The sequence below is a fragment of the Nicotiana tabacum genome, chromosome 1 (assembly GCF_000715075.1).
Source record: "Nicotiana tabacum cultivar K326 chromosome 1, ASM71507v2, whole genome shotgun sequence".
Classification (NCBI taxonomy): Eukaryota; Viridiplantae; Streptophyta; class Magnoliopsida; order Solanales; family Solanaceae; genus Nicotiana; species Nicotiana tabacum.
The window spans coordinates 202,016,842-202,088,930 of record NC_134080.1 but is presented as its reverse complement, the minus strand read 5'-3'; the positions used below and the strand labels follow the sequence as shown (position 1 = coordinate 202,088,930).

Below are 72,089 nucleotides of genomic sequence, written 5' to 3'. Positions count from 1 at the left end.
AACAAAAGTCTCAGAATATTGTAACCAAACACTATCTGAAAATTACATAAGAGTTTATGTTGGTTTAGCTGTCTTGGCCAATTACTGTTAGTTGCCTGTTTGAGCTGTTTGTGGTTGTTGAATTGCTGGGGTGTTTACATTGAATACTCTGCTGTCTCTGCTGGTTCATACTCTGTTTCGGGGATTGTTGTTTGTTGCTCGACTACTCGGGAGCTTCATCTTTGTTGGTTGATTTTGTTGCTGTGTTGTTGCTGTGTATCTGCTGTTGCTGTGTTTACTGCATACTGCCCAGCTGATCATTCCTTTCTTCTTTGTCTTCTATACCAGGTACACAACCAATGCACTGTCAAATGTAATTGGGAAATTTGAGCATGAGTATAAATGAAAGTCCTGAAGAATGTCTTTATACATAGATGGTTACATTAAACATTCATGTAATATGTAATAGTTTGCATCCTTGTTTAGATACCGAAGGTAGCCTGTGTGCCCAATAGATGTCAATATGTGGTGATTGAATGTTAGTTTGTATATGTAGGTTGATAGATAAAAGGGTCTCAAATGCAGTAGGTTGTATCTTAGGTTTTTTTTATGGTTAGCATGTCCTTAAAACATAGAACTAACCATGTTAGTTAATTTCATGTCCTTTTGATAAATTGTCTCCTTATAATTGACAAACCATTGCTTTAAAATAAACGTCGCAAGGCTGCACTTCTCAACCTCCCGAAGGTCGAGCCCGAATCAAACGAACCCAGCAGCCTTTCATCAGAAAGGCACTGGCCCAGGTCCAGCCAATACCGTGTGGGCTGGGTTTGGGCCCACGGTGCTCGATTAGCTGCCCATGGGCACGATCATATTTTCTTATTCTGCAAAGGCACTCGGGATTCCGTTATAATAACCTGCAAGCATGTAATTGAATAGGGTCATTTTTAACCTCAACTAGTAGAGACAAATGTGACAAGAAACGTAGTTGCTATAGGATATCCTGTTAAAATAAAGACGAGATGAGCTTCGACAAACAGAAACGCACAAGATGCGGGGCCCTCGTTAAACGTATATTATCAAAGCATTTAGTTTCCAGGACGGGTTGTTTAGTAAATTTCACAACCCTCCTAAAATAACAATACGTTAGACTCTTTAGGACGCGCCTTAATAAATCTTACCTTCTTAAACCCGGGTGCACATTTATGTGACTCAAATCCAATTCTCAACGGAGTCGAAATGTGTTTCTAATCACGGGTACATTGATTGTAACGTGGTTCGAGATGCGTGTCCATGACGTTGCAAATTCATTTTGAAAAAAAAAATAAGAATGAGATGAGCCTCGCCAAATAAAATACAAATTGCGGGGCCCTCATTAAATATTTGCTTTAAAAATTATTTAGACTTCGGGATGGACCGTTTAGTAAAATTCCACGGTCCTACCCAAAATAAATACGCTAGTCGCTTTAGGCGCGCCTTTAATAATTTAATTTCCTTAAACTCGGGTGCACATTGATGTGACCCAAATCCAAATCTCAACGGAGTCAAAGTGTGTCGACGACCACGGGTACATTGATTGTAACGCGGTTCGAGATACATTTTCACAACGTTGCAATTCTTGATAAAAACAGTAAATGATAAAAGTGGTTAAAAGTTAAATTTCGCACATAAGTTCAGACTTGTATAAAATCAGATAATCAAGCCGAATATAACAGTTGAGCGACCGTGCTAGAACCACGGAACTCGGGAATGCCTAACACCTTCTCCCGGGTTAACAGAATTCCTTATCCGGATTTCTGGTACGCAGACTGTAATATGGAGTCATTATTTTCCTCGCTTCGGGATTAAAATTGGTGACTTGGGACACCCTAAATCTCCCAAGTGGCGACTCTGAAATAAATAAATAAATCCCGTTTCGATTGTCCTTTAATTGGAAAAACTCTCTTGCACCCTCTCTGGTGCGGAAAAAGGAGGTGTGACAGCTCTGGCGACTCTGCTGGGGACTTGACCCAGAACCACTGGTTCAGGGTTAAGAATTCGAGCTTAAAATAATTGTTATTATTTGGCTTTATCTATTATCTGATTTTTACATGTTTGAGCCTAATGTGTTAAATGCTGCTTTTACCGCTTTGATATTATTTGAACTGTATATAAACTGTGCCGAAACCCATATCCTTTCTGAGTCTTCTAAATCATGAAGAAGGGTGTACTTCGTATGACTTCTTTTCTGTATAGTGTTGAATCTCGATTTAGAACGAGGTTCGGATAAGTTGCTAAGCCGGTGAAGCTTCTGTATTCCCGGTACGCTGCCCCCTCGGCTCGAGCTGTCCGCTCGGGTAAGCCAGGTCTAGAACAAACACCCAGGTTCTGAACCTAGTATAACAAAGCCACATGCCGGATCCCTAGTAGGAACGTTTATTTGCATCATGTGTATTTGACTTAGGGGACTCAACACAGGGGTTGGTCCGTCTAGGAATAGCAACCTGAAATGGAAAAGACCATCCTGATGCATCCTACTCACTGCTTGTGCATTTATTTGCTTCAAACATGCATGATGACCGGTTTTGAATGTTGGGAAATTTTTACAAAAAAAAAAATATAATAAATAAATAAAAAAAAATAGAAATAAATAAACTAGTTAGTTTATCACCCGAACTACATCGGTTTGATTCTCACCGGATGTGAGATACGTAGGCAACCCTCATCGGGTCCAACTCTTTTTCCATTTTTACCAAAAATGATATACCATAAAGCATATATGTATATATGTATACACATGTATATAAATAAATTTTTTTTTTCTTGTCTAAAGATTTTTGGTTAGAGTCAAAATAAAGGTTTTTGTTTTCACCTTAAAGGTCACCCTAATAAATGTGCAGGATGAACACAGAGCAAAATGAACCATTCTCAGCCCTCAGCGAGGTCCCTCTACAACTCCACATGTGGTGGAATGACTTGTAAGCCGATAGCAAAGGGGTAATAGGAAGAATATTGGGAGGTTTTGTAAATTTGTTGGGTGTTGAGCCGAGGACAGATATTCTTGAAGCTCTAATACCATTTTGGGACCCCACCTGCAATGTATTCCGTTTTGCTGATTTCGAACTTTCACCGACACTTGAGGAAGTTGCCGGGTATGCGGGACTGAATGAGAAGTTAAGAGGGAAATATTTGCTTTCGCCAAGGCCAGTGTCCCCGCATGCGTTTCTGGATCTACTAAGCATCAGTCGGAAGGTACAACATGACGATTTGTCGAGAGGGTGTTGTGATCTCCATTTCTTGTATCAGCGGTACGGGACCCCGCAGGGTTTCGAGGAACCGAACCTTGGGCTAACTCACGGTGGGAACAGAAACAAATGGGAAGCAAGACGTACTTTGGCTTTTATCACAGCATTCTTGGGAGTCATGGTCTGCCCAAGGAAGGACAAAAAGATAGAGATAGGTCTGGTAGGGATGGCCGACGTGGCAATCAAAAGAACCAATAGTACTGTGGTTCCTTTAATTTTGTCCGAAATCTACCGGGCTCTGACTATATGCCGAGAAGGAGGCAAGTTCTTCCAAGGTTGCAACCTGTTACTTCAGCTATGGATGCAGGAACACCTCCATCACCGAGTAGGATACATGAACCACGGGTTGACCGAGAGGAACTGTATCAGCGGATTCAAGGAGCGCATGACAGGCGCCAGATTTCCTGAAGGTGTCGAAGAATGGTTTACACGGTTAAGGTCAACAACATCTGACCAAATTGAATGGGCATTTGGTTGGTTGACTGATACTGAGGTTATCTACATGTCGGCTGAAGAATGTCATGTTCTCTTAATGGGGCTTCGCAGCATCCAGCCATATGCCCCTCATCGGGTATTACGACAACTGGGCAGGTTTCAAGTAGTCCCTAATGACGAAAATCTGAGCAAGCATGCCTTGGAATTAAGCCCGGGAGTCATAATCCCCGAGGGGAAGATTAGAAAACTGTGGCATGAATGTAGATTCTTGGAGCCCAAAACCATGGTACGAGAGCTAGCTAAAGGTGAGGTAGACCCAAAGTACGATGCTTGGTTCGAAAGAAGGTTTCAGACTCGGCAAAGACCTGCTAAAAGGGCCCACGTCCAACACTTCACCAATGATTCACAAGAGCAATGGGGATGGTTAAAAAGGGAGAAAGGTTACCGAGTCGAAATCGGGAAGCTAAAGCAACAAGTTGAAAGGCTTGTATTTGAGAACAATGTGCAAGTCGCCTCGGAGCAGGCTGAAAGAAACAAGTTAGCCCAAGAAAACCAAACCTTGAAGGCCCGCCTTCGCCAAGCCAGTAAGAGTAACGTTGACCGACAGAAGCGTCGCTCTGATGAAAGATTGATAGCAAGTTTGAGAAATCAGGTCATCCAAGGCCAAGAAGTATTAGAACAATCAAGAGCTTGCATAACAAGGATGAAGGTCAGAGGGGCAAAGTACGCAATGGCCCGGAAGCAGCATTTGCAACAGGTCATAAGGGATTATGAAATGAGCGTCAGAATATTAAGGGAGACGAGCTCCACTCTACATGATCGGATCGTCAAACAAGCACGAGACGCCCAGGCCGACAGAAGACAGTGCTACGATACAATGGCCTGCATGGAAAGACAAATGGGGTTGTTTCAGGATCGAATTGTTGACGATGTTCAGGCACGGAGGTTAAAAAACCAACAAATCAGGCAGTTGCTCAGTGAAAGAGATGACATCCGAGCAAGGATTGATGAAATAGGGCATTACATCTACATGAAATGCTTGGCATGTGAGCGAACACCTCGGAAGACCCTCCTTGTTTCCATCATGGGCTGCGTCCGCCGGATTATGAGCGAGTTGAAGAACCTGCAAAGAGACCTTACACCTAGAGCCGCGGAAAGGCCGAATGATGCCTCGCGGGCCCTTAAATTGGAGAATTAGTTTTGGTCGAGTCCTGTTTATTTGGCTTTGGTTGTTTTTTCCATATGTTGTTTTCTTTTCATCAAACCAAGTTTAAAACCGTGGAGTCTGTACTTCTGCTATTTTTATTTTAAGTACTGTGTAATAGCAAATTTTGATAATGAAATTAAGTGACTCCAGAAGAATTACTGTGTGTCTTTGCTTTGAGGCAGAACTACGCCTGGTCTGATTCACGCGGGGACGTGATACGTAGGCAATCCCCATAAGATTCGACCGCTTTCAATAAATAAAAAAGAGAAAATGTAAATAGAATAAAACGCAGGGTTTCGCAAAATACTTTAAAGAGACGAATGAACAAACCGGGATGATGCATGTGGATTGAAGCAAAGCATGTAGAAACGGTTAACTGCTTAGGTGCATTGCATCCTCTATGTGTTATAATCAAATCTGTTAAGCTCTAACACTAACAAAATTTGTTGTTGTCTGACATCAGACAGTTAGTTGTTAAAGAATTCTGGCAACACATTCATACCAAACCAGATCCAAAGGACCGGTAGCAACAAGCATGACTACTTCTGAGAATAGTAATGAGGAAGAAAGGCCGATGAGCCAGTTGCTAAAAGAGGCAATGGAAAAGATTGAAAGGATGGGACTAGAGATGCATGCAATGCAGCTAGCCCTGGCCAAAACGCAAAAGAGCCCTGAGACACTGGGACACGTGCCGGAGTACCCTCACTCTGGCCCTTCCACAAGCCGCCCAAATCCCCTCTATCATCAAGAAAGAAGCCCTCATGATTCCCAAGCTCCACCACCCCATCAACCTCTCCCAACACCCAATATTCCCATTTTTGTGGGACCTGCATCAGCCCCTTTGCAGCGAACGACCAGTGAGCCATTGTTTCAGGCTCATGATACACAATACTATCCCCCTGAGCCTACATTCCATGCACCCGAACCACAGGCTTACAATCCCCATTTGGAAGTACCGGCAGAGGTTGAGAAGCCGGTTAAGGCCCCTGAACAGGATGAAGTGTTGAGAAAGTTCAAAAGCCTGGAGCAATCCTTCAGGAACTTACACGGGCTGGGCAATCAAGTCAGCGTGGCATACAAAGATCTGTGCCCTTTCCCAGATGTCCAACTCCCGGCAGGGTTCAAGATGCCCAAGTTTGATTTATATGAAGGGCACGGCGATCCCATGGCACATTTGCGGGGATTCTGTAGCAAAATGAGAGGGGCAGGAGGCAAGGATGAGCTTTTGATAGCTTATTTCGGCCAAAGTCTGAGCGGATCTGCACTGGAATGGTATACCAGGCAGGATTTCAGCAGGTGGTACACGTGGGATGATCTGGCACAGGCTTTTGCAGGTCATTTCCAGTACAATCTAGAGATAGTCCCTGACCGTCTCACGTTATTGAGAACTGGGAAGAAACCCGGGGAAAGTTTTCGCGAGTTCGGATTCCGCTGGAGAGAACAAGCAGCTAGAGTCGATCCTCCCATGAGAGAGGGAGAAATGGTAGACTACTTTTTGCAGACATTGGATCCAACCTACTTTGGTCACTTGGTGACAACGGTTGGAAAATCTTTCAACGAGGTGGTCAAAATAGGGGTCATGATAGAAGAAGGTTTGAGGTCGGACAAGATCTTAAACTATTCGGCACTTAAGGCCACAACCCAGGCTATTCAAAGCGGCACGGGAGGTGCGTTAAGAAGAAAGAAAGAAGAGGTTGCCGCGATCGAGGCAGGCAGTTGGTCCAGGGCTGGCAGGCCGCACTACAACCAACCCAGGCCTCACAGGTCAAACTACCCATACAACCCACCACAAAATTTCTATCCACCTCGAGAACCACATTGTTCCGTACACCAAGCCCAGGTATACACTCAGCCTCCGGTTCGCCCACAATGGCGCGCACCGGCTCCCTAGAACATATATGCACCACCACAAAACACTTACCCTCCACCAAGGGCATATAGAAATCCTTCAGGGGCAGGTTTCCGGGGAAATCCAGATACCAGAAATGACAGGTTGCGGAAGCAAAGAACCTTCACCGAACTGGGAGAAACCTACACCGCTGTGTTCCACAAGCTGCGGCAATTAGGTTTGGTTAGTCCTGTCCATACTCGGGAACCAAATCCCCCGCCTCAGAATTTGGATCGTTCAATCAGTTGTGAATACTGTTCAGGGATGCTCGGGCACGACACCGAGAAGTGCTGGAAGTTAAGGCATGTCATACAGGATCTTATTGACACCAATAAGATCAAGGTCCGGACACCGGAGGCTCCTAACATCAACCAAAACCCACTGCCAGCGCACCACGAAACTCACATGATTGAGTTGGTGTGTGAGGGAGGAGAATTAAGAAAACCCTCACAAACAGTGATGATGATCCAGGCTGCCCCAAAAGAAGTCTTAACCAGTGGAGGAACAAATGTACAGTCGCAGGAAGAAGGCGTCAAGCCGGAAGTAATATGGGGGAAGAGCCCGTCCGTCATAGCAAGCAAACCCGAGCCAAGCAAGTTGGTAATACCAGGGATCCTGCCCACACCGGCAGTCATGTTGAAAGGGGTATGTGGAGAACGGGTGACCATAAAGCCGGTGGTCCAACTGCCAATGCTTGACAGCAGGGCTGTGCCCTGGAAATATGAAAAAGCAGTGGTGACGTACCAAGGAAAACAGGTGGAAGAAGTCAGTTGTGAAGCGCAAGGGCTGACTCGATCAGGTCGATGTTTTGCTCCGGTGGAGTTAAGAAAAACCAGCCCAGTGGCGACCAAGAAGCCAGTGTCAGAAGAAGAGGCTGAAGACTTCCTGAGGAAGATGAAAGTACAAGACTATTCTGTGGTTGAGCAGCTGAGAAAAACACCTGCCCAGATCTCACTATTGTCATTACTCCTCCATTCCGAGGAAAATCGTCGGGCCCTGTTGAAGATATTGAACGAGGCCCATGTACCCAGTGAGATTTCTGTAAACCACCTGGAAACCATTGCCAGCAAGATTTTCGAGGTGAACAGGGTAACATTCTCAGATGATGACCTGCCGGTGGAAGGTACGGAGCATAACAAAGCTCTATACCTAGCTGTCAAATGTGAAGACTCGGTAGTAACTCGAGTATTGGTGGATAACGGCTCAAGCGCCAATATTTGTCCATTATCCACCCTGGACCAGTTAAAGATTGACCGTGGAAGAATCCGGGAGAATATCATCTGTGTCCGAGGGTTTGACGGAAACGGAACAGCCACTGTGGGGGATGTCGTACTTGAACTAACCATTGGCCCGGTCCTGTTTACCATGGAATTCCAGGTATTGGACGCCACGGTATCTTACAACTTGCTGTTAGGACGACCCTGGATTCACGCAGCTAAAGCGGTGCCTTCCACCCTACATCAGACAGTGAAGTTCGAGTGGGAAAGACAAGAGGTCGTGTTGCATGGCGAGGATACAACATGCACCATGGGCGGAACCATTGTGCCTTTCATAGAGACCACTGATGACAAGGGTCCCTGGGTCTACCAGATTCTCGATACAGGGTCGGCCAACAAAATTTCTGAAGGAGAAATCATCCCGCACCCTAGGGTAACTGCCGCAACAGTTATGATGATATCAGAAATGCTGGGTAATGGGTTTGTGCCGGGAAAAGGCCTGGGAGTTGAACTGCAAGGGATAGTCCAACCTGTCTCCCTTCCTAAGAATCTGGAAACTTTCGGGTTGGGGTTCAAACCAACCGCAGCAGACAAGAAGCAAGCGCAAAAAATGAAAAAGAGGGTCTGGTCTCTGCCTAAACCAGTGCCACGCCTCTCAAGGTCTTTTGTTAAAGCTAGTGCCAAGGGGTCAGCGATCCCAAAGATTCGAGGACCTTTGATCGGCATAAGTGAAGACCTGAATCAGAGTTTTGAGAGACTATTCGCGGATGTCAGTATGGTGGAAGCTGGAGAGGGTTCCAGCAGAGCAGAGATACAATTTGTGGGGCCTGAGGCCAAGACCAACAATTGGACGGTTACTCCTCTTCCTGTCCGAGGGGAGTCTTGGTAGTAGGCTTTGATTAATGTTTTGTTTGTTTGTTTGTTTGATCGGATTATTCAAGGGTGTAATCCCAATTTTACTTTCATTTTGTAAAAGTGTGAACCCTTTTTATCCTGCAAATTTAATAAAGTTCTTTTCTTTTGTCCCGTTTTGATTTCTTGTTTTGTTCTTTTTCTTTCTGAACAGTTCTCTTTTTACTGGTCCTAATGACATGGCATGCACAGCGGATCTTCGACCTAGTCTAATAAATCAATCTGAATCTGACTCAATGATGCAAGAGGTCGTTTGTGATAATGAATCCGAATGTGACGAAGGGGAAGCCTTCGAAGAAATAAATCGAGAACTGTGCCAATTTGAAGAGAAACCCAAGCCTAACTTAAATGACACCGAGGCTGTGAATCTAGGAGACGCTGATAACGTCCAAGAGACCAAAATTAGCATCCACATTGAGCCAAATGTCAGAGCAGAATTGATCAAAACTCTCAGGGAATTCAAAGATGTTTTTGCATGGTCATATGATGATATGCCTGGATTAAGCACCAATTTAGTGGTTCACAAACTACCCACCGACCCGGCATACCCTCCGGTCAAGCAAAAACTAAGGAAATTTAAAACAGAAATGAGTGTAAAGATCAAAGAAGAAGTGATTAAGCAGTTGCAATCGAAGGTCATTCGGGTCACTCGATATCCCGAGTGGTTGGCCAATGTGGTACCAGTCCCTAAGAAGGATGGAAAAATCAGGGTATGTGTCGACTACCGCAACCTCAACAAAGCAAGTCCCAAGGACAATTTTCCGCTACCTAACATTCATATCCTGATCGATAATTGCGCTGGGCGCGAGATCGGATCCTTTGTGGATTGCTATGCGGGCTATCATCAGATCCTAATGGACGAAGAGGATGCTGAGAAGACAGCATTTATTACGCCATGGGGAACCTACTGCTATCGGGTAATGCCGTTCGGTTTAAAGAACGCTGGGGCAACGTACATGCGAGCAATGACTGCTGTGTTTCATGACATGATACACAAAGGAAATAGAGGTGTACGTCGATGATGTGATCATCAAATCTTGGCGTCAGGAGGACCATGTGGCAGACCTAAGGAGATTTTTCCAAAGACTCCGGAGGTATGATATCAAGCTTAACCCGGCCAAATGCGCATTCGGGGTTCCATCAGGAAAGTTGCTAGGATTCATCGTCAGTCGACGGGGGATTGAGTTAGACCCATCCAAAATTGAATCCATCCGAGACTTGCCACCGCCAAGGAACAAAACAGAGGTAATGAGTTTGCTGGGTAGACTCAATTACATCAGCAGGTTCATCGCTCAACTCACAGCAACTTGTGAGCCCATATTTCGGCTACTGAGAAAGGACGCTGCAGTAGGTTGGACAGCAGAGTGTCAGGAGGCCTTCGACCAAATCAAAGGGTATCTGTCTAATCCACCCGTATTGGTCCCGCCTAAGCCCGGGAAACCCCTAATCCTTTACCTGACGGCCTTGGAAAATTCATTTGGTTGTGTACTGGGGCAACATGACGACACAGGAAGGAAGGAGCAGGCCATCTACTATCTTAGCAAGAAATTCACAGTACATGAGGTCAAGTACACTCAACTCGAGAAAACGTGCTGCGCCCTAACTTGGGTAGCTCAGAAGTTGAAACACTACCTGTCTTCATATACTACTTATCTCATATCCCGCTTGGACCCATTGAAGTACATCTTTCAGAAACCTATGCCCACGGGGAGGTTGGCAAAATGGCAAATTCTGCTCACAGAATTTGATATCATCTACGTGACAAGGACGACCATGAAAGCCCAGGCACTGGCAGACCATTTGGCAGAGAATCCCGTTGATGAAAAATACGAGCCCTTAAGAATGTATTTTCCTGACGAAGAGGTGATGCATACGAATGAGTTGGAATTACCTGAGGAACCGGGTTGGAAGCTTTTCTTCGATGGAGCTGCAAACGCAAAAGGGGTTGGAATAGGGGCAGTACTCATTTCTGAAACAGGACGGCATTATCCTGTTACGGCTCAACTGCGCTTCTATTGCACCAACAATATGGCCGAATATGAGGCTTGCATTCTGGGTCTGCGCTTGGCTGCTGACATGGATGTCCAAGACGTCTTGGTCTTGGGAGACTCGGACCTCTTGGTACATCAAATTCAGGGTGAATGGGAAACACGAGATCTAAAGCTCATACCATACCGACAATGCTTGCATGATATGAGCAAGCAATTTCGATCGGTAAAGTTCAAACACATCCCGAGAGTTCACAATGAGGTTGCGGATGCCTTAGCCACCTTAGCATCAATGCTGCACCACCCTGACAAAATGTATGTTGATCCTCTACACATCCAGGTCCGTGATCAGCACGCCTACTGCAATGCCGTAGAAGAAGAAGCAGATGGCGAACCCTGGTTTCATGATATCAAGGAATACCTCAGGATGGGGATATATCCGGAACATGCCTCTGGGGACCAAAAAGAGCCCTTCGGCGTTTGTCGAATGGTTTCTTCCTCAGTGGAGGAGTATTGTACAAAAGAACCCCGGATTTGGGATTGTTGAGATGCATAGATGCCGGGCAGGCAACGACGGTTATGGCGGAAGTACATGCCGGAGTTTGTGGGCCGCACATGAGTGGATATGTATTGGCAAGAAAGATCCTTCGAACAGGGTGTTATGGGCTAACCATGGAACACGACTGTATCACTTTCGTAAGGAAATGCCATCAGTGCCAGATACATGGAGATTTGATTCATTCTCCGCCAACAGAGTTACATACGATGTCAGCACCCTGGCCGTTTGTGGCATGGGGCATGGATGTCATTGGACCCATCGAGCCAGCAGCGTCCAACGGTCATAGGTTCATTCTAGTGACCATTGATTACTTCACCAAATGGGTTGAGGCTAAAACCTTCAAATCAGTAACCAAGAAGGCAGTAGTGGACTTTGTTCACTCCCATATCATCTGCAGATTTGGGATCCCAAAAGTGATCATCACGGATAACGGTGCGAATCTTAATAGCAGCCTGATGAGAGAGGTATGCCAACAATTCAAGATTACACACCGCAATTCCACCCCATATCGTCCTAAGGCAAATGGAGCAGTCGAAGCAGCCAATAAGAATATCAAGAAGATACTACGAAAAATGGTGGAAGGGTCCAGACAATGGCACGAGAAATTACCCTTTGCTTTGTTGGGTTACCGCACTACCGTCCGGACTTCCATAGGCACAACTCCTTATTTGTTGGTATATGGAACTGAGGCCGTGATACCAGCGGAGGTCGAAATTCCGTCCCTCCGAATTGTCACTGAAGCCGGAATTGATGATGATGAATGGATCAAAGCTCGCTTGGAACAGTTGAGCCTGATAGATGAGAAAAGATTGGCAGCAGTGTGCCATGGTCAGCTGTACCAGAAGAGAATGGCAAGAGCGTATAATAAGAAGGTGCGCTCTAGGAAATTTGAAGTAGGGCAGCAGGTATTAAAGAAGATCCTCCCACATCAGGTCGAGGCAAAAGGCAAATTCGCCCCAAATTGGCAAGGGCCTTATATCGTGACCAGAATATTGTCCAACGGTGCTTTGTGTTTGACAGATGTCGAAGGTAGATGTGTCGACATGGCTATCAATTCAGATGCAGTCAAGAGATATTATGCGTAATTTCTTTAATTATGGCAATTATTCGGTTTGTTTGTTTGTATTTGGCATTTATTGGATAATGAGATGACGGAGGCAATTCTTTCTTCTACCCAAACACTGTTTAACCCTTGCTTCCCCCTTTGAGCCTTAAGCAAATTCTTTCAATACCCCTCTTTTGGAATCACTAATGGGAAAGATACGAAAAAAAAAGGAAAGAAAAGAAAAGAAAAAGAAAAGAAAAGAAAAGAAAAAAACATGAAAAAATGAAAAGAAGGAAAAGAAAAAAAAGAAGAAGATAACATCAAGGAATATAAAATTGTGGGAACTACATTTGACCTGATTCCTCAAAGAGGATACGTAGGCGCCTCACGGCTCGGTCATAGTGTGCATCATAGCAAATATAGGATGCATAATGTACATAGTGTGCACAATGTAGCACAATGTGCGTAACGCACGTAACTCAACATAAGCGTAAAAAAATAAATCCCCCAAGCAAGAAAACTGGGGCAGAGGTTATGTTTTAAGTTCCAACAAAGGTTTGATTCCAAAAGTTGTAGCATATCACCCTTCAAGTTGTTTTCATTTTATAGCCTTTCTTCAATCCCACACCAAAACCAACATCGACATCCAAAAGACCTCCCGATCAATGTTCGAGAGATGCCAAATCCGGCGAATAAGGCCGACAATAATACACTGATCCCCAGCAAAGAAAAGGATCGTAAATGAGTTGATAGTCAAAAGAATCCCCGGAAGAGAGGGTCGTATCTACAACACACCGGATTCTCGAAAGAAATAAAATGAGAGAGTCTTATCGGTGAAAACCTTCACAGGCACCGAAAGGCGATGTAAGATGAGGGATATGAAATGAGAGAGTCTTATTGGTGAAAACCTTCGCAGGCACCATAAGGCGACGGGAGATGAGAGAAAAGAGAGAGTCTCATTAGTGAAAACCCCTCGAAGGGCACTATGAGGCGACAAGACGAATCAACAAAAGCTACCACATTTGCAACAGCATGGACAGTCACTTATCATCCCCAGCAAGTCAGACCATTCGGCAAATCGATTGATACAAATAGACTGGGTCGGGAATCTATGGTGCACGTCATGATCACGGGGACCAGTTGTGTCCTCCAGATAAGTTCTTTTGATTGTCTCCTCCCACAAAATATTGGTTCAGAAAGATTTTCTCTTTTCCATATCTTTATTTCTTTTCCTAAAAAATGTGTCTTTGAAGGATTTGTCAAAGCTTACTACCAGAAACCGAAGGGGAATTCATCCAATGCAGGATAATACAAACAGTCTTAAAGGCTGGCCCCAGGCAATGCAGGGATTGTGCTCGGAAATGTTGGAAGAAGTAAGCTCCAAAAGGGATTGGTTTCGGGAGTTAGAAGCAGACTCCCACATCATGTGTTTTAAAAGAAAGCAGAAAAGGGGATAAATTGAAAACCAATCCCCAGCAGGCTAGAGACCCCCAACAGGCAACTTTGCCCGCCAACCAATTATGGGGACAAAGAGCAAGAAAATGGGAAGAGAGAAAAATTGCTCGCCAGAAAGGCACCCTCTACCACCACGATTAAAACTGATTAAATCCTTTTGTCTGCTGCAGGAAAACAAAGGATTGATGATGGCAGCAAGATGCACCGCCATGGAAGTCACCAAAAACCGGGGCAGAAAATTTTCTGCCGATTGTCGAAAATTTTCTCGGAAGAACGGGGAAACAATTTCAATACATTTAAGTTCTAGGTCGCCCACCAGTATAATGCGGGAATACATTTAAGTTCTAGGTCGCCCACCAGTATAATGCGGGAATACATTTAAGTTCTAGGTCGCCCACCAGTATAATGCGGGAATACATTTAAGTTCTAGGTCGCCCACCAGTATAATGCGGGAATACATTTAAGTTCTAGGTCGCCCACCAGTATAATGCGGGAATACATTTAAGTTCTAGGTCGCCCACCAGTATAATGCGGGAATACATTTAAGTTCTAGGTCGCCCACCAGTATAATGCGGGAATACATTTAAGTTCTAGGTCGCCCACCAGTATAATGCGGGAATACATTTAAGTTCTAGGTCGCCCACCAGTATAATGCGGGAATACATTTAAGTTCTAGGTCGCCCACCAGTATAATGCGGGAATACATTTAAGTTCTAGGTCGCCCACCAGTATAATGCGGGAATACTTTTTAGTTCTAGGTCGCCCACCAGTATAATGCGGGAATACATTTAAGTTCTAGGTCGCCCACCAGTATAATGCGGGAATACATTTAAGTTCTAGGTCACCCACCAGTATAATGCGGGAATACATTCAGCTCTAGATTTTGGAATCAGTCACCCCACCTGAAGACAGAAGGTTACAACAGAGATCCCCAAACGGGAAACAATAAAATCCCCAGCACCAAGAAGCAGACAACTGCAAAAGCAAGCGCACATTCAAAGGAAAGAAGGAACGCGTCTCAAAAGAAGTAGTTTGGGAACGATGCCCAGTATAACAATTCCGATGAAAAGCCATACCACTGAAGAAACCATTGGAAGATCTAAAGAAGAAAGTCGTGTCCCCAGCAAATCAAGCAAAGTGATGAGAGCTGACATTCAGAAAAGGTGAAGGACCAGCATCATCTCCAAGTTCACAAAATAAAGGCGTCGGAGGAAAGCATTAGCCGACAAGAAAGCAAGGCAACAAGAACAAGTTGAAGATGGATGAAATTTCAGGATCCTCAGTTTAACTTAGCTTCTTGTTTTCCTTTTAGAGCAATGTAACAGGGAGATCGGTTGAGCGGTAGCATCCTGCAGCAGCATGCAACAGCGCACAACAACAGCAAGCACTACAGTCACACGGTAGTCCCAGCTACCAAAATTTCCCGAACTACATTGACCTGATTCCTGTTCAGCCCAGGATATGTAGGAAACCTTTGAGGCAAAGGTTCGGTCAAGTCTTTTTCAAAAAATGCTTCACACGGAGTATTCGGACGGGCAAAAATCACTCGCTTTATCTTTGCGCGAAAACCCTTCGTGTCTTCGGGCAAAGAGGGGCAGCTGTAAGCACGTGATTTTTGCTTCACGGACAATCGCTCCAAAAGAAAATAAAAATAGTGACAAATGACTTCGCTGTACAAATTTTTCGATTTTTCCGTGACATGTGTTGTTAGTCATTTGTGGGCCTGTCCATTTTACATCTAATCATTGTCAAACAAAATACAAAAAATATGTGTCATTAAAAGAAATTTCAAAAAAATATATATATGTGCATCGTTCGTTCTGGGTTGTGATTTAAATTACTTAAACAAGTTAATTTGGTGTGATAATTATGTTAAAATGCTACATTGTTGTTTGTTTTAATTCCATTTGTTTTATTACCTATTTGCTATTTTTCATTTGTTTAAAAAAATAAAAAAAAATAAAAAATTAGAACACAAAAAGAAAAGAGTTGAAAATCGGTTTGGGCCCAAAAGGAATAAAACAAAATAGGCCCAAACAGGCACTCAAGTCCAGTCCAAATCCGGCCTGCCCAAGCACCAATTCAAACGACGCCGTTTCAGGCAGGTCGATCTGAGCCGCCTAAGCCTCTTGATCCAACGGTCCACATACTCACCCATGACCCGACCTGTTTAGCCGGTCCAACCCAATCCATCACTTAAACCCAAACGACACCGTTTTAATACCAAACGACTTCGTCTCACCCCTCACCAACAGATCCAAGCCGTTGAGATCATCTGATCCAACGGCTCAGATCTAAACCCCTAGACCATATATAAGCCTTCCCTTACACCCCACGCCCCCTATACCAACACCCCATCCCATCGTCCCCAAGCTCAAACCCGGACCTCCCATTAGAAACCCTAGCCGCCCCCATCTCCCTCGCCATTAAAGCCGGCGGCATGGACGCCGGTGACCACCTCCTGAACACCCTAAGACCCCCTCACTCTCCTGAACATGGATCTGTTACCCTCTTGCCTCGAATCACCTTCCCTCGTCTCGAATCTTCGTTTGAAGATTTGAGTCAAACCCGGACCTATGCCAAACCACCCCATCTTCATACCAGACATTCCCCTGACCTTCCTCGTGACCAAACCAAGATTGGTTTGGTCTGAATCTACCCACAACTCCTAAAAATCCAGATCTGGAAATCCAGAACTTGAAACACATGCACCTGGGGAACCCGGCCAGTTTTGACAAGGGTTTGAGGTCTAATAGACCATAATCAAGGTGTTCTCATGTGAGAACACCCTGATTAAAGTTTGTTCGGCCTCAAAAGTTCGAAGGTTAAATCTGATTTGGGTCCGTTTTGATTTCAAACTCTTTTGGTAAGTTTTTTAGGTTTAATTAAGTTGTCAACATGTTTCGTGGTGTTTGTTTGTTATGTTTTTATTTTTATTTTATTTTTTCATTCGGATTTCTTCCATCTCTGTTAAAGGCCTTTTTATTTGGTCGATTGTCTTCTGTTTGTGTTCTGAATACACTCTGTGAAAAGCATGTCCGATTAGTATAGTCGTCGCATAAATAATTCATATAGGCCCCAGTAATTGAACAAAAGTTGTCTGATGCCCTTTAGGTCCCTGAACGTATTATTTATATGAGCGACTGATTATTACCTGTTATAATTAGTGTAGTCGACTCGATAAATGTCGTCGATTAGTTTGCTATAACTAATGAATCGAATGAGCTAGTTTTTTCACGTAACTAATTGAACTCGGCCACTGACTGAATGCCCCAGTAATGTTTGAAATGGTTTGTTGGCATTATAAAAATGACTAAAAGGGTTCAGTCGAGGCAGTCTTGAATTTGAACTTTCATCAGTTCAAAAATGCCTTGATGCTGCAATAGGCAGGGGCAGTAATAATCAAGGTTGACAAGGGTAGTCTGGGGTTTGAAAAGAGCAGAAAAGGTTAGTTTAAATGAAGCTGACAAGTAGGGTACTAATTAAGATTAAACTAATACCAATGGGGAACAAGACACAAGAGTATGGGGCTTAAAATGAATAATAAAATGATGCCCATAACTCTTGATTAAACAAAACGAGGCGTGGGGAAGGAAAGGGGGGCTGACACCAAAAGATGCTTAGGCATGGGTTTAAAGGGGTATGGGCAGGCTGCAAGTTGAGCATGGGGGCAGCTTAGCTGCACTTGGTCACTTTGGCTTATAAATAGGCCATTGGAGAACTAAAAAAGGGCTGGACTTTTAGTCTTCAGAAAAGAGAGAGAAAAGACTGGAATTTTTAGTCTCGAGGCTGGACATTTCTTAGTCTTCAGAAAAGAAAAACAAGAAACAAAAGTCTCAGAATATTGTAACCAAACACTATCTGAAAATTACATAAGAGTTTATGTTGGTTTAGCTGTCTTGGCCAATTACTGTTAGTTGCCTGTTTGAGCTGTTTGTGGTTGTTGAATTGCTGGGGTGTTTACATTGAATACTCTGCTGTCTCTGCTGGTTCATACTCTGTTTCGGGGATTGTTGTTTGTTGCTCGACTACTCGGGAGCTTCATCTTTGTTGGTTGATTTTGTTGCTGTGTTGTTGCTGTGTATCTGCTGTTGCTGTGTTTACTGCATACTGCCCAGCTGATCATTCCTTTCTTCTTTGTCTTCTATACCAGGTACACAACCAATGCACTGTCAAATGTAATTGGGAAATTTGAGCATGAGTATAAATGAAAGTCCTGAAGAATGTCTTTATACATAGATGGTTACATTAAACATTCATGTAATATGTAATAGTTTGCATCCTTGTTTAGATACCGAAGGTAGCCTGTGTGCCCAATAGATGTCAATATGTGGTGATTGAATGTTAGTTTGTATATGTAGGTTGATAGATAAAAGGGTCTCAAATGCAGTAGGTTGTATCTTAGGTTTTTTTTATGGTTAGCATGTCCTTAAAACATAGAACTAACCATGTTAGTTAATTTCATGTCCTTTTGATAAATTGTCTCCTTATAATTGACAAACCATTGCTTTAAAATAAACGTCGCAAGGCTGCACTTCTCAACCTCCCGAAGGTCGAGCCCGAATCAAACGAACCCAGCAGCCTTTCATCAGAAAGGCACTGGCCCAGGTCCAGCCAATACCGTGTGGGCTGGGTTTGGGCCCACGGTGCTCGATTAGCTGCCCATGGGCACGATCATATTTTCTTATTCTGCAAAGGCACTCGGGATTCCGTTATAATAACCTGCAAGCATGTAATTGAATAGGGTCATTTTTAACCTCAACTAGTAGAGACAAATGTGACAAGAAACGTAGTTGCTATAGGATATCCTGTTAAAATAAAGACGAGATGAGCTTCGACAAACAGAAACGCACAAGATGCGGGGCCCTCGTTAAACGTATATTATCAAAGCATTTAGTTTCTAGGACGGGTTGTTTAGTAAATTTCACAACCCTCCTAAAATAACAATACGTTAGACTCTTTAAAACGCGCCTTAATAAATCTTACCTTCTTAAACCCGGGTGCACATTTATGTGACCCAAATCCAATTCTCAACGGAGTCGAAATGTGTTTCTAATCACGGGTACATTGATTGTGACGTGGTTCGAGATGCGTGTCCATGACGTTGCAAATTCATTTTGAAAAAAAAATAAGAATGAGATGAGCCTCGCCAAATAAAATACAAATTGCGGGGCCCTCAGTAAATATTTGCTTTAAAAATTATTTAGACTTCGGGATGGACCGTTTAGTAAAATTCCACGGTCCTACCCAAAATAAATACGCTAGTCGCTTTAGGCGCGCCTTTAATAATTTAATTTCCTTAAACTCGGGTGCACATTGATGTGACCCAAATCCAAATCTCAACGGAGTCAAAGTGTGTCGACGACCACGGGTACATTGATTGTAACGCGGTTCGAGATACATTTTCACAATGTTGCAATTCTTGATAAAAACAGTAAATGATAAAAGCGGTTAAAAGTTAAATTTCGCACATAAGTTCAGACTTGTATAAAATCAGATAATCAAGCCGAATATAACAGTTGAGCGACCGTGCTAGAACCACGGAACTCGGGAATGCCTAACACCTTCTCCCGGGTTAACAGAATTCCTTATCCGGATTTCTGGTACGCAGACTGTAATATGGAGTCATTATTTTCCTCGCTTCGGGATTAAAATTGGTGACTTGGGACACCCTAAATCTCCCAAGTGGCGACTCTGAAATAAATAAATAAATCCCGTTTCGATTGTCCTTTAATTGGAAAAACTCCCTTGCACCCTCTCTGGTGCGGAAAAAGGAGGTGTGACAGACCCTCAAAATTCCGGAGCAAGTCCAGCCAACTTCGTCATATGTAGAACGGTCAAAGAATCGTTTATTAAACTGGGAAGAATTTTGAGGAGGACCCTCGAAATTCTAATGCAAGGAAGTCGCAATGTCTCTAAAAGTGTTATAGTCATTGATTCATCTAATGTACTCGATATCGTAAACTACTATGTTTTAAAATAACTATATTTATCAAATGATTGCATATTTTTTGAAAACTTTACTTCTATGGCAGCCAGATGCTACCCAGGGTAACTCAAACAGAATCCCCAGAGCAAAGCAAGCAGGTGAAGTCACAAACCAACCTTCCCGCAAAACTCACAATGTTTCTTTGGCTGTAGGCACAATGAACATAACAGGAGTATTCGCGAATACACACATATCAAAATTACTATCTTCATAATGACAAAATTGCCAAATGCAAACATGTCTCCAGATAAGAAAATACTCTGCTATCACTCATTATCTTTTCTTTGTATGAGGCTAAGCCCTGCCTCTTCAGTTGAATAAGGCTAAGCACTGCCTTCCCCTGCATGAGACTAAGCATTGTCTCCTCTCTGCATAAGGCTAAGCACTGCCTTCCATTACATGAGACTAAGCACTGTCTCCCATTTTGCATGAGGCTAAGCCCTACCTCCTCAATTGCATAAGTCTAAGCACTGCCTTCCATTGTATGAGACTAATCCATGTCTCCTCTAATTGCATGAGACTAAGCATTGTCTCCCTTCCTTGCATGAGGCTAAGCACTACCTCCTCAATTGCATAAGACTAAGCATTGTCTTTCCTTGCATGAGACTAAACATTGTCTCCCTTCCTTGCATGAGGCTAAGCCCTGCCTCCTTAATTGCATAAGGCTAAGCATTTCCTTTCTTTGCATGAGACTAAGCATTGTCTTCCTTCCTTGCATGAGGCTAAGCCATGCCTCCTCAATTGCATAAGGCTAAGCACTGCCTTCCATTGCATGAGACTAAGCATTTCTCCTATTTTGCATGAGACCAAGCCTTGTCTCCTATTTTGCATGAGGCTAAGCCCTGCCTCCTCAATTGCATAAGGCTAAGCACTGCCTTCCATTGTATGAGACTAAGCCCTATCTCCTATTTTGCATGAGGCTAAGAATTTCCTCCCTAATTGCATGAGACTAAGTACTGTCTCCCATTTTGCATGAGGTTAAGCCCTGCCTCCTCAATTGCATAAGGCTAAGCATTGCCATTCCTTGCATGAGACTAAGCATTGTCTCCTCTTCCTGCATGAGCCTAAGCATCACCACCCTAATTGCATAAGTCTAAGCTCTGCCTTCTTTGCCTAATACCGAATGTTATGCTACTTGAAATCTAGCACTATTTTGCTTTCCCGGGGCTAAGCTTTGCACCAATGTTATGAAAGACTAAACTCTATCTTGTTTCACTTCATATATGACCCAGCATCATGTCTTTGCATTTCATGGGCTGAAACATCACCATTTTTGTCCAAAGGCATCATAGTCCGAAGGAATCATCCTCATAGCCGGAAGACACCATGCCATGGCCTGAGGATCTCTCAATATTGCACATTATTATTCAAAGGCGTCGTGGTTCAGAGGCACCATTATCATGACCCAAGAACATCATTTCACGTCCTGCGAATTCCTTATCACATGATTCATGGCCCGGAATGTCATGGTGTAAGGACATCATTCTCACCGTCCAAAGACAATCTCCATGGTCCAAAGAGAATTTGCATCGTGTTTAAATTCTCGCAATAATCCATATATATTTGCATGCATCGTGTTTTAAGTTTTGCAGGTAATCCAGGAAGTAACCGTTCTTAAAACGGGAGCAATTTTTGTTCCGGTTTCCGTTCATAACGTTCACATTCTGCAAATGTTTTAAACGTAACCGACCATCATCAATTCCCACTTCTTACTCTATGGCTATTCATATACTTTCTCTATAACACATCCATTACGTTTCATATTCACATTCATAATTCCGCATAAATCTATCCAATAATATCCTTATCAAAAGAACCATTTCCGAAATGTACAACCATTCCTATAACAACTCCATCGGTTTCGTTCACTGTTGGATCCAGAACTACACATGGCTTGATTCCTGTAAAACCAGGGATATGTAGGCAACTCAGGAACCGGAGTTCGGCCTCTATTTTTAAAATCATCCCATTCGGTCAAAATTGGTCATCATTTCTTTACCCGACAATTCTTCCATCATTCCCGGGTAAAGAGGGGCAGTTGTTGATACCCAATTTTTCCCTCATATTGTGTGTGTGTATATATATATATATATATATATATATATATATATATATATATATATATATATATATATATATATATATATATATATATACACACACACACACACACACACACACACACACACACACACACACACACACACACACATATATATATATTTTCCATAATTTTAAAAGGCTTTAAATCGATTTATTTCTGCATTTTATTATATAAATATTCCAATAATTATCCTTCAAATTATTTTAAAGTGATTTATTCATCCAAACTCATCATTTATACCAATATGTATGTTTTAATATTTATTGCATTTTTATAATTATATTTGCATTTTTAGGCTAATTGTATATTTTTGCAATAATAGCTCATATTCATGTAAAATTACGATATTTATGCAAAAATATCTTTTTACAGTTTTATAATGTTAATTTATTATTTTTAATTATTTTAGTGCATAAGTAATATTTTTGTTATTTATTAATTATTTTATAAATTATTTTTTGCTAAATATGGGGTATTTAAATAATAGCCTAATTCTAAACCTATTTTTCGAACCTAATACACCAACCCAATATCCCATACACCAGCCCAATAAATTCCAGCCCAAATCAATTGACCCAATCTTATAACTCGGTCGGTACCTGCCTATTTTAACCCGCATAGTTCACCTTTAAATCCCAGCCGTTGATCTTTCAAGATCAACAGACCACACCCTTCCCCCATTTTAATTAATCAACCCCCCCCCCCCCCCCGAAACCCTAGCCATTCTCTCAGACCCATCGCTCTCATATGCTCTCATCTCTCTTCTCTCCTGAAGAACCCTAGCCGCCTCCCCCAAGTCCCCTCTCCTAATCCCGTTGATAATGGAATTTTACCATTATTTGCTTACCCTATTGGACTCCTCTCACTACTGGTGGTTCGTCTATGGTGTTACCTAGTTGCTTGCCTAAACATGGCAAGCAAATCTCATCAAAATTGAACCAAAGTCGGTTCAAATCCTTGACCTTTCTGCTATTCCATCTATATTCACTCTTGTTCTATTATGGGTATGAATCTCTGTATATCTTCTGCTGATTCTTACTTACCCTAAAACTATGGTTTTCAGATCTCTTTAGATCGAACCCAAAATGGTTCAATTCTTTGATTTTGGGTAATATTTTGTCTATATTCGTCATATTCTGTGTGATGTTTGATTTTTAATTTTAGTTTCTGCCGATTTTTCACTTTCCCTAAAAAATTAGGGTTTGAAATTTTTCTCTTTTCCTTACTGACTTTCGATTGCATGTGATGTTCTTTCCTTTCTCGTGTTTGATTAATGATTTTCCTTGTTTGAGTGTTTAATATCTACTACTATATAAACCCCTCCCCATTCCCCTTTTAAAAAGAGACTTTTAATCACTATTTTCTCATTAAAAGCTAAAGTTTTTCTACTATGTGCTTGTTACTATTCTATTCTTTTTGGGCTCTTGGCTGGCTGAAAGCCAAGACCACCAGACTTTACTTTTCTGACCTCTCTTGGGTGTGAGCACTTCTTGGGTTCTTGAAACCCTTGGAACTTGACACATTCAAAGTTCTGGGTCCTTACTGCAATCCTTTTCCTTGTTTGTCGAACAATCACTGGTTAGTCTCTAATTCTTAATAGAGTTTACTCTATTATGTTAAGCATGTTCTTTGAAGCATGATTTATTGTGTTTCTTTGACTCTTTTCTGCCTAATTCTGTCTATGATTATTAGTCTAAATATGTCTCTACCCCTAGCTTAGTTAGTTTGAAAAGAATGAAGCATGTTTAGTTTAGTGTTGCTGGTAGTTCAGTGTTCTATTTTGACTATATGATTTAATCCATGTTTCTCTGCCTAATCCTGAATTTCTAATGACCCACTGATGTTATTAGCATGCCCTAACTTGTTTAAGACCTTGCTATGAATATTGTATGCTCCTATGACTATTTTTGTCACTATATGTGTCATTGCCATGACCAATCTGTACCCCTAATGATTTGTAATCCCTTAAAGCCAGTCTGCCTGACTGATACTCTTTATGTTACCTGATCCTGCTTATACTATAATGTTTAACTCTTTTGCTCGGTATAATATGATCCTTTAAGTCCTAAAATGGTTGCACATCTTGGTTTTTAATAGTCTAATACCATGGCCTGTTAACTTGCAATCCCAGACTCCTTGTTCCTTATCATATATCACTATGCCCAGTGTGTTAATTTGCTCATGTGATTATCTTATAAGTTTGCAAATGCTTTCCAAACCTATTACTCTACTACTATTTTCACTGATTATTTCCTTTTATGAGTCCAATTCTGAGGCTGGCTGAAAGCCAAAGCCCTTCCCCTAAGCTTCCTCTATCAACATCCCTAGTGTGAGTAGTGCCCTGGGTTCTTGAAGCCCTTGGGAACTCTGACACACTAGGGTCTAAGGTTCCTTACCACTCTGTCTTAACTTCTCCATCCTACCCTCTTTTCACTTACTGAATGAGCCATTGGGCTTGTGCATGTCTAATTTCTGAATCTTTGATGGTTACTGGGGTTTGGCTATTTTATATTAATAAGGGATGTTTTCTGGATTTGATTGGCTATGACTTCTAGGCTATGATGAAGCCTGTTAGATGTGAAATTGAAGGCATGGCCGGGTATACTTTGGGCATGTCTAAGGCCTATTATAGTTATTTTATAACTTTGTAATTTATTTCATTCATTAGGTCTGTAATAATTCTATAATAACAATTGGGGTGTTAGTGAAATTGGGAAAATGAGTTTACTTTAATATTTGCATGAAATGGGTAGAAATCCTGCCTATATGTGTTTAATTTGCTCGAACATATTCTGCTTCTATGTGTTAGATAACCTTCCTATAGGACTTCAATGTTCAATTCGTTCAACATATTCTGATTCTACATGATTGCTAGATGTAATACCTATAGGAAATAAAATGATCAATCCTTCAATTGCAGCATATTCACTAGATACCATGATCATAGGATTATATTAGTTTATGTTCTCCAAATCTGTATTTTAGAAATCATGCCTATAAGAGCTAAAATCAGCTTCAATTACTAATCATTAGAAATCCTACCATGCCTATAGGAGCCAAATATGCATAAAATCAGCTCAAACTGTCAACTATTAGAAAGCATGCCTATATGATCAAATTAAGTAATTCTGAAAATCTTCCATGGTTTTCACTACTAATCACTGCCAACTACTGCACCTAGATATCATGTCTATAGGTTTAAACACTTATAATATGTAATTTTAGTAATCAATACGCAATACCAGATTCCATAATATATATAGTTATTCGGAAAGCATGCCTCTAAAATAGAACCTTACACTGCATGCATGTCTGAATTCCAAGGTCACATAGAAACCATGTCTATATGGCTTAATGACTCTAACTCGTCTTAATTCTGGAATTGTCAAATGCCTAATTTGTTTACATGCATTTGTTGTCTAAGTGTGGAGGCTAACTTGAGCCATTAATTGCTTTTACATGAAGTCCAACTTATTTTGTATGTCGCCTAGCTCTCTCATTTTGATCAACCTAAGTTAAGTTTAGAACCACCCAAAATAGGGGTCCAAACGCCTCCTGGGCCATAGACATGGGACAGGTAGTGCACACATAAGGTATGGTTTAGAGTCAATTAGTACGCCTTAGGTAATAACATAAAGATAGTAATCGGGTAGCAGGAGATGATAGTGTGTGCCCGCTGAATAATACGAGTAGCATCTCATCTTGAGGGAGTTACGAAGTATTATTTATGGTGCACAGGATGATCCTTTAGGCTAAAAAATTTCGCCCCTCCCCCCCTTGTCTTTAAATCCATTATTTGTGTTTAATAATGAACGTCCCAAACTTCTTGCCTTTACCTCTTGTTTTGGACTAATTCATATAATTCGAGTTCGGCTGGGACCCACAGTTGTGGACCTCGAGGAATGCCTAACACCTTTTCCTCGAGGTAATTTGAGCCCTTACCTGATCTTTGGTAGACCTTACTTGATCTTTGGTAACCCAAACTGGTTAAACCTGAGTTATTTGCAAATATGTGCCCTAACGCACCTCAAACCCATTAGGTGATGACTCTCTCTTTTAACACCTTCGTTAAAAGAGTTGTCACGTGTTGAAACCCGATTTCACCAGAAAAAGGTGCGTGACAGGTGCAAGTTGTGATTATGTTGTAATGTTGATATGCATGCAGTGGTATTAGGTTAAGGGTTGATACGCAGGCAATGAGATAAGGTGGGCTCTATACACGTGTTTCTAGTAATGGAATTACTTGAAGCCACGCAGTGAGATAAGGTGGGCTAAAACATGTGTAGCTATTTTGGAAAAAATAAATTTAAAACTAAATGTAAGGCTCACGCGATAATATAAGAAAATATTGTGATTGAAATTGTGAAATGTGAATACGAGGGAGTACCTCGGTTGTGATTCTTGTTGTACATTCCATATTGAAAAGGCTTGTTGGTTGAACATCTCTTGTTGTTTCTTCATTGTTTCACTCATAATTACCCGTAACCGTCTTCTTGTCGTTTCATCATGTGTTTACTCTTGTTGCCTTTACTGCTTTAAATTCAGTTGTTAGCTACCTTATTACATTGCTTTATTGTCACTGGTTCCTCGCTTTTATTATTATACCATACTATATTTGTTCAATTTTCTTGTCCTAGTAGGTGTTTTAACCTGGCCTCGTCACTACTCTACTGGGATTAGGCTTGATGCTTATTGGGTACCATTATAGTGTACTCATATTATGCTTTAGCACATTTTTGTGTAGATCCAAGTACATCTTCTCGTGTCAGGCGCTAGTGATCATTCAGTTGTTTCGGGAGATTTCAAGGTATATCTGCCCAACGCTCGCAGGTCTCGGAGTTACCTTCTGCTATTCCTTATTACTGTTTATCCTTATTTCAGGCAGTGATGTATAATGGGATTCTAATACTTTCTGTAGAGCTTATGACTCTGTCTCACCGGGTTTTGGGAAATGTTGTATTATGGTTTAAAAACTTTCCAGTCCGTGTCCATTTTTTACCATCTTTTCATTAGAGCTCGGCCTAGAGGCGATTTTGAAGAGAAATTTCATCACTCTTCCATAGGTTAGTATACATTAACTTGTTTTCTTCCATTTCAATCAATACCTATTAATTTCTAACCTTAATCTATGTTCTTTCATGATAGAAAATTATGGATTTGGGAAGAATGGGGAGGGGGAAGGAGTCGTAAAATTGAGATTTAGACCTCAAATTGAGGCCAGATTTCAAAACTAACCACATAACCGGGCTCGGGGGTGAATGAGTAATTGGATTTTGGTCCGAATCTCGGGTTTTGACCAAGCGAGCCCAGGGTTGACTTTGTTTACTTTTTGAGAAAAGTGTAAAGATCTTAACTTTTTGTGTTGTAATTGATTTTTCTAGCATTGTTTATTGATATTAAGTCGATTTTAATTAGATTCGGTTGGTTTGGAGACGAATTTTAGAGAAAATGCCTCGGTTGTGCTTTGATTTTCTTGCGGAGCGAGATAAGTGTTGGTTTTAACCTTGATTTAAGGTAATAAGGAACCCTTGAGCTATGTGCTATGTGAATTACATGTGTAGCGGCATATATGCGAGGTGACGAGTGTATATACGCCATCAAAATACCTCTTTCCATGCTTTCCCACATTTCATTAATTTTTTTATTCCATGTCTTAATTGTTACATGCTTTAATTATTTCCTATGCCTTAACTTACTACTTGTCACTTATTTCTCTCATACTAAAATATTCGTTTCTCCCATGCTTACATGATTAATTACTACTTGCCTTAATATCTTATTTGTACACTTTAATTGTCAATATATTTGATTGTCTTGTTGCTTTGTATTAATTGTAGCTTTCCTTGATTTGTACGAGATTCCTTTGTGGCTTTGCTTTCTTATTCTGTAATCATAGAGATTCTTGTGATTTGAGTTGTTGAATTGATTCATTTATTGATTTTGTTTATGGATCGGATTGCACGACGCAACAGGTGAAATAAGGGAGGATTGATATTGATATGGTGGGATCGGGTTGCACGCCGCAACGGATTTTATATGTGATTTTGATATGGTGAAATAAGGGAGGATTATGATATTGATTCTGATTATATGGTGGGATCGGGTGGCGCGCCGCAACGAATTTTATTTGTTTTCTTGATATTTATATGGTGAAATAAGGGAGAATTGTGTTTGTAAGGTGGGATTGGGTTGCGCGTCGTAACATATTATGTGTTTAGTATTCATTGTACATTGTGTTGGCTTTCAGTTTTTCATACAAGATTCTGAGGACTGTTATCTCCGATTTTACTGATTTTAAGGATTGAGTTTTTTTCATTAGTTTACTGCTTTGCCGTCATTTCTTGTTTTCCTTTCCTATTATTATTATTATTATTATTATTATTATTATTATTATTATTATTATTATTATTATTATTATTATTATTATTATTACTGCATACAGGTTAATGTAAGTGACTCGCCTTAGCCTCGTCACTACTTCATCGAGGTTAGGCTCGACACTTACAGTGTACATGAGGTCGGTTGTACTCATACTACACTCTACACTTCTTATGCAAATTTTGAAGTTGGTCTTAGTGGCTGTCAGTAAATTGCTCGGATCGAACATCTGACAGAGACTTGAGGTGCAACTGCTCAGCGCTCGCAACGCTGAAGTCCCTTTCTACCTTATCCTAGCTGTTTATTTTATTTCAGAGAGTTTAACTTTTATTCAGACCATTATCTATATTATTCTAGTCACTCATGAGCTTGTGACACCAGTTTTGGGATGGTATCTAGATATCGCGGTTATTATGATTTTTCTAATTTTATTTCAATTCTATTTCAATTATTCAGTTTAATTGGTATCGGTTAATTTGATTTGTTAAAAATGGCTAGAATTTGTTCTAACGCTGGCTGTTAAGCGTCATCACAGTTCCGAGTAGGGGTGGACATATTTCGGTCGGAACCGAATAAACCGACCGAACCGATTTTTTTTATTTCGGTTTCGGTTATTCGATTTGTTCGGTCGGTTTCGGTTAAAAAATTTAAAATTTTGATTTTTCGGTTTTCGGTTATTAAGTTTTTTAGTTCAGTTAACCGAAAAACCGAATTATTAACATATATGTTCTTTAAGTTATACATAGGCTAAGCCCATAGGTAATAAATTAATACTATTAGGTCCAATCTATCAAAGACTCAACCCAATTAAGTAAGTCCATCAACTTTCCAATCTTAAAGACTTTCAGTCTATTAAAACTTCCATAGCATATGTGATAGATACCGGGAGAATTTCACACAGAGTTGTAATTTACACTATGTTTGAATTTTATGATCCATAAAGTGTGCAAAGTTTAGTCTATTTTTTTTCTCTATAAACACAATATTTCCAACAATTTTGAAGTTTTGGGAAAAATCAACAAATTCGCCGGTCGTATTATTACATAAAAGGATTCCAATATGATAATGTTCAAACCGAAAACCGAACCGAAATTAGAATAACCAAACTGAACCGAACTTATTTCAGTTCGGTTTCGGTTACTACTTTTACAAAACCGAAAACCGAATAACCGAACCGAATTTCTTCAAACCGAACCGAACCGACCGAATGCCCACCCCTAGTTCTTAGGGTGGGGATTCAAGGTTGTAACAGGGAGTTAGTGCAAAATTCTCGCAAAGTGAAAAAAATTAACTCTCTGAAGATCCTCACTAATGCAGCGCATGGCGCGCTGCGCCAGTGTATTTTCACGGTCCAATTGTCCCACTTCGGCTTGGAAAGGGTAGTTTCGTCCGTGTCCGTTCCTACATGGTATAAATACATCAAAAACACATTTTTTTAGTAGACTTTGAACCTTGGAAATTTTTGGAGAGCATTAGAGGCTATAAGACTTACGATTTCATGATTTTTCCATCAATTCAATACGGAATTATCTTTGCATTGTTTTGTTTGGTTTAATTCAGTGATTTTTTTTAAGTAATTGAAAGAGCTTGTTGAATTGTTGAATAAATCAAGTTAGAAGAATATTCGAGAGACATTTTCCTAAAGACTAATCTATTAAGGCATGCTTGCATATTTTCACAGTACTTATATTAGTTCACCTTGTAGAGTTAAGATTTAATCTAGAGAGGAGTCTTGACTACACGTTTGAACAAATCATCAAGTGAATTCGTGAGAATCATTAGAACACTAGAATGAATAAATATTTTCTTGTATACTTGTCACTTTTTGCGGACTCTCTACATATTTCATTGAATATTTGTTTATTTCCACGACATAAGTATCGGATAACTCTACTTAAAATTATTTTGTTGAGTATTTGAGTAATTGCTACCTACTGCGAGCATATATATTAAATAACTCCTCCTAATAAGGTTTAGGCATATAAAAAAAATCTCCTACTCCTATATTTCATATCAATTAGATTTTGAACTCTTATTTTTTAAAATTTATATCACTTAATTAACTTTTAGGGGCGATACCCATGTTTTTTAATAAGTGAATTTCGAGAAAACATGCAGAATGGTATTATTTTGATGACAATTTCAATATCGTACTACTACATCAAGCTAGTACGGAGTAATAAATAAATTAAAAAACAGCTAAACAAAAGACTTCCATGTTGTAATTTACTAATTTATAATAATCAGCAAAATCCAGGAACAACCTGAACCTCCATTCTTCCTTTTTTCACTATTCCCCCCCCTGTGCCCCCCCCCCCCCCCACCAAATTGTTCTTTTTCTTGTTGTCATATCATTCAATCTAGCACGCGAACACGTTCTTCAGTTTCCTCTCTAAAATCTTTCTCTCTCGTTCTTTCAATCTTTGTAGTAAGTCGCGTCAAAATTCTGTTTATATCTGTTTGTTTGACTTTGTGAGAAGACAAGAGGGAATACCCAGAAACTGAAATGACAAGAATACCACTTGAATTTGGTCTAGGGCCAAAGTGGTGGGAGGAGATCAATGAATCAGTTGAATGGCAAGATGGAATTTTCTACTCTCTCTGTTCTGCCTTTGCTCTTGTCTCCTCCGTTGCCCTTGTAATTATTCTCTCTCTCTCTCTCTCTCTCTCTCTCTCTCTCTCTCTCTAATTCTCACTGTATTATGATTACAAGAAAGAATGTGTTTTGTATTATGAATTTAAATTGTACGTGGGTAATTGTCAAGATTTAGTTTTTTTCTGAATTTATCTATCTCAGTGAAGTTGGGGAGTTGAAAAAATAACATCTTTATGATGAAACTGCTGTTTAGTTGATGATACAAAGTTCAATACTTGTTGCAGATAGGGATGTTTGGTAGGTAAGGTCTTGGGATTCTGTGGAAACTGAATACTGGGGTTTAATTTTTGGTTTTGGTTTTGTTTGTTGGCTTGTTTAGTTTACTGTTGTTATTATCGTTATTATTATTATTATGGGGTTGGGGGGGGGAGGGGGGGCTTGGTTTCATTAGTTGATGGATGTATTTTACCTACTTTTGTGGTGTATCAAATTTACTTTCTCCACGATTCTCAGTTGGATGTAGGACTTCTGTTTGAGTGTATGTGTTGACCATGTGCAGATTCAATTAATAAGAATACAGTTGAGAGTACCTGAATATGGTTGGACGACACAAAAGGTTTTCCATCTCATGAACTTTGTTGTAAATGGAGGTAACACAGAGTTAGCACTTAGCATAAATAATATATTGGAATTTTTGGATCAGTGAATTGATTTTAAATATAAATCTACTTTCCTCAGTTCGTGCCATTGTCTTTGGATTTCACAAACAAGTGTTTTTGTTCCATCCCAAGGTAAGTTCTTTGGATTATCCGTGATGTTTTTTGTTGTGACTTTAACAACTATAGTTCTGCTGTCTTCATGTTCTGTTTCAATAGCACTTGACAATTTATATTTACTTGAATAAATTGCCTGTCGTTATATTCAATTTCCTCCCAAGTTTTTTTACCTGTTTAAATTTTGTTGTTTCTGAAGGTAATATCCCGCTCACTGACTAATCTTATAGTCTACTAGCAATATACATGTCAATAATGGCCGGCCTTCTATGTTTAATCTGTGAGCTTATTTAATTAAAATTTGTTTAGATTTTTTATTTCATATTACTTCTAAAGATTATCGTAACTACTCCATCTTCTACAGGTCTCAACTATTGGGAATAGTTGACAGTGCTAAAATTGGGCAAACACTTTAAGTTTGTGGATTCTTTCCCGAACTGTAGAAATTTAGTTGCTACCTTCAGCATTTAGCTTTAAAACCTATTAGCCCCCTATGAGCTCTATACTAGGAAAAAATTTAGTCCATGAATAGCACCTTGATAACCACATGACTGTGGTTTTCTATCACTTTACTTAAAAGTTATCTTTTTTCTTTGTCTTGATTATATTGATGCATAAATTAGTAGCTGTAGCTACCACCAAATTAGCTGGGATCAAAGTGTTAGATGGGCCTAAAGGCAAGAAAATACGAAAATTTACATAGAATAAGACTGCAGTTTGCAAATGTAACTCCAGGACTCATTGTGGTGACAGCTGTTTTACCCATTATGTTTTTGGGGTTAATGATGTGAGAAGAAGAATTTAATACATACCACTACTGCCTCTTGAGCTGCTTCGCTGTTGTTTCCGGGTCAACATAAATATTTACTCCATGTTAAACCAGGTGCTGACTTTGGTATTATTGGATCTACCGGGCCTGCTTTTCTTCTCAGCGTATACACTTCTTGTTCTATTTTGGGCTGAGATATATCACCAGGCAAGTGAATCTGTAGCATCCTGCAGGCATAATATTGACCCATCAATTCTAACATTTGCGCTTGTATAAATGATCAGGCTAGGAGTTTACCAACAGATAAGCTGAGAACCTTCTATATTTCAGTAAATGGTGCAATATACTTCATACAGGTTTGCTATATGCTTTGCCTCTTCATTTACTAGTAGCCTTTCTTTGTTACTTAGTAAGGATATATACTGGATTAGATATTGGTAATTCATTTTTGTAATACTATATTTATTTTGCTTCCGAGAATGTTAATAATACTGGAGTAAATTTAGCCTTGAAACAGGGATTACATTATCCTAATTCCCGGTATCTTCCATTCTGTTAGGAATAGAGCGCTTATAAAGATAAAGTAGTTCATTATTCTTGATTTCTAGGTGAATAGCCTAACCGACTCCCTTGCACCAAAGTTGACGCGCTACTCGAGTCTCTTAACTTCTGTCTCAGTATATAAAACTAAAAAAATTGTTTTGCATCAGGCTTGTATCTGGGCGTACCTCTGGATAAACGACAATAGCACTGTGGAATTCATTGGGAAGATATTTATAGCAGGTGAATCTTTATATTCAGTTTCTTATCTATACCGAAAGTTAGAACTGTTTTCAGAGTTTACTTGCTCATTAATCTTATCATTTCATTACATTTGGTGCAGTTGTATCATTTATTGCTGCATTAGGATTTTTGCTGTATGGTGGAAGGTGAACTAACTGCTATTTCTTGGTGCATTTATCTTCTTAAGTCGTACAACCTTACGTCATACCTTAGACATAACTGATTTTGTATACTTGTTCTTGTGGACTTCATCTTTTTACTATCATCAGGTTATTTTCTATGCTGAGACGCTTCCCCATTGAATCTAAAGGGAGAAGAAAGAAGCTTCATGAGGTTTGCGCCTTCAACCATTTATCTTCTTACTAGTTGGATAGAACTTGTTTGGTGTTCTTTGGATAGGTGTAGTGCGGTAAACGCATGCATGTAATTTTTCAAATTCTTTCCTAAAAAACAAAATTCTCTCCCCTACCCACCATTTAGGAAAAATTCACTTAAAACTTGGAAGTCTATGAGTCGTGATGGTTTTGCTCATTCTCTTCTGGGATTTTTCAGCTATAGCAGAATGTACGAAGAACTGACAAAATCTGCCACTGCATGTCTATTGAAGTTAGCACTGTAATCATCATGGAAACAGTCAAAAGCTAATTTGATGTATGTATACAATAATATGCAAAGTGTCTTTATAAACTGAGAAAGAACTATGTGCATTCACTGTACGGTTGGTTCAATGGGAATGCAGCTGATTATTTAAAGTATATGTCAAAACGGATGCACTTTTATGTGCTTTCGTTTTTGGGGTTCCTCTACAGATGAACAACCAAGAATTGATAATAACAAAATTTCGCTTGAGTACTTAGGGAGATGAGATTCTTGTCAAGATCTGTTAGCTAATGAATGCCTATACTTTTTGTTAATTGAAATTGGAGGATGAAATGCATGCACAATATTGCTAGTTGCTACACCTACCAACTTCAATAAAACATTTTCTTTGTTGACCTGCTTATTCTAAAAATCCTTTACTTCTAAGAATTGAATTATTCTCTTGTTATTTGATATGCTTTTGTCAGATGTGCAAGTCTCATTTATGTCAGTAGAGTTGAATGCATGCATAAATATTACAGATAATGCATGACATTGTACTTCTCAAGGTCTCTTGCTCTAAGGTGTTTCACATGGATATGAAATGTCTATGATTGCAGGTTGGATCTGTAACTGCCATTTGTTTCACTTGTTTCCTCATTAGATGCTTTGTGGTAAGGCTCTTTTCCCTCTCCTTTTCTCTTCTATATATACTGTTAACCTTTTATTTTGCGGCCACTTAATGGCCTCCACGTGCCAATTAAATTTGCCTAAACATTGATCAAACAACTCTATCAGCTCGCCTATGAGGAAATCAAAGGGCATCAAGGTTTAATTGGTTGCTTTCGCAAGTCAGAGGTGAAAAGTTGTGGTTATTTTAACATAATAAGATTTAAGTTATGCCCACACTTGCCGCCACGCTCGCCTCCTACAGCAAGAAAGGAAAAAAAAGAACTACCCTATCACATAGAGGCGCCTGAGTATAGATATTTGATACGGAAAAAGGTTAGGTTTAAAACCAACTGTTGCTTTGAGCCTGAGAGTCAAGGCGGCCTTAATCCCATAATAGTTCCTTACTTTTAGAGGTATTAGTATCCAGCCAAGGATCAAATCCTCTTTCAAATGACCCAATAGTTATTAATGTCAGTGCCACTGGCTTTCATGCCTGTGAAACTTCTTTATTGCTGCTAATCTTTCTCACTGCAGGTTGTGTTATCGGCTTTTGATGCTGATGCGACACTAGACGTCTTGGATCATCCAGTTCTAAATCTGATATATTACATGGTATGCATTGTTTACTTTTCCATGCTCCTTGGTTACACTATATCCCTCCTTCGCTCTCTTTCTCTCTCTCTCTCTCTCTCTCTGAGATCACGTTCTTCTGTGGTGGCAGCTCGTGGAAATTCTTCCTTCAGCTCTTGTGCTTTACATCCTGCGAAAACTGCCTCCCAAAAGAGTATCTGCTCAATACCACCCTATCCGTTAGCTGCAACAGACTCATATCATTGGTCGTGTAATTTCCCGATGGTTGCAGCAATCAAAGCTAGTGGAGTTCTGCTGGAGAAGAGGATCAAGGAGTGTAAACCGTGGAATATCTCAATTCTTTCGCCAGTTACACAGAGCTGCCGTCCTTACAGTTTTGTTTGTGGTTTTGAGGTTTTTGAATATTTGTACACTAGATGATTATGCACGGGCCCAACAATTTAAACTGTAATCGTGTGTTTACATGTGATTAAGATTCGAAATAGCAATAAATGGTTAAGGATAACAAAAATTTCACAAACACAACAGAATAATGCTGGTTTTGATCAATAGTGATAGAAACATAAAACTATATATTACTTCCCTAGGGGCTGGCCGACGTGTGTAAAATTGAGCTAATATTTCATTTTGTTGTGCTTCTCTATTAATCAAAGCATATGACTAATTCCTCATCTCCTACCCATCATTTTATACCACATGATCAACCAGATGTATTATGTTTTTGAGTACTTACACCATGCATGTACGAACAACATAAATCACATAATCCCATTAAGAACCATAAAGATTATTGTAAAAATTTGTGCATTGCTGGAAGCCCGGAAACATCACCACTTTGTATTCGTCCTGACCTCCATCAAAAGAGCTTCTTGCTCCTATTCTGAAAAGAGAACAAAATATTAAACATTTTTTCTATTGAAAATATTAATTAATACAAGTCCCGCACCACAAATTTGAAAAATACCATGATATAAAGATAAGTTAGAGACAAGAGGGGGAGAGAGACCCCAAGGGAAAACAAACTACTCTAGAAGACTATACCCAAGTGTCGAGGTACACCCCCTTTAGAGAAGATCGAACAATGTCATTAAAGGAGAAGACACTATTACTATAATTTAAGGATGCATCATAAATTAAAGAGTATAAGATCCTCCTATCCTTAAGATTAAATCGGTCAACAATTACGGAAAAATTGGAGAAATGCAATTCCTTGGTTCTTTTTCTTTGATAAGCTAACTCCTAAAATTATATGGATATACCAAAATTTAATGCAAATGATCTCCAAAAAGTTGGTCGATACATTTTACTTACCCTTAAGTAAAAGAAAGAAATAAGCACAATCATATGAGTAGCAAATTATCAAGAACATACACGGTTATGAAAGTAGATACATTGATACAGTTTCTATCACCACTATAAAAATAAAATATGGACTTATACTGGATTTTTTATATCTCAGCATTATCTTAGAAGAGGAACTTTGGAGCAAATGGTAAATTTATCTCCATATGACCTATAGGTCACGGGTTCGTACTGTGGAAGCAGCCACTAATGCTTGCATTAAGGTAGGCTGTCTACATCAACACCTCTTGGGGTGCGACCTTTCTCCAGATCCTGCCTGAATACGGGATGTCTTGTATATTGGACTGCTCTTTTTTATAACATCATTTAGTATTGGTGCTTGTAAATAAACTTTCTTTTTATTACTCATCACAAAAAGGAGGGAAAATGAGAAGGCAAAAGAACCTACTTTTTTCTACTAAATAACGCTACAAGTGCCAAACTGAAGTTCCATAAGTCAGATATTCAAAGAAACCAAATAATTATTTGTGCAGAGTACAACTCTTCAAGACATTATTGCTACATAGCACATTCCTTAAATCTAAATATGTTCAGGGAGTTGTTATTGCTCAAGACAAATATACATACCTCACTCATCAGACTCCTTTGAACTTCGCTCTTTAGTGAATAATCAATCTATACCAAATTCAAAAAATGAAAACAAGTTAGATTTCATGAAATATTGGAGAAGATGTAATTAAACAGAAAATGTCCTTCAAGATATAGTCAACTTAAAATGGTGATTAATCTTGAAACTTCCGATTAGAATTTAATCAATATGAATTTTGAATGCTTGATAAATCAAGTAACATCAATGACTATTCTGTATTATTTTGTCCACAACAGCATCACATGTATGAAATGCACTCAGTCTAAGTATTATGTTTTTCTTTTTCAATTTCTTACTTTGTTCTTATTATCAATTTGCAATATTTTTTTCCTAATAAGCGCATCAATTTTGTAACACGTTATAATCACTTTGCAATGATTTATGAACAAAAAAAAAGAAGAAAGTTAGATCATGTCACAGTTACCAAATACACTCCACAATAATCAATGCTAAACCATCCTTGTTTTTAGTTTGTCCTCAGTCTTAGTACATAAATTCATAGAATATAAAATATCTCATGACAATAGTGTAGTGTGCTATAGATTTATTGTGTTGTAACTCACAAATAAAACTAATATGAGAGAATAGTATAACGTTATGAAGAACTTAAATCCGAAAGTGTAAATAGTATATGCTAGTGCATGAAGACTCACACAACCTATGTAGAAAATAGAAATTACAGTAAGCAAATTATAAGCAACATCAGTGACTTTTCTAGTGTATTTCATGAGAGAATAAAGCTAAAATCCCAACTGCTTGTTTTAAAAACTGCTTGTAGAGATTTAGGCCTTTCCATCATAAGGATAAACATAAATACATAAAAGATATATGTTGAGGGATCACATAAATGGTATCAAGGTAGATCATTCATAGCCTTTCTGAAAGTACAGATGAGGAGCGTCGAGCCTTCCATGACCGTGACAATTAAATTTTTTTCCAATTTTTGAGTATAAAGCCGTTTCAATGAGGTAAATTCTAAGTGGGAATGACGCTTGTAAATTCTTAAAAGATCTGCAAAGTCAAGAAGTTGGAAAGAATATAGAGAAAAGAGAAACGATAATAATGATTGTCGTTACCACTATTGTTAAAGGCAAAAAATTTTAAAAGGCGCTCGAGGTCTATTAGCGCAAAGTGCAATAAAAGTGTGGGCTTTATTAAAAAAAAAAGCAATGAACAAACAAAATAAAAATAAATCCATAATGCAAGAAAAATATGGACTTCATAATATTTTCCTTTAAAATTAATATCTCTTTTCTAATTATATCTATTCTTTAGTACAACTCGATTAAAAAAAGGCGCAATACAAAAACTAATTTTCCAAGGGACTGAACTTCAAACTAAATAAAATTTTATATAGGCATTACATGTATATTAATTTTTTTTGATAAAGTACATATATAGTAAAATTAGTGGTACCTTATCAAGAGTTACTCATTCTTCAACAAGCAGTAGTTGATTCCCTGCATTTTTAGCAAGAAAAATCTAGTGCTTCAACTAAGATTATTCAGTATCAGACACGTCCATGTGACGGTACTAAAAAAATAGAGAAGCAGCTTGCTGCAATGTATCTGAAACAATATTACTCCATCAAGGGATAACTCAAGTCATTAGGCTGCTCTTTATATCAGGTTTATATAAAAGTTAGTGAATTAATAGACTTCTACTAAAGTTTAAATTTGAGTAGAAAACACTCTTCATTTGTAGTAAAAATGTTTTCAATGCCGAGAGATATAAAACACATTCCTCAAGCACAATGCAATTTAACATAAGATTATAGAAATCGGAAAGTCTTTCAGAACTCCACTACTTAGGCAGGTCTATTAGTGCAAAGTACAATAAAAGTGTGGGCTTTATTAAACAAAAAAAAAGCAATGAACAAACAAAATAAAAATAAATCTATAATGCAAGAAAAATATGGACTTCATAATATTTTCCTTTAAATTAATATCTCTTTTCCGATTATATCTATTCTTTAGTATAACTAGATTAAAAAAAAAGGCGCAATACAAAAACTAATTTTCCAAGGGACTGAACTTCAAACTAAATAAAATTTTATATAGGCATTACATATATATTAATTTTTTTTTTTGATAAAGTACATATATAGTAAAATTAGTGGTACCTTATCAAGAGTTACTCATTCTTCAACAAGCAGTAGTTGATTCCCTGCATTTTTAGCAAGAAAAATCTAGTGCTTCAACTAAGATTATTCAGTATCAGACACGTCCATGTGACGGTACTAAAAAAATAGAGAAGCAGCTTGCTGCAATGTATCTGAAACAATATTACTCCATCAGGGGATAACTCAAGTCATTAGGCTGCTCGTTATATCAGATTTATATAAAAGTCAGTGAATTAATAGACTTCTACTAAAGTTTAAATTTGAATAGAACACACTCTTCATTTGTAGTAAAAATGTTTTCAATGCCGAGAGATATAAAACACATTCCTCAAGCACAATGCAACTTAACATAAGATTATAGAAATCAGAAAGTCTTTCAGAACTCCACATACTTAGGCAGGTCTATTAGCGCAAAGTATTAAAAAAAAAAAGCAATGAACAAACAAAATAAAAATAAATCTATAATGCAAGAAAAATATGGACTTCATAATATTTTCCTTTAAATTAATATCTCTTTTCCGATTATATCTATTCTCTAGTACAACTCGATTAAAAAAAAAGGCGCAATACAAAAACTAATTTTCCAAGGGACTGAACTTCAAACTAAATAAAATTTTATATAGGCATTACATGTATATTAATTTTTTTTTGATAAAGTACATATATAGTAAAATTAGTGGTACCTTATCAAGAGTTACTCATTCTTCAACAAGCAGTAGTTGATTCCCTGCACTTTTAGCAAGAAAAATCTGGTGCTTCAACTAAGATTATTCAGTATCAGACACGTCCATGTGACAGTACTAAAAAAATAGAGAAACAACTTGCTGCAATGTATCTGAAACAATATTACTCCATCAAGGGATAACTCAAGTCATTAGGCTGCTCTTTATATCAGATTTATATAAAAGTCAGTGAATTAATAGACTTCTACTAAAGTTTAAATTTGAATAGAAAACACTCTTCATTTGTAGTAAAAATGTTTTCAATGCCGAGAGATATAAAACACATTCCTCAAGCAAAATGCAACTTAACATAAGATTATAGAAATCAGAAAGTCTTTCAGAACTCCACATATTTAGGCAAATGGACCATTCTAGTAAGATGTGGTCTTATATAAATAATCCAACGATGCATTACAACCAAAGATTATTGGTCCCGTCATCAATTGCTAATGCGTTGAACAAACAAATTGTGTATAAGAGATCATTCTTTAGAGGACTGATTTACCTTGTAGTATACCTTGTTGCCGTAAAAGGCATATATTCATATTCTATCATTTGAGAACTAAGCTTTAGGATGATTTTTATTTACATGTTAACCGGTCAGACTGCAAATCATTTACTTAGTAAAATTCTTCGGTGAATCAGAGATCAATAATTTCATCATATCGATAAAAAATAGAAAACAACATAGGACAAACAGATGACCAGAACAAAATAATGAGATTCAAAGGAAGAAAATAATGCTCAAAGACATTGAAGAGAAAGTTAGATAGAATAATAAGAAAACAACCATGAATTAAGCCATGAAATTGGAAATCTGAAGAGAATCTGAAGAAGATTAGGGCAAAAGATTGATGCAAATGCTAACCTGAAATTGCCACACCCAGATAAAAATATGATGAGAAGTCAAAAAGAAGTCCAAATTTATGCAAGAATCATATTTCTCTCTTGTTGGTTGGAATGAACAAGAGAGATGAAAGAATGAAATTTCTAGAATGAGTTAGTGTTGGTATTAGAATAAAAGTGAAATTGGAGTGAATGCGTGCAACACATTTTATGACATGGTTAAATGACTTTTTTACCCTTGATCGACCATCTTCCCTTTTCTATATAATAGAAAAATTTATTAGTCTCATCAATTCAATGTGGTTGGTTTTGTCCTTGGTCTCACTCTCATCTCTAGTACTGTTTCACTATTGGTGTATTGCTGTGTGTCCTGTACTATAGGATCCCATTGTATTAGTCAACCTGTACTCGCCTTAAGTGACTTATTTCACAATTTTGTTGTCAGTTTTATTTTGCTTTTCAATCAATTTGTTTTCTCTAAATTTAATAAAGACCATTTCTGGTTTCAAAAATCTCTTTGTTACCTTGATTTCTTTATATATCCATACAAGCTTAAGCCAGTGCAATTAACGTGCAGCTAAAATTTGTGGCATTGATTATATGAATATTAACAGTAGGAGCAGCAAATTTCACAGCAACTGGCCTCGTCACTACTGGTTCCTCAGCAAATGATATATCAAATGAATTTGTCATGTTTTAAATTGAAAAAATAAATACTAGAAGAAATTGACTGTTAAATTAACATTTCCGCATCGCAAAAAGTGGAAGGATAAAATTCAAATAAGAACATATATTAATCTTATTTTTTATTTTATATACTATTTAGTCTTATTAAATAGGTTTAGACCTCTCATTAATTTTTGACTTTAGGCCATATATTATTATTGAACCATTTCATTTTTCTAAGTTCAATGTTAGCCAGATTAGTCACAATTTATCTCTTTCGATGCAATAACAAGACCTTACTTGTAACAAGTGATTTTGTTGGTTGGTTAATTGGTTTCATTTTATTCATGAAATAACTTGGATTGGTACGAAGAGGAGTACAACACCTTCCGCACTCATATTGGCTAATCAAAGTCAAAACGATTAGTTTCTTTTGAATGAGTCAACAATAAAACCGTTGATTCTTCAGAATCTAATATCGGACCACCTTTAAAGTTGCCCCTGTCATGGACAAATATGCGGCTGAACATCTCTCTGTCCCATCCACAAGTGCTCCCCCAAAATGACTATAATATGCCCTAGGGGTTGATCATACTAATTAATAATCCCCTCATAAAATTCTAGTTAAGTAAGCACAATATTTTTTGGTTGGCCGTATGCGCATTACTAGGTAGAGTTTGGTTGGTCACTTTAAAAAGATAATATCCATATGACTAATCTAATGTTTCATTGGCAGTATTAAACATTATAACTTATGATGAATTCAATAGATTAATTTTATACAAGATGCGTGAATAAAAATATGTGCATTTAATAATAAGTGAACAAGAATATCTAAAGACAAAATATCATTAAACCGGTCATACTTGTCATTCTAAATGTTATTATTCACCGTTTAACATTAGCAAATACTACTTCTGTCCATGTTTACTTATAGCCTGTTTGGGCGTGCTTTTAAAATTAGTCTATTTTAAAAAGTACTTTTTAAAAAACTAAACCAGTTTGAGTTTGACTAATGAATTTGAAAAACACTTTTGTGCAACAATTAGTATTTGATCAGACTTTTAAAAAGTGATTCTAAATATATTTTTCTCAAAAGTATTTTTGGGAAGAAACTTTTTTTCTAATTCTCAAAAACAACATCTGCTTCTACACAAAAATACTTTTCCCCCTTCTAAGAGTCTGGCCAAATATCTTAACTTTGAAAAAAAATACTTTTAACCAAAAATAATACTTTTAGCCAAAAAACAAAAGCACCGCCAAAACAAGCTATTATTCATGTTTGACTAGCCACAATCTTTAAGAAATAATTAGTAAAATAATAATATTATTATATCACTCCCAGCTATTATCATTGAAAAACTAACTTTGATTATTATAAATTTAAAATATTGAAAAATAATAAGGATAAAATAGATATAAAATGATAAATTATCTCTTAAATTTTTAAAATTGGACAAATAAAAATAGATACTCCATTGTTTCTAGTTTAGTGGACAAGCAATCATGGATTGACGTTAGGGAACCAAACAATCCTTAATTGTTGTAAGAATTTATTTTTACTAAATTTAGAAGGTTGATATGGGTCAAAACTATCACATCACCAAGGAACAAAACCCGCGCATGCCCATAATACCCTTTTCAGCTGTATCATACTCCGCTACAAAATATCTATTTCTCTCCTTTCAATATCTCTTTTGTCCTCCTCTCTCACATCATCCACACATATTCCTTCTAGGGTTCCGCTAGGGTTTCAACACGATGCAACCCGCAAGTTCAATGGTTCCACCACCAATGGCGGCGGCGCCACAGTACCAACAACAGTGGATGGCTCAGCAGCCACAACAGGCGCAGCCAGCGTACCAGGTTCCGCCGCCTCAGCAATCCGGATACTATTATCAGCAACCACCGCAGCAAGGCGGAGCACCACCACCTCAACAACAACAGCAATCTCAGTACACGGCATCCGCGGCTCAGCCGACCAGTGCTGATGAGATCCGTACACTTTGGATTGGAGATCTACAGTTTTGGATGGATGAACAGTACCTATATAACTGCTTCGCGCAAACTGGAGAGGTATTCTATGTGTAATCAAAGCTTGTGACATTACATTGTTGTCCTCTTTTCGTTATTGTTATTAGTTACAGTACAAGTTAGTATTGACATGTTTATATGCTTGCTAATGATTCTGTTCAGATTATGTTAGATATTAAAATAAGTGCTCAATCTGAACTAGCTGGCAGGCTATATGAATGATAAAACTTACCTGGACAGGGTGTTTTTACCGAGCCAATTAATGCAAGACACGTGTCTTTAATGTGAAAAACTACTATAAGTTTTATGGGGAAGATTGGATCTTTTTTATATTTTTGAGAATTGATAAGTGTTTGCTGTGGTCATATGCTTTGGATTGATTTCTACTGAATGTCTTTTATGTTTATTTGAGGAAAGCGAATACTTTGCAGTAGTATGCAGTAACCTTTTCCCAAAAAATTTTAATTTTCAGTAAAATTTTCTCAATAAAGTTTATATACAGTACTAACTTGTATTCTGTTGTTTGGTAAATGGTAGTTAACTTTAAGACAACTTTAAGCAGAGTTTGTTGTGAGGTGTAAAGTAGCACCTTCTTTTGTAATTTCCTCTAATCATGTAACTCGTGAGTCGTGTGAGGGAAAATATTCAAGAAAATGCTAGAGGTTTGGGTAGTAATGATTAAAAAGGGCACATCTTTTTTCGATAACCAATTGTTATTAAATTTTGTGAAAAGGCTAGTCCATTGGTTCTGATGTCCTTGTATGCTGTTATTCGACAAAAATAATTGAGCTTTAAGTTACTTATATGATATTAGTGCTATCATTAGTTGGTATCTTTGATTCAATAATTGATGAGTTTACTTACTGGTACCAGCCAATGTGGACTCCCTTGGGGGCTAACACTTCGATATACAACTTGTGCTGCAAATTTGTGCTTGCCTCCCATAGTGGATACCTTTACGTGCATGCTTGTAAGCATATACAAAATTTGTTCTCTCCTTTTGCTATATTGTGCGCAAAAGTTTGCAACTATTAGCAGTCTTCTTCTTTCCCCTTTCTCTGCTTTTTCCCCTTTGGTGGTAGTTGAGCGAGAAAGCATTAACTGTTAGCTGGTTATGCAGGTGGTCTCTGCTAAAGTTATTCGTAACAAGCAAACTCAACAATCAGAGGGTTATGGCTTTATTGAGTTTAATAGTCATGCAGCTGCTGAAAGGAATCTACAAGCATACAATGGCACCTTGATGCCTAATATTGAGCAAAATTTTAGGCTCAACTGGGCATCACTCGGTTCGGGTGAAAAACGTGCAGATAATGGTCCTGAGTACACCATATTTGTTGGAGACTTGGCAGCTGATGTCACAGATTACATGCTTCAGGAGACATTCCGGGCCAACTATCCCTCGGTCAAGGGTGCCAAGATTGTAACAGATAGGGCAACTGGACACACAAAGGGTTATGGATTTGTTAGATTCGGAGATGAGAGTGAGCAATTACGTGCTATGACTGAGATGAATGGAAAGTTTTGCTCCACTAGGCCCATGCGCATTGGTCCAGCAGCTAACAAGAAGAGTGCTGGTGGTCAGATGCAAGGTATTTCCACGGCCATGTCTTAATGTCTTGAGTTGTTAAGAACGATGCATTTCATCTACCTTGCTTGATACTTGTGTTATTCCTAGAGTCTGAATCTTTGATTTTGTGCTAAGTTTTCATAAAGAGCTCGAAGTTTGAATTTAGATAGCTTGAAGATGCTATTGGTTTATTTTGGGATCACTAGTTCTCTGTTTTGGTCTCACTCAGCTAAATGGTGTTTGTATGTTTGCTGTCCTTCGGTTATGCTCTTGAGTTTTTGAAGAGAAGTACCAGCGTATAATTTTATTTCCTTCAAGTACTAAAAAACTTCTCTTTGAAGTATTAAATCTCATCAAACTCCGGTTGTCTCGAAGCAGGGTAATGGAAGGTTCTATCATTTAGAGCCTGGAGCTTGTTTCAGCTGAACCAATTACCTTTTAGGGCCTGGTGTTATGTAGGTCAGTCATCTAAATGTGGTTAAATTTTCTCTTTACCGGATCCTCTTGGTGTTAACTTATTACAACTCCAATTTTTTCTGTTTATCGGGTCTCGTTCTTCGGATTATTCTGTCTTTACTATTCAGCCATTTTATTCTTGTATATTGATATATTTTAATCAGCCACTACTGTCATTTTTATTTTCACTATACGGTACCTCCAAGCATTGTTGTGTCGGCCTCAATTGTCAAATTAAGATGTTCTGGTCCTTTATCTACGGATATCTTAATTTTGCTTCATTTACCTCATGAATTTGTCTTAGAGAAAACCCCTCGTGAAGGGGGAGAAGTTTCCTCTCACCATAACAAGCTAATAAGCCATCATTTTGTCTCTTTTGAATACACGATACATCGTATAGTTTCTTTCCGCTGGTGGTTTTATATCAATGGGAATTCGAGTGTGTATGTATTGTAACATGATATGTAAATATATCAATCTCTCTTCTCTTTTTTTGAATGAATATTTGAAGTTCAAGATAAGTTTTGACTATTAATTTTCTGAATCTCTTTTTTCCTTCCTTGGTCAAGACATTGAGAGCTTTAATAAAGATATTAAGGATGGTGTTAGGGATATTTTCAAATATCTCTTGATTGCCCGCAATGTTCTTTGAATGGATTGCAAACACTGTATTTCAAAAGCACCTTTATATCCCGATTTTATTGCGTGTTTGACATAAAAATGATGCTTATATTTGAATCTGCAGAATGAAGAAATAATTGGCATCTTTGTATCCTTCCTCACATAGGACATCTACTTCATGTGATTGTCCCTCTCTATTCCAATCTCTGTTGTGTTAGGCAAGCATCTCAAACACTAACCAAGTGAGGTTTTCCTCCTTGTAGAGGGTGCCTTATGCTTCCATGTTTTTCTAAGATGTCTTTCTATTTTGCTCTTTTTCCTAAAATGTCACATTACGATCAATACTTCTATCACCGACCAATATTAATCTTGATCTTTATGCATGTTTCTCTTCCATCCATCCCCTCTCTTCTCCAAGCAAACTTAAAATTAAAAAAACATAAAATAAAATTGAGCATATACTTAAGAAAGTTGAGATGTTAATGTTACTTTTCTTATCCAGATGATCAGACCTTGTGTCTGTTTAATATTGAATGCAGAGTGGAGTACCACGAGTTTGATATATACAATGAAACCATGTTGTTGAATTATTTGATATGCCTGGCCTTTGATGAACCAAATGTGTTTAGCATGTGTGTTGCACATCTGATGCAATTTCTGCTTTATTGGGCTTGAGGGGGTTATGAAGTTGTTATCCTTTCTCAAAATTTTGTTTGTAATACAATTTGTTCCATTGATTCTTGGTCTTTGTACTTGTCAAAGGACAATCACATATGGCATATCTTCAATTTGTTCTTCAATCACATATTGCAAAAAATACAGTTCTTTAAGACTTGTGGGTGCTGCTAGTTTTACTGTTTTATGAGACAGTTGCTTTTACTTTTGTTTTTCAACTGCATCCTTTTTTGCTTTGGTGTACAATATTTATCTCATGTTACACATATCATTAAAGTTCTCCACCCTACCCCTCACCTTTGCTCTTTCATTTGCAGCTTCATATCAAAGTACCCTTGGAACTCAAAATGAGGATGACCCTACTAATACAACCGTCAGTACTTCTCTTTATATCATCATTCAACGTTTTCTCTCAAACTGTACTCATATTAAACAATTTCAATTGCAGATTTTCGTTGGAAACTTGGATTCCAATGTAACGGATGATCATCTCAGGCAGGTTTTTGGACACTATGGGCAATTGCTTCATGTAAAAATACCAGTAGGCAAGCGATGTGGTTTTGTTCAATTTGCTGACAGGTTTAGTAACACACCTTCTTAAGTTTGTCAATTTCGGTGATAAGAAAACTAACATACTGTCCATTGTTATGGCAGAAGTTGTGCCGAGGAAGCTCTACGAGCTTTAAGTGGAACTCAGCTGGGTGGACAAAGCATCCGCCTTTCATGGGGTCGTAGTCCTTCAAACAAGCAGGTTAATAGTTCTACCCAAGTGTTATTTTCTGATTTTCTGTATCCATTGTGCAGGCATCTGATATAAAATATATATTCACTTTTTCAGCAGCCTCAGGTTGATCCAAACCAGTATGGTGGTTATTATGGGTATACACCAGGATATGAAGCCTATGGTTATGCCCCACCTGTTCAGGATCCAAATATGTACTATGCGGGCTATGCAGGGTATGGAAATTATGCACAACCTCCACAGCAACAGCAACAAATTTCGCAGCAGCCCCAGGTATTTGCCAAAACATTTGAGCTCTTTATCTTCTTTGCCTATGTTGATGTAGGGAATGACATTGAATATATGCACATGCTACTAGGAGTGTGAAGGCATACCTTGTTTGTTATATCATAGTATGTAGTCTCCTATTCGATTTTTTAACCTCCGTGTAACACTAGGTGAAGAAAATGAGGTGCTAGAGAAATAGAACCTAAGTTACTCAGCAGCAATTCGTTCATCATATTGCATATGAATCATCATTGCTATAAAATTGAATTATATTTTGCAGTAATCTGCTGGTCAAAGGTATTGCTGAGAGCTTCCCGTCATGGTAAAGCATTGTTGTTGAAAAGCGGAGCACATGTCTGTTGAATACAGAGGTAGTATAGTTTGTTATCTGTGGGTTGGTTCTTGGAGATACATTTGTGTTCTGTGCAGCTGTCTGTTTCAATAGCTGGCTTCTTTTCTATTTCTTTTTTCTCGCTACATTGCTCTTGTGCCATTTTTGGTTATATTTGTGATCTAGCTATGTTAGATCTCAGAGAGATCAAGGGCATCTTTTTTTTTTTAATTCTTACATGGTGGTTTTGGCATGTCAGACAGTTGTGTATTTTGATCTGTTATGGTACTTATTTATATCTAGATTTGGTTTTGTTTGCCATTTCTTTTAAATGATAGCATCTTGCCGGTTTATTACCATCTTTGACTTTAGATGGCTTGTCAGTTTTATTCTGGTATGGGTGCTCAGATGGCATCATTAAAGATTTGTGATTACGAATTTGCAGTCATCTTCTACATTTGCTGAAGAAGGTCAGCTACTCTAGTTTGAGTCGATTGTGTGTTTAGATGGTACTTAATTTTGTTTTTTCCCCTGATGGAACATAAATTTCATGGATTTCTAAATGCCTATTACATGTCAGTAGAAAAGGTTCACTAGTTGCAGTGGTTGTAATTTTATGTAATAAATTGTTCACTTGTTAGGTCCATGTAAAATTCGTCTAAAGCAGAGTTCCAATTATCCGCAATGACCATGAAGTTTAGTCACAAATATACTTTATAGTTCGAAGAACTGGGAAGTTGTCACATTATCATACATACTTAGACTGTTGAGAAATTTCGTCTCTTCCAGCTCATGAGAATGATTCAAGTGGCAAGGTTTCCAACCCAGCAAAGCTGGTGTATCAAAGAGCCATGCTATCCAAAACTTTTAAACATTTATATTAACACCTTAGATCAGAAGTTTACCAGCTACGTTGTCTTATGTAATGAATTCGATTCATATCTGTGAGGCGGTGGCCAATCACTTTAAATGGAATCACAAGAACGTAGCATTCCTGATAGCAGAGTGTCCATTACTCCCCGGCGATGATCTAGCAACTGTAGCCTCGAACAAGTAGTTGGTTCGATAGCTCTTGCTACGAGTATTAAACATGTGTCTGATTAACACTCCATGTTCTGAGAATCTTTGGATTTCTTCTGTTTGAAAAAGATGGAAGATTTTGAGGGTTATCAAGGAAAGGGAGGTAACATATACTCAATAAAGTGATTCAATAGAATTTCATCGCAATTCACAAGGTTCAACAAGCAATTGATGTTACTTGTATGACTTAGATGCCTCGTATTTCGAGAAAAAGTAATTCTATTGATAAAATTTGGTATAATAAAATTACTTTATCTTGGATCTTGGGCGGATAGCAGGAATCGAACCCCTTTCTCGTTCACGTTTTTTCCTTTTCTTATATGTGTATTCGAATTATAGGAGCTAGCAATTGTCGATATGCTCATAGATTGATTAGGGTCTGATATGTAGATACCTGAACTTCTACAATTCTTTTCAATTGGAGTTGTTCACTTCTTAATAATGGAATTGAAAAAACCAACGCATTAACCTGCCCGGTAAAGGGGAATTTTATTTTAGGAAAAATTGTTCTCTGACACAGTTAAGAGGAATCTAACGTGCAACCCTAGGTAGACAGAATATGATTATTAGAAAAGAAGATTAATTGTGTAGATCCTAAAATACCAATCTTAACTTGAGGAGCTGTGTGGATGAGGGGTACTTGAAAATTTGTACCAGCTGAAAACTAAAGATATAATGACAAATATGTGATCTTTTAAGGTGTCACTCTTTTTTCAAAGTTCTATTACTTCTCCTTTTTTTTTTTTTTTTTGTGTTGATAAAGTTCAACTTCTATACACGGATATGTAAAATAATTTTTACACACCTAGAAGATACATTATCCACTACAATATGTTAAATACACTACAACTACAACACTATCTACCCGGCTACACCTCCATCTCAAGCAAGTTTGGGTTGATCACATAAATTTTCACAAATCATATCGCTTCATTTAAGCTCATAAACATAGTCAAAAAGTAGAGGGGTGCATTTTTTCCTGGAGTATTTTAACACGTGGATTCCATCGTGACGAGATTTTGATTGTGTTCAAAGCTTCCCAATCCCCTCTGGGATATAAGTTATGCTAATCATATATAAAAGTTTTACATTATCACTGTATTTAAGTTCAATCCTTTAGGATAAAAGTATCATTTTTCATTCTCTTTTGTTAGATTGTAAATTTATATTCATGGAATCCATATCCCAAGTTGCAAAATGATAGTCCTGTGGCTATCTAACTCTACTCAGCCATCAAAGTAACACTCCATAGTGATGGGAAAAGCATACATAATTGGGATGATTAAAGTCTAGTGACTCCAGAAAAGTCTTGCAAAATAAAAAGAGAGAGAAACCAAGTCCAACTTGAAGATAAGGCTCTAAACTGTCAGCTGGTTATGCCATGTGCACAAAGCATCCCGCATTCATGCAGGGTCAGCGTAAGGGACGCACCCCAAGTGGTGTGATGTAGACAACCTACCCTAACGCAAGCATCAGTGGCTGATTCCATGGCTCAAACCGATAACTTATTGGTGACACGGAAACAACTTTACTGTTGCTCTAAGGCTCCCCTTCTGTCAGCTGCTTATAGAGAAAATAAAATTGAAAAAGTCATGTTTTATCTTTATTTATAAGCTGCTTCAAGCTTGGTTTTGTTGGCTTTAGCGAACAATTTCCAAGTTGCTGTTGCCACCATCACAACTTTTATTTTGAGTTTCAACTTTTGCTGAATCAGAATTTCCTGTCTCTGCCTCTTCTTGCTGTGATGCTAATTGAGAACCTAACACAAGTTTGTCACCAGGATCACTTGCTTCCTTAGTTTCATTTGATGTTTCAGCATTTACTGCTAACTCAACTTCAGTTCCAACATTAGTATTTTGGGATCCCTCATTCTTTGAATAACTTAGCTTTTCCATCATAAAGTCCATTGAAGTCTTAACTGATTCTGGAGCTGCCGCTTGAGTTTCACTAGTAACCACTACTTGGTTGATATCAGCATTTGGATTCTCATTAGTAGCCTCAGGCATCTCAACATAATGTAGTTTCTCCATCATATGTGTATGGTTCTGTTCAATAACTTGAGTTTCAGCAGTTTGTGTTTCTTGGGCAACAGAGTTAAGTTCAACAAATAGACTACTTTGATTGAATTGATTCTGTTGGTTTTCTTGTCCGCGTTGAGTCCATTCGTTCAGCTGAACGTCTTCATTCATTGGAGAAAGCCCTTGGAAATCGACTTGAGTTTGAGCGCTTATAGGAGCTCGGTGTATCTCAAGTTTCTTCGCTTCACTGTGAACCAACTCTCCTGGCTGAAGTAACGTCTGCATATACGACTGCTCAGTGCTCGGTTGCTTATCGTTCTTGGATTCAGATTCAATCAGTTGGTGGTCCACAGCAGGCTGAAAAGTTGAGCCCATAACTTGGTTTTGAGCCTTAGGTCCTTGATTGCTAGTTCCTTCACTAGCTTTTGGTTCTAATATGGATTCTGAAAACATACCTTTTGTTGGTTCTGCATTTATTTCAGTCCCTTCTGATTGATTTGTGACTTCATATACTTGCATTACTTCATCCTGTTCAACCATTCTAAGATTTTCCATTGGAAGGGTAGATTGGGATTGATTTTGCTGCAGCATGATTTTACTCCGCGCCTCGTTAGAGGCCATAACAGTGTCAGACTGAGGTGCCATAACAGTAGCAAATTGACTGTTATTTGGTACAAATGTTGCACTTGACATTGGCTTAGAAGGTAAAACTTGTGCTGGTGCAACATTTGGCTGCTTTTCTTGCTGAAGGTTTAAAAGTGGTGTAGCAACTTGATTTCTGTGATACATTGTAGCTGAGGGGGCAACATCATTTGCTGGTGTAATAGGAGCAAATCGCCCCGGCTGGAAAACTAATCCGCGGAGGGTGGTGGCGCTATTACCTACGCGTACTGAGATGAAGTAACCTGCATCAAAACAACCGTCAACGACACCAGAAACCATCTGTCCTATAATGTTATTACCACCAACAATGCTTCCATCTTTTTGGCTCACTTCAACTGCATTTTGTTGAACTTTTTTAATGGTTTCAGGTGGTGGGGGAGTCACTGGAGATTGTAAATTTCCTCTTTTGGCAACACCTCCATCTTTGCGTGGGCGGCCGCGCCTTCGCTTTGCTGGAAGGATTGTTGGAGCTGTGGGATTATTATCTTGTGTAGCTTGCTCATTCATCCTGAGTAAACTTTTATATCAAAATTCTAACTTTGAGTTATTTACAAGAACTACAACAGCAATAATAACAACTAAGTCTTAGTCCCAAATAAGTTGAGGTCGACGATATGAATCCACATTTCTTTCATGTAGCTACAGAACTATGCAGTGTAATAAAAGGCCATAATTTCCTTTATGACTCAAGACCATTATCAAACTATGAATATATAGATAACGATTTAAAAAAGAATAAGATGAAGTTTAAGAACAAAAAACATACAGAAAACCAATATGCAAATTAACTAAATAACTTCAGAATATCATTACTTGGTTTTAGCAAGGCAAGGACAAAATAACTGGTTTAATGCTACCTGCATAGGGTATTTCACTATGGATCATCTTTAGTGGAAACCATATAGCCCCTTCAACCTTTAATTTCATGGAAAGATAAATTAAAGCTAAAAGAAATTTTCGAGTAAATAAATTCAATGGCAAAAAGTGGACCCCCAAAACAAAACAAAAAACTGTGGAGTCGAATGGAGACAACATTATAGTTGAAAAGATGAAATACAAGTCCGATTTTAACTATATGAATTTTGAATGACCATTCGTCTCCCTTTGAACTCATTTTAGAAATAAATAATAATAAATGAAAAGGATTTTTGTTCACGAATAGTGATCATTCAATCTCATGAGATCGAGCCCACCAGGTCCTGACTTAACTTGTCCTCAAACAGTTAGGCCTCACTAGGCTGCTGACATTGCTAATTATTGCCGTGATTAATTTAAGTATGTCACCAACCGAGAAAAATTCCCGATTGTAAAAGAGCTCAAATTCATAGATAAGAAAAAAGATGAATGTGACTAAGTAGTCAGCTATGTCAAAATACATCCAAATCTTGATATCACCTATACATATAATTATCCTTGTTGAATTCTATGATAGAGATGTTGAATTAGTCAAATTATGAATTTCACCTTCTCCAATATACTTGTCACAGCCTATTAACAAGGGAATTAGGGATCTTCTTCACTTTGGCTAATCAATCTGTTGAATGAACTAATCAATGAACGTGTACATAATACATTATATGCTAGGGTTAAAAATTCATATGCACATATATAATACATTTCTATCATTTCTTTCCTAAAATAATTCAATTTACAGCAGATATATTATTCCATGTTTTTCACTTTTGCATGTATCAAGAATGTTAATAAATCAATTCATTGTATAAGTGAATTAATGTTTTACTCTAAAAAATTGATGTATAAGCCATATGGAGAAGTGAGAATTACCTGTTTCTATATCTCACAAAAGAATTGATGGCGATAGAAATTCGTTTGAAGATCTAAAAAAATTGTGTTTTTGCTCTTAGAAGAAATTTCTTTTCTCCTTTGTTTTTTTGAGATCTTTTTTTAATTAAAATTTTTATGGGTCGGGTAAGCACGTGAATACTGAGAGAGGAAAAATAAAATAAAGGCGAGCTTTTGTTGGGATTGTAACGCCTCAAACTAAAGTCATGTTTGTTTATTCAAGATAAAAATGTCAGAATTTGAATACATATCTCTTGTTATTAAGGTGCTACATTCTTAACACGGAATAATTAAGATTATTTATTTTTTCGCCATATGAATGTGTGTAATTTATTTTTATTAAAAAACTAACAAATCTTAAATTTAAATAAAATAATAACTATAAATTACATACATCCACATAATATTAGAACAAAATCAATTTACATGGCGCTATAAAAATTATTTATTTGATAGACAAACTATAAATTTAGTGCTGATTGCCGATAATAATGGTTGTAAAGTGGTGGTTGACGGTGATTATAGTTGTAAAAGTAGTTGATAGTGGCTGCAATTGGTGATTGTTCAGTAGTGATCAGAGGTGATTATTGTACAATGGTGGTAGATAGTAGAAGTGGTTGATAGTAATTATGGTTGTTAATGGTAGTCGATAGAGGAAATGGTACAAAAGCATAAGTTATAGCTTTTTTCCCCCACAAAAGTCCACCATGATGGTGGGGGGTTTAGGTTATACCCCAACCTTTAGATAATAAAAAAATAAGTATACGGAGGAGGACATAAACCATAGCCTCCAAAATATGATGGAGAATGATAGTACTCATTCTTGTGTACATCTAATCAATAAGATACTGCCTAGCTTTGGTGGTTACATACTTTACAGTATTTGTACATTGAGCTTCATAAAAAGATGCTAAGAGCATAGTTGTAAAAACTATACAAACATCATCACTATCTAAGGTTAGCATCATTAATTATAAAATAATTTTTTCTTGGTCTGAATCTGACGTTTGGAATGCTTTGCTGATCCAATTTCACAATTGCCTTCACATAATCTGGTAGGTAGCTCTCATCATCAAAGATAACTCGATTTCTCTCTTTTTCACCCGTGTTTGCTAATTGATCTGCAGCCACATTACCCTCTTTGAATGTATGGACAAAACAAAAATTTCTATTACTTGAGAGAAGTACAATCTGGTCTATGATATGTTGGATGTGCCAAGGAACCTTCATTTTGTTGTTAATCATGTCTACTATCAATTGGGAATCAGCTTCAACTATTATATTGGAGTATCGACCAGTAATGCACATTATTATACCCTGAAGCGTAGCTTTGGCCTCAGCCATGTTGTTACTACAAGTGCCATAATAATCAGCAAATCCGAAAATGAAAGCACCTTGACTGTTTCTGAGTATTCTCCCTCCGTCAGGGTTTTCTGGATTCCCTTTACTACAACCATCCATATTTAATTTTACCCATCTATCATCAGGTTTATACCACCTTACCAATTGGCTGGTAATGACCTGTCTAGCCGTCTCCACTGCTGTGTATAAAGCATGCCAAGGATGAGGAAGAGTAACTTTGGGGAATTGAATATTTAAAAAGAAAGTCATATATTTAGACACTTGCTGAATTATAAACTTTTCGGACATGTGAACGTTTTCAAATCTGGAAACACACCTACTCTTCCAAATCTCATAACAGATAACTAATGGTAGGATTGTAACAAATCAGCATGGATTTTATTCTTTATTTTTGCTAGCCACCAATACATTAGAATCTGCGTGATATTTCCCATTCTCAAGGTGATACCACAATATCTACCAAAGAATACCCAAACTTGTATAGCAATTTGACTTTTGCAAAAGAGATGAGTGGCAGTTTTCTCATTGTGATTAGTACAGCAGGAGCACATGGATGGAACCATTCTACCAAATTTCTGAATCATTTCACCAGTAGGAATTCTAGATTGAATCATCCTCAACATAAAAAATGAGATTTTGAAAGGAATTCTCTTGTGCCACATAATAGATGCAGTGAAATATCTGGGCCTTTGTTTCTCATATTTTCCAATGTCGTTTTACAAGTAAAGACTCTATTTGAATCAACTGACCAAACTGAAAAATCCTCGATGCCCCCATAAATCTCAATCTCCAAAATATTGCTAATGAAAATATCGGGGAGGACTTTCTTAAGCTTGGTCACATTTCATCTCTCCTCTTCAATGAAGTTCAGGACCTTAGTATGTCTAGATGCATTAGGTAGTTGCCTGAGCTTAGCCAATGCACCTCTGCCAGTGCAATTATTCCACCAAAATGACACATTTTCTTTGCCTATCTTCCGTAAAATGAATTTTTAGCATCTTCCTTGATATCCATGAGCCTTTTCCAGGTGTGAGATTGATTATATAATCACTTTCTATCTATTGGATGTTTTCTTTTGCAGTACTTTGCCTCTAGAAAATTCTTTAGCAATCCCTTTTTGGTTCTAAAATTCTACTAAACTTTAGCTGAGAAGGCTCTACAAGTGTTATGTAAAGACCTAAAACCAACCCCTCCTTCAATGGTAGGATAGCATAAATGAGCCCATGATATCTAGTGCACCTTGTTTTTATCTTCAATCTTATGCCAAAAGAATTTAGAGATTATCCTCTCAATCTGGTATAAGACCGTTTTGGGAGGATACAAGACAGATAGAAGATGGAATGGGAGAGATTTAAGAACAAATTTTATTAGAAAGGCTTTACCTCCAAAGGAAAGAACCTTGCATTCTTCTATAGACTTTGGCTACCATATTGTTGAAGTGGATAATTTTCTTCCTTCCCAAATAAATAGGACAACCTAAATACTGCATGGGGAACTGAAGGTGTAGAAAACCAGTAATATTTTTGACATCATTGACATTATCTTCATCAAACTGTGAGGAGACATAGAATCCAAAATTTTCTTTTATTAACTTTCTGACCGGATATGCATTCATATGATCTTAGTCTGTTCATCATCAAGCTGAGAGAAATTAAATCACCTGATGAAAATAGAATAATATCATCTACATAACATAAATTCGTGATCAATGGGCCATTCTTATCTACTCAGTATGGAATAAAACCACTCTCTGGGAGTATGTTCATCAATCTAGATAGTTGTTCAGCTCCAATCACAAACAGGGAAGGGGATATTGGATCCCCTTGTCCAATCCCTCTGGAAGATTTAAAAAAATCATATCTAGTGCCATTAAGGTTGATCGAGTACCAGACATTATTGATCAACCTCCAAACTCTGTCAATCCAGATCTCTTAGAAGATCATTTGTCTCATAACCTGACATAAGTACTTCCAATCCACTCTGTCATAAGGCTTGACCATGTATAATTTTATGACTACATTACTAGTATATGAGGATTGATTAATATTATGAACTATCTCCTGAGTTAGCATAATATTTTCTGTGATTGGACTCCCTTTAATAAATCATGTATGACATGGAGATACCAATTTCTGCATCAAAGGTCCCAATCTTTGAGATTATCTTGCAAGAGAAATTACTGAGACTGATAGGTGTCAACTCACTGAGTTGTTGTGGGCATACCGCCTTAGAGATCATGATCATATAAGAATGAGTAAATGTTTTTGGTAAAGGGGTACCTGCAAAAAAATCAAGCACCATTAGTAATAAGTCCTCCTTGATAATTTCCCAGCACGTGTGATAGAATTTCCCCGATGTCCCATCAGGTCCAAGAGCACTATCGATGCTCATAGAAAAAACTACCTCCTTAAGTTCCTTCATAGAAGGTGGTGCAATCAACTTATTGTTATCATCTCCATCAATGATTCTGGGAATGCTATTTAGTATGGAAAATCTTTCTGTTTGTGCTCTTTTGTAAATTGCTTCTGAAAGAAATGAATGGCCTCCTGAGCTATACTATCATCACTCTCAATCCAGCTATCATCCTCCTTCTTCATCCTTGTTAGAGTCAATCTTCTTTTTTTACCATTAACCACATAATGAAAGAACCTGGAGTTCACCTTCCCTTCAATAAACCATCTGATACCAGCCTTTTGTTTTTAGAATGCCTCCTCCTTCTTAATAACTTTGATTAGTTCATCATTTGCTTGATTAAGGGCAGCTCTATTAATATCAGGATTGTCATTGATAGACTTTTCTTCCAGATCTGCAGCCTTCTCTTCTAACTCCTTTTAGAGTTAAATATGTTCCCAACAGAATTCCTTGACCACTCTGATAACTTCTTGCATGTATTCTTGAGTTTTAAATGAAACTTCCATAATGGAGATCCATGCACATCCATGTTCCATGCTTGCTCCACTACTGATATAAATTCAATTTCTTCAATCCAAAAATCCAAGAACCTAAAATATTTTATAGGGTCTCTCATCTTAGATTTCAAGTGATTAGTAGAGGGGAATGGTCAGATCCTGTTCTGATCAAGTGAGAAACCTGAGTGGAATCAAATAGGTTCAACCAATCATGATTTATCAATACTCTGTCTAGTCGCTTCTAAACTCTTTTGTTTGGACACCAACCATTGCACCAAGTAAAATCAGAACCAGTGTAGCCAGCATTTGAGAAGCTCACAATCCATGATACATTAAATGAAGGACAAACTTTTAGACATTCTATGAGGAGATCCTCCTTTCTTTTCCACTGGGTCAATTATACAATTAAAGTCACCTGTTACTAACCATGGAAGGTTGTATGAATCACTTAAAGTTCTAAGACTCTCTCATAACTCCACTCTTAGTTGATCATCACACTTTGCATATACAGAGGTCCAGAGCAAAGATACCCCATTAACTTTGATTTGCAAGTAACATGTTGTTCATCCTCTTTGACAATTATACAATCAAAATTATCTTCCCAAAAGATCAAAATTTGGCTATTACAGTTGGCAAAGGCATTTTGAAAACCAAAAATTCTTTTGAATTTGTCCAACTTATTAGCCTCATAGAAAGGTTCACTCAAGGTAATAAATGAGAATTTTTTGAAGTAATTAATTGTTTAAATCTTTCAAGAGCACCATTGAATTTAATGCTCCTGATATTCCAGTAGAGGGACTTAAACATAATCACTTAAACAGATAAGATGTGACTCTGTGAGACCCTCCCAGACCTTTGGTTGTTTTGCTTTCCCCCTCTAATCCCTCTGCCTCTTGATGAAGTTCTGCCACCTCTCTTGTTACCCCTTCCTCTTCCTCTATTAGATAGGTGCCCAATATTAGCCACCTCTCCATAGTCTACTGTAACATTAACCTCAACCATTGAATGGGAGGTAACTCCTCCACCAATGTATCTGCATGTTCATCACTATTGTCTTCCTCACTGTCTACACTAACATATTATTCACTTGTTTTTGAGCTTTCATCATCTGCATAATCCATATTCGGTGAACTGTGATGCCCCATTTTAGAGGAGTTGGGATGTTCCCCAATCATAAGATCGTCATCAACTTCCTTACTGTTGGTCTCAAGATCAGTGCCACTAATTAGCTTAAGATAGTTGCTGTCAGCATCTCTTGGATCAATTTTATACTCTGCTTCATTGGTCTAAACTTGTGTATTTACTAGGTCACCATCATCTTCTAGAATAGATGATGGTGCAATCTCTTCTTGTGTGTGTTCTTGCATTAGCTCATTCACTATGTCAACTGTTTTGGAATTTTTTGTTTTCTTTTCACTTTGCTTTGGTACTATCTGATCATTCACCAAATTTTCCTGCTTGTTTAAATTCTACTCCTCGACCATAATGTTTTGTTTCTTCCTTCTATTCCTCTTCTTCCTTGTGTTGAGAGAATCTGGTTTTGGCTCCAAGTTATCCCTATTGCAGCTCCTCTTTTCTATCTGATTATTTTGAGTGACTTTTTTGTAGTTTTATGAGTGATCTCATCGCAAGCAGGACCCTTTCTTTTTCCTGGTACCTCCTCCAATAGTTGAAATTTGTTAACTTCGGAAGGTTCCCTAATAGTAATGCTAGTGTCTCTTTGAATTTTGATTGATTTGGTCAATTTATTGTTTACTATTTTGTGCAAGTTCAGTGTGTTGCTTGTGGTTTGTTGCACCTCTTTTGTCTTTTCCCCCTTTTTACTGCTCACTGTTTGAAAATCCTCCTCATTTTTCTTTTCCTTTTCTTTACTGATGTTTTCCTCCTTTTGGGCTTTCATTCTATCATCTCTTGCCTTATTTTTGCACTGAGTTTCCATCTGACCCTATAGTTTACAGTATAAGTAGTAACTTGGCACTTTTTCATATTCGATATCGAGCCATATGTCATGTTCCTCATCATCAAGTCTATTAAAACCAACTCATATTTGATCTAGATTTGGTTTTAACAAATCTATTTCCACTTTAACCGTCGCAACATTTCTCCTAGATTTGGAGTATGTTGCCTGATCCGGTGCCACAACAATTCCAACAAATTTGACCATTCTTGATATAAGAGGCCACTTGAATAAGTGCCATGGTAGTTGATGAATTAAAATCCAGACATGAACAATGGAAGTTTCCTCCTTTGGTTTAAAATCAATTGTCCATTTCAATATCTTCATAGGGGCTTCACCAATATTCACATATTCTTTGAATAAAATATTATTATAATCAACCTCAGAAGTAAAATCTAAGTAGACATGCCTATAATCAAAATAGGCAATTTTCACTGATCCTTTTAATTGAAACTTTTTGATAAAAGATCTTCTTATCTCCTCCATAGTAGGTTTGCCTCTATAAAACATTCCTATTAGATTCAGTCTACATTCTTGAGCCAAATTCACAAAAAAATCCTTAGCCGAGAAGAAGACAATTGGCTTACCTAGGTCCGTACCATGTCGGATTTCGATCAGTGGTGCATCATTATTTAGAGAGGTCAATTGGGATTGCACAACATCTACAAAGGATGGTTTTGATACTATTACATACTCCCTTAGTTACCCCATGTGCACTTGTTCTGTTTCCTAGCACCGGTGATTTCAATAAATGTATGTCGGTTGTAGTTGTATTTTGGGATTGTGGGTTAGGTATTTGGTGTAATTTTATTCTCTGGAGGAGGATTTGTGATTGATTAATATTTTCATCTGCCGCAAGCTCATTTCGGCGGGGCGTCTTGTCAAAATTTGAGAAAACTTTGGGTTGAGATGGTATAGAGCTTGTCTTGGGCTCTATATTATCTGGTTTGGGTTCTGTGGTTATAGATTTTTGGGTCTGTAAAGGTGGGAACTATGGAGCCGCTATTTGGGATTCCCGTGGAATGGGCGGTGGAATGGGGTGGTTTGGTGTGGGAGGTGTTCTGTATAGTATCCGTTGAGTTGGGGACTTTAGGTGGACTAGTTTTGAGTAGGTTTGTTGTTGGATTCTCATTGGTTGAGGACAATGGGTCAGGAGGAGCTGGTGGGGGCATGAGAGGTGGGTCATTGGGGTGTTTCCCTATCAAATCTTTTGATAGCATCGTTGGTAAGAGAGAGAAGAAAGAGAGAAGAGAGAGATTGATTCGAATTAATCATAAGTTATAGCTTGAATAGAAGAAATGACTTTATAAAGATCTCCTGCACTTTATACTACTGATTTCATATATCTTAATATAAAGATCTCGTGTTAACTATTAATATAGCTAAATGTATATCACAAAGTTGCACAGGTTATCCTCCTAAAGAATTGCCCTTTAAATATTTTTTTTATTTTTATTTTGTAACAAAAGTAAGCTTCTTCTTCACTAAGAACATCATAGTTCTTTAATATTGGAAGCGTAAAATACTTGTTTGGAGTAGAAACTTAAAGTTAATGATTAATTAAGTTTTTTAAAATTGTTTTAATGTTGATAATTTGTGCTTAATTTTTAGTTCAAACACTAATTTAGTGATCTGCTTTAAAAATCTCAAATTCCACGCTAGTCCTTAGAAGGTTCTGAAGAAGATAAAGTGGGTCTGCATGATTTGATGTTATTTGACTAAATTGTTGAATGAGAAACATTTGTATTTGTATTTGGATGCTTTGTTTCAAATTTGAGATCATTTGGAGTAGATTTGTGGTTGTTTCATCGAAGTTAGAATTGTAATTTCAAAGAATACTTTGTTGAACGATACAAATAAATTATGCCAAATTGGGTAGAATTTGATAAATAATTTAATAGATAGATTGATTATAGATAATACAAAGTGTGCCAATATGGTAGAATTTGGTAAACATATAAAAAGCACAAAATCATGCCAACAGGCTAGAGTTTGTGAACAATTTAATAAATAGCACTACTAGAAAACAACCAAAAAGCGTCCAAGAATACCGACCAAAATTGGTCGCAAACAAAGGAAAACCGAATAATTTCCGACCGAATTTAATTCATCAAAAAAAAATTGGTCGCCAACATGTAACGACCGAAGCCGGTGGCAAATTCCGACCCATAGTGGTCAGCAAATTCAACCAAAAGTTGACCAAATAAACTGACACAAGTTTATGGAAAACTAAAAATAATTTAAAAAATAATTTTTAATTATTTTTTCTTTAGCGACTGATATCGGTCGATATAATAGTTTTTTATTTTTAAAAAAATTGTATCTTTCCGACCGAAATCGATTCGTATTATTAAAATATATTAGATTTAAAAACACAAATTTCGACCGATTTCCGTTGGTATTTTTAAATCCTGGAGATTGTTTATTGCAGATACCGACCGAAATTGGTCGGTAAGTTTAAATTTCTGGGAATTTAATATTAACATTTCTGACCGACTTTGACGGGTATGCGGTTGGTTTTCTGGGTAAAAATTTGACAGAATATTGATATTTTGTAGCTACGCCATCTGCCAACATCCAATAGCAACCTATAATGGCAGCATTACATTGTTGTCATGCAACCGATAACAACAATAACAACAATAAAATAATAAAAACCAAAAATAACAATATCAAAACTATTTTAACAACATTTATAGAGTTTTAAAATTTCCAACAAATAAACTATTCACATGTTAAAACTTCACATATAATACAAACATCATTCAATGAGTGTTTTGTACTGCATTATCTCTACTACTAGAAGCTTCATCGTCGGCACGATTCGAATGATCACAATGAGAAGGAGTAGTATATGAGGAAGACTCATGAAACCGGGGAATCGAGAAAGCTCCACTAGCAAGAAGATTGGCCAGCTAAACTTGAAGGGTATTAAATTGTTGATCTCTCTTTTCTAACTGACCTTGAAGGCTATTAAATTGTTCATCTCTTTTTTATTCTCTAGTCTTTGACTCTTCAAGCTCTAATGACAGCTTTGCGATCTTCTTCTCCATAGACGAGAGAGTCGACCTATCAAGTGCCTAACCATGCACGGAAGTCCCTATACCTTTCAATCCAACACTGTAGCGCCGAAATGATCTCTCTAGAAGACCATATGCTATCCCCTTTTTAAGAACACCGATAACATCCAACCAAATCTCTTGCGCTTCTTCATCTGGAATAGAAGGTGAGTCACCCTGCTCAGTCGGTGGTTAACTCTGACTGTACTACTCTAGAGTAGTCTTATAGTGACCCTTTATTTAGAAGATAGAAAATTATTAAGTCTATAATATTATAAACATTAATTTTAATTTATACTAGTTATGAAACTTACATAGGTAGTCTCTGCCCGGTCCTCGGCCTATCTACCAGCCGTTGGTGCCTTTTCTTCCGGATGTGAGTCTCCATAAGAACTCATCATGAGTCAGCTTCTTCCCATATTTTTTCCTACAAATATAATAAAACATGTAAACTAAATTGAAAAAAATATAATTCGATAAAAATAGATTTAATGGATTTAAAGAATAACCAGCAGTCTCCTCGTAGTCCCCACGCTCCTTGCACCCACACAGTGCAAGGAGCCACCCTTCTCAAGTGCTTGGGCTTTCTTTCCATGTTCACTCTTCTGCTCGAAATCCTCAGTGGCCCACTGCCTCAGTAGACCCTCCCATAAATGCGGTAAATGTCATGAAGGCTTCTTGTTTTTCTTCCGAGTAGAACAGAAGGCATCGGCTAGTCTCTTACGGCATTTGAACTCAGAATTTTTAAGAATTTCAATGTTATGTCGTCCCTCCCATGCACACTCATCTTCCAATGAAGTGTGCAGCGTTAGATAAAAAAATTATTAATATAATGGTTAAATAGATAATAATTGTATTAAAACCTTAAATTGGTTGAAATTTACTCCACGAGCTTCAGTGGAAAATCGCTCCAAGTCGCATAGGGTGCATCATACAACCAGCCAATGGCTTCAACGATTATTTTTGTAGTCTCATGACTAGGTATGAACTTGCAATATAGATATTATATTAAATAAACAAGAATAACTATTATAATTCAGGAAAAACAAAGAAGTAAAAGTAATAAATAAATCTAACCTATTTCCATCAGGCCTGATGATCATCCTATGATAACGATCATACCGTACTGCATGTGGATCATCATCCTCATGTGTATCTGAAGCGTGCATAGAAAGGGAGGCATCTGACTCAGCGCTACTATCACGACCCAAAATCCACTATAGGTCATGATGGCGCCTAACGACGATATCAAGCAAGCCAACGTTGCTTTATCAAATTATTTACTCATTTTATCACTTTTGAAATCATAATTTTCATTAATTAAATAGTATAAAATAAAATTTACAGGGTGAAATGATATTAATTATGTGAACTACCATACTAAACATCTAGTAGAAATCCCCAAAATTCGGTGTCACAAGTGCATGAGCATTTTCGAAGGAGTACAATAATAATACAACATCTGCCCAGAATGTAAATAAGACAGGATAAAGTAAATGGTAAAATGGTGACTTGGTGGACTGTGATGCATAGCCTGAATTGCAGCTCACATAAAGTTTCCTCGACATATGCACCTACGCGCCATGATGCTCACCAAATGACCTGTCAAATCCTGCACATTTAGTGTAGAAGTACAGCATGAGTACGTAAATCAATGCGTACCCAGTAAGTATGTAGTCTAACCTTGAAGAAGTAGTGACGAGTGATCGATATCGATACTTACTAGAGGTCCAATAAAGAAATATAAGATAAACATAAGCAGATACGAAGCATACGACAAAGATGGGGTAAATCTGCAAGTTACATAATCTCCCAAATGTTTTTTTTAAGGCATGAACTTCTAAATTTTGTATTCTATCTTAATAGCTCAGAAAATGCCGAGTATCAATATAAGATAAATAAGGAATACCATAAAATACCTGGCATCAATGAAAGGTTTATCTCGTGAATATTCAGACTACTAGTGATATAACGCATGATTCTCCCGAGGTCGTTCAACCCGATCCAAAATAATGTGTACACTACTGAGGGACGTGTGACACGATCCATAGATGCATCTATATACTTCCGAGGCGTTCGGATCGCTCCACAAGAAAGGAAGGAAGTTACCGAATTACAAGACACGTGTTTACAATACTGTACATGAGCACAATAATAAGTACACCCCTTCACATTTATCAAATATCTTGGCAACAACTCAAGATGATAAAGCTTGGCCTGATATATTTATTTTTATTCAATTTCAGTTATAACTTTAATTATTTAAGCCAGCAGAATAAATTCAAATAATTCAATTATTACATGATAAGGTCCTAAGTCTACCCGGACATAAACATGTTTTAGCTACGTACGGAATATCGTCACCTCGTACATATGTAGCATCTACAACTAGATGCACATAACAATAAGTATCACATAGGGGGTAGTTTCCCCATCACATGGTTAGACAGGAGACTTACCTCGCTCCGAATTTCCATAACCGCCTTCAATGCCTCTCTAACACCTTGATTCAATGCCAAACGATCCGAAACTAGTCAAACAATGTGCAAATCAATCAAAATATACTCCAATGCTTATAATTAATCAATTTATAACAATTCCCAACTCCACTCGGAAAGTCAATAATGTCAACCCTCGGCCCACATGCCTGGATTCCGAAATTTTTCGAAGATTAACTTTACCCATAACATTACGAACTTAAATATATGATTTATTCCTAATTCCATCTCTAAAATCGTGGTCAAAATCTAAAAATACCAATTTTAAGGTTTTTCTTCGAAACCCCAAATTTCTACCAATTTCCATGCTTAAATCCATATATAAACCATGTATTTAAATCACAATGTGAACAAATCACTTACCTAGTGATGGGTAATGAAGAAGATCCTTCAAAAATTGCCCCAAGCTCGGCTCCCCGGGAAGATTTGAGATAAAATGAGCCAAACCCATTTTTGCAAACTTATACACTGCCCAGGCGACCCTTCTTCGCGATTGCAGAAAAAGCCTCACGATCGCGAAGGAAAAAAATGCTACTTCCCCAAAACTCACTTCGCGTTCGCATCCGAAACATCGGGTTCACGATGGGTCACTGCCCCAACCCTCCGCGTTTGCGATTCCCCGGTCGCGTTCGCGTAGGCCAAAGGCCTTCTGCCCAGTTTCCTCCATTTCATCCTCGTGTTCGCGATTGGGCCTCCGCGTTCGCAAAGCACTTCCAGGTCCACCTATGCGTTCGCAAGACCCTCTTCGGGTTCGCATAGGGAAAAATCACCAGCCTCTGCATTCGCGAAAGACAACAACAGTACCAGCGAACTAGAAATTAGCTTTTCCTCTAAATTTGGTCCGAAGCTGCCCCGAAACAGACTCGAGGCTCCTGGGACCCCATCCAATCACATCAAACAGTTCCATAACATAACACATACCCATTTAAGGCCTCAAATAACATTCAAATTGTGAATCGACAACCAAATTCCTTCTTTAAACTTCCAAACATCCAAACTTTGACGAACGCGTCTAAACCCTATCAAAATATTCCGGAGTGACACCAAACTTTGCGTACAAGCCATAAATCATAATACGAACCTATTCCAAGGCTCGAAATCCCAAACGGACATTGAAAACACCAAATCCCGCTTCAAACCATACTTAGGAAATTCTTAACTTTCAAAAATACAAATATTCCAAAATAAGCGCCGAAATGCTCCCGAGTGATCCGATACTCAACCCGAACATACGCCCAAGTCCGAAATCATCATACGAACCTATTGGAACCCTCACATCCCGTTGCTGATATTGTTTACTCAAAAGCCAACCCTTAATCAATTTTTCCAACTTAAAGCTTCCGAAATTAGAATTTTCCATCCGAATCAACTCTGAACTTCCTGAAATTCAATTCCGACCACACGTACAAGTCATAATACCTGAAGTGAAGCTACTAAAGGCCTCAAACCATAGATTGACGTACTATAGGTCAAAACGACCAATCGGGTCGTTACAGCTACAATCCTGGAGGCAAAGTCCTGAAGCATTCTGTGGAGAGGGAGACGAGGTCGCTAATGAATATGAATGTGATCTATACCCATAATGTGATCTAGGGCCCTAATGCAATCTGGGTGGATGTAATCTAGATGGATGCAATCCAGCTGGTGGTGGAGCAAATGGAGCAAATAACGGGCATATCACCATATGTCCCTGTGACTGCTGACCCGGTGTAGCCATGTAACTATATGCAGGATTATGTGGAGGAATCGGGGTATAGCCCTGTGGTGGACAATGGTAAGAATACTGCCAGGAGGGCGAATGGTAGGTAGTCTAATAAGTATATGAATGTAGTGGAAAAGATGTGTGCCTAGAAGATTGCTGCCGGCCATTTGCAGTGAAGAGATGCAAGTGTGTAGTGGAAGGAAGTGAGGGTGTAGCGATATCCTCATGATCAATACACCTCTTATCCTTCATATACCTACCTCGACCCCTACCGGTCATCTACATAAATTAAAAAATATATCAGAATTAGGAATATAAATCTATATAAACTGAAAGCGCTTGAAAAAACTAACATGCTAGTCATCTTCGAAATATCCTTCCTCGTCCGAAAATTCTTCCTCTTAACTTATTTCATTTTCACCAGTTGATCCTTTGTCCTCATTTTCTATGGTTGTTATTTCCTCCACATCAACTTCTTCTAATATGCGTTGATGATACTCAAGTCATTTTCTAACTGATCGTCCACCAATTGGTTAACACTTGAGGTATCATTTTAGTAAGCAACATCTAGCATATTCTCAACTTACACCCTACCAACAGGCTTAGTTTTGATTACAACCAACCAATCAGACTTATCTCTCCATATTGGATATGGAGCATAATACACTTGCCTAATGTTTTTGCAATTATAAAAGGACCATAGCGATCATACTCCCTATTTTTATTAAGCTCAATTATGGTGTAACTGCAAGTGTACATTTGAACCTCTTCTATGTGTTTGGTCAAACCACTTGCATCGAAAAAGTATGATCTTCTTATTTGGCCAACCTGAATATGATAATTCTAGAATCTCTTTGATCACACCATAATAATCATTATCCCCTTCCTGGTTGCCTTCACCACCTTTAACACACACCCTACTGTTATTGTTTTTATACTTGGAGCATTCATTTGTGTGAATTTGTAACCATTAACAAAATACTTAGACATAGTTGTAACCGTAGGTGCAGGTTCCCAAGATATATATTTCAAAAATTGATTAACATTGTTGCTTGAATTATTGACCTACACGTAGTGTTAAAAAATCACAAGTGAGCGCATGTTTACAAGTGACCAAGTATGTATATTCACTTGTGAGCAAGTATGTAAGCTACACTTACACACTCTTTAAACCACGCCTCAAATGTAGAATATACAGCATCATGGCCAAATTGACTCACAAAGTCACTGACCAACACATTAAAAATTTTGTTAGTTACATCAACCTAATTAAATAATAGTCCATGTAAATTAATATTAAGTCAATACTTACTTAAGAAAGGGTTGAACTTCTAGACAATTTAGCAATATATGCGTTGAAGCTGATTTGTACTCCATACTACTTAGGCCTCTTTTTGATCGATCTTTAGAACCTCTGCATGGTTGATTAAGTATGGAAATTGGTGGATATAATGGATGATTCTCAATCACGACATTGTGTCGATTGGACCTATTTCTAGAATATGGCACATGATTCTCGAAGTAGTAAGAACAAATGGGCAGTTTTCTTTGCAAGATAGGCTTCACATATAGATAGGTCTTTCAATCCTATTCCTCTGTTCAACAAATCATTTACACTTGTCGATAGTCCTGCACATTGTCATATTAGACGATAAAGTTAAAGAAAATTATAAGAATGAATCAAGGTTTGATAATTACCTCTCGAATGGATACATCCACCTACATTTAACCGAACCTCCAAGTCGCGCCTCGTGTACGAGGTGAATCACAAGGTGTTCCATCACATCAAATAAACCACATGAAAAAATGTCACGACCCAAGTTCGCCCTCCATGAACTGTCATGACGGCACCTAGTCTTTACGACTAGCTAAGCATAACTAATTGCAGAAAAAAGAAACGAAATATGAAACTAGCAAAAACTGCGTATTAAACATAAGATGTCGCTCGACATATACAAATACACACTCCCAAAACTGAATCAACTCCCAAAACTCGGAATTTCATGAAATCACAAGCTGTAGATACTACATAGTGTTCTAACTCCAGAATGACTAATCAAAAGAAAGTACAGAAGGTCTATAGCTAAAAGAGAGAATAGAAAGGGACTCCTCGGTCTGCGAACGCGGCAGATATAACTCCAAGTCTCTGAAGATCGCCTCGCCTCACTGACAGTATGGCTGAGCCGAAGAACCTGGATCTGCATATGAAAAACATGTGCAGAAAAGGGCATGAGTACACCACAACGGTACCCAGTAAGTGTCAAGCCTAACCTCAGTCGAGTAGTAGCGAGGAAGGTCAGGGACCTACTAGTTATATATATATATATATATATATATATATATATATATATATATATATATATATATATATATATATAATGAGAGAAATCTGTATGAGGTTCGACAGTATAATTTAAAACACTAACAGTCAATAAAGAGTAAAATCACAAGCAGAATATACTCAGTACACATAGATAACAACAGGGGATCTCCCAGGATATCGTCTGGTAGTCCCAAACATAAATGTATAGAGGATCTCCCGAGATATCGTCCCGTAGTCCAAATCATAAATATACAGGGAAAACTCCTGGAATACCAATCCGTAGTCCCAAAGTAAATATCCAGTACAGGGGGATCTCCCGGGTGTTGTCCCGTAGTCCCAAAAGTAAACGAGTAGGGGGATCTCCTGGAATACCGATCCGTAATCCCAAAGTAAACATGTGGGGAGATCTCCTGGGATATCGTCTCGTAGTCCCAAAGTAAACACACAACAGTCTCAGAAAGAAGTTACAGTTCTATTCAAGAATTAAATAAGAAATTATACTCTAACATGCTGTATAGAGTACAAGTAAGCAATTAAAGCAGGTAAGACAATTAAATCACATAAGCATGCTTTTCCTAAACTAAACAAGAGGCTTTAAGTATAATTATTGCTCAATTAAAAGAAAACATAGATATTTACTTAATGAAAATGGGGTTTTTCAACAATTAGCATGTGTACGCACTCGTCACCTCATGTACAAGGCACTCATATACCATCAGTACCAAAATCCTAAGGGGAGTTCCCCCACCTAAGGTTAGGCAAGCCACTTACCTCGAACCCGCTCAAAATCAATCCGAAACTACGATCTTGCCATGAGTATCCAACTCCGAGTGGCCCAAATCTAATCAAATAAACTTCATAATGTAAATATAACTACAAACATTGAATTTAACTAAAAGAATCGAAGCTAATGTAAGAAAATAGAAAAATGCCCAAAAATCCTCCCCGGGCCCACATCTCGAAATCGGGGAAATCACAAATTATGAACACCCATTAACTCACGAGTCTAACCATACCAAAATCACTTAAATCTGATACCAAAACCTCGATCAAAACCCAAAAACTTGGTTGGAGAACCTTTCCTCAATTCTCCCAATTTTTCACACCAAATCCGAAATTAAATGACAAAACTAAGATTAGATTAATGGAATACAACTATAAAGGGATTAGGAATCGTTTCCCACTGATTTCCTCTTCAAAATCTTCCCAAAATCGCCTTACCCCGAGCTCCAAAATTGATTTTCCAACTTATGAACTCAAACCCTCGATTTTCATATTTCTTCCCTGCAATTTCCACTTCTACGATCATGGGACCGCACCTGCATCCCGCTTCTGTGGCTAGGGACTCGCTCCTGCGAGATTTCATTAAATAGCCAGAAATCGCACCTGTGATCCTATACTCGCAGATGCGGTCCGCTTCTGTGATCCTTGAGCCGCATCTGCGACCAGCTTCATTTGTGCCTCAGACCGCACATACTATTCACAAACCACTTCTGCGGTGCCGCACCTGTGGTCCCATACGCGCAGGTGCCATTCCAAATTTCTAAGTCCAAATTCCAATCCGTTAAGCATCTGAAACTCACCCGAGGCCCTCGAGACCTCAACCAAACATGCTAACCAATCCTAAAACATCATACGAACTTATTCCAACTCTCGAATCACATGAAACAACGCTAAAACCAAGAATCACACTCCAATCCAAACCTAAAGAACTTGAAATTTCAAGAAATTTACAACCGATGCCGAAACCAACCAAACCGAGTCCGATTGACCCCAAATTTTGCACACAAGTCATATTCAACACTACGGAGCTCTTCAACTTTTGGAATCGGATTACGACCTTGATATCAAAATCTCACCATCGATCCGGAAACTTCAAAAATTCAACTTTCGCCATTTCAAGCCTATATAAGCTACGGACCTCCAAAACACAATCCGAACACACCCCTATGCCCGAAATCACTCAATGGAGCTAATAGAACCGACGGAATTCCATTCTGAGGTCGTCTTCACACTTCTCTGACTAGGGTTCAAATTCTAAAGCTTAAACTCTCATTTGGGGACTGTGTCCCAAAACACTCCAAAACTAAAACTGAATCCTCCTGGAAACTCACAATAACAGAAATAAACACGGGGAAAGCAGTTAATAGGGGATCGGGGCATTAATTCTTAAAATGACCGGCCGAGTCATTACAAAAAATCTTTTCCAGCTTATTACTGATTACATGAATGATCTGATTCAATAAAATGGATTTTCTTCCCTTAATGTGGTAGGACATAAGTCTTTTAAGAACAAACTTATCTCTGTGATGGTTTTCGAGATTATTTCAGGCAAACCAAAAAATACAGGGATTAAAGTTTTCATGAAGATATGACAGTCATTACTTTTTATATGAGTCAACTTTCCTTCAACTATATCAGCACGTTTTCCCAGGTTCGAAGCATAGCCCTCAGGCATCTTTAGGTTCGTAACCCACTAAAAAATTATCGTCTTTGTTCCAAAGTGAATGTG

At 38.0% G+C, this 72,089-nt stretch overlaps 3 protein-coding genes and 1 long non-coding RNA gene across 14 annotated transcripts; 2 read left to right on the top strand and 2 right to left on the bottom strand.

Annotated features, from left to right (window-relative positions):
* Positions 1-30,721: 30,721 nt before the first annotated feature.
* LOC107827226 (tobamovirus multiplication protein 1-like) lies at positions 30,722-35,714 on the top strand. Its single transcript, XM_075255925.1, has 11 exons — positions 30,722-31,078; positions 31,596-31,686; positions 31,775-31,827; positions 32,693-32,785; positions 32,863-32,934; positions 33,289-33,361; positions 33,462-33,507; positions 33,631-33,694; positions 34,561-34,614; positions 35,147-35,224; positions 35,334-35,714. The coding sequence occupies exons 1-11, from the start codon at positions 30,947-30,949 to the stop codon at positions 35,424-35,426; spliced, it is 849 nt and encodes a 282-aa protein (XP_075112026.1). The 5' UTR covers positions 30,722-30,946; the 3' UTR covers positions 35,427-35,714.
* A 90-nt stretch (positions 35,715-35,804) lies between these two features.
* On the bottom strand, positions 35,805-41,045 carry LOC142182052 (uncharacterized). 10 transcript variants are annotated; one of them, XR_012710960.1, is made up of 6 exons: positions 40,867-41,045; positions 39,960-40,111; positions 39,277-39,428; positions 38,571-38,722; positions 37,133-37,180; positions 35,805-36,083 (listed from the first exon to the last, which is right to left on the bottom strand). It is a non-coding gene; the product is annotated as an uncharacterized LOC142182052 (long non-coding RNA). The 10 variants fall into 10 exon arrangements; XR_012710962.1 differs by having other exon boundaries at positions 39,960-40,037; positions 40,867-41,041; XR_012710959.1 differs by having other exon boundaries at positions 39,960-40,025; positions 40,867-41,039.
* A 2,136-nt stretch (positions 41,046-43,181) lies between these two features.
* Positions 43,182-48,535, top strand: LOC107827228 (polyadenylate-binding protein RBP45). Of its 2 annotated transcripts, none has more exons than XM_016654325.2 (7): positions 43,182-43,586; positions 44,665-45,133; positions 47,181-47,236; positions 47,312-47,442; positions 47,518-47,614; positions 47,705-47,878; positions 48,153-48,535. In XM_016654325.2, the coding sequence occupies exons 1-7, from the start codon at positions 43,272-43,274 to the stop codon at positions 48,153-48,155; spliced, it is 1,245 nt and encodes a 414-aa protein (XP_016509811.1). In that variant the 5' UTR covers positions 43,182-43,271; the 3' UTR covers positions 48,156-48,535. The 2 variants fall into 2 exon arrangements, with proteins under 2 accessions (XP_016509811.1, XP_016509810.1); XM_016654324.2 differs by having other exon boundaries at positions 43,184-43,586; positions 47,702-47,878.
* A 1,949-nt stretch (positions 48,536-50,484) lies between these two features.
* On the bottom strand, positions 50,485-53,836 carry LOC107827229 (uncharacterized). The gene is made up of 2 exons (XM_016654326.1): positions 53,750-53,836; positions 50,485-52,472 (listed from the first exon to the last, which is right to left on the bottom strand). Exon 2 carries the CDS (start codon positions 52,469-52,471, stop codon positions 50,924-50,926), a length of 1,548 nt encoding a protein of 515 aa, XP_016509812.1. The 5' UTR covers position 52,472; positions 53,750-53,836; the 3' UTR covers positions 50,485-50,923.
* Between the last annotated feature and the right edge of the window lie 18,253 nt (positions 53,837-72,089).

What these genes read in the sequence shown, in the direction of transcription:
- LOC107827226 (XM_075255925.1), top strand. Translation starts at nt 30,947, where the DNA reads ATGACAAGAATACCACTTGAATTTGGTCTAGGGCCAAAGTGGTGGGAG. An exon ending in GAACTTTGTTGTAAATGGAG is followed by an intron (nt 31,687 to 31,774) that starts GTAACACAGAGT and finishes TACTTTCCTCAG; the next exon opens with TTCGTGCCATTGTCTTTGGA. An exon ending in TCCTCATTAGATGCTTTGTG is followed by an intron (nt 34,615 to 35,146) that starts GTAAGGCTCTTT and finishes TTCTCACTGCAG; the next exon opens with GTTGTGTTATCGGCTTTTGA.
- LOC107827228 (XM_016654324.2), top strand. Translation starts at nt 43,272, where the DNA reads ATGCAACCCGCAAGTTCAATGGTTCCACCACCAATGGCGGCGGCGCCA. An exon ending in TGCTGGTGGTCAGATGCAAG is followed by an intron (nt 45,134 to 47,180) that starts GTATTTCCACGG and finishes TTTCATTTGCAG; the next exon opens with CTTCATATCAAAGTACCCTT. An exon ending in GTAGTCCTTCAAACAAGCAG is followed by an intron (nt 47,615 to 47,701) that starts GTTAATAGTTCT and finishes TCACTTTTTCAG; the next exon opens with CAGCCTCAGGTTGATCCAAA.
- LOC107827229 (XM_016654326.1), bottom strand. Translation starts at nt 52,471, where the DNA reads ATGAATGAGCAAGCTACACAAGATAATAATCCCACAGCTCCAACAATC.